The 72,089-nt window shown below is 43.6% G+C and overlaps 1 protein-coding gene across 1 annotated transcript; it reads right to left on the bottom strand.

The window, feature by feature from the left end:
• Positions 1-42,108: 42,108 nt before the first annotated feature.
• Positions 42,109-71,214, bottom strand: PGM1 (phosphoglucomutase 1). Its single transcript, XM_075832758.1, has 11 exons — positions 70,888-71,214; positions 56,039-56,201; positions 55,315-55,461; positions 53,442-53,567; positions 52,828-53,018; positions 52,012-52,166; positions 50,506-50,621; positions 46,300-46,435; positions 45,055-45,238; positions 44,690-44,824; positions 42,109-42,355 (listed from the first exon to the last, which is right to left on the bottom strand). The coding sequence occupies exons 1-11, from the start codon at positions 71,131-71,133 to the stop codon at positions 42,266-42,268; spliced, it is 1,689 nt and encodes a 562-aa protein (XP_075688873.1). The 5' UTR covers positions 71,134-71,214; the 3' UTR covers positions 42,109-42,265.
• Between the last annotated feature and the right edge of the window lie 875 nt (positions 71,215-72,089).

The raw sequence follows: 72,089 nt of genomic DNA, 5'->3' as shown, positions 1-72,089 counted from the left end.
TCTTGTATATAGGAGCAGTATTATAGTAGTTATATTCTTGTATATAGTGGCAGTATTATAGTAGTTATATTCTTGTATATAGGGGCAGTATTATAGTAGTTATATTCTTGTATATAGGAGCAGTATTATAGTAGTTATATTCTTGTATATAGGGGGCAGTGTTATAGTAGTTATATTCTTGTACCTAGAGGGCAGTATTATAGTAGTTATATTCTTGTATATAGGAGGAGTATTATAGTAGTTATATTCTTGTATATAGGGGGCAGTATTATAGTAGTTATATTCTTGTTTATAGAGGGCAGTATTATAGTAGTTATATTCTTGTATATAGGAGCAGTATTATAGTAGTTATATTCTTGTATATAGGGGGCAGTATTATAGTAGTTATATTCCTGTATATAGGAGAAGTATTATAGTAGTTGTATTCTTGTGTATAGGAGCAGTATTATAGTAGTTATATTCTTGTGTATAGGAGCAGTATTATAGTAGTTATATTCTTGTATATAGGGGCAGTATTAGGGCATGACCACACATGGCGGAATTCCTCCGCAACTGTCCGCATCAATGCCGCACAGAATCTGCGTTGCAGATTCTGCAGCGGATCTGCACAAAATGTGCAGAAAATTGATGCGGACTGGCCGCTGCGGACTGCAGGAAAAGTGCTTCTCTTCTCCCTATTCAGTGCAGGATAGAGAGAAGGGACAGCACTTTCCCTAGTGAAAGTCAAAGAATTTCATACTTACCGCCCGTTGTCTTGGTGACGCGTCCCTCTTTCGGCATCCGGCCCGACCTCCCTGGATGACGCTCCAGTCCATGTGACCGCTGCAGCCTGTGCTTGGCCTGTGATTGGCTGCAGCCGTCACTTACACTGAAACGTCATCCTGGGAGGCCGGACTGGAGACAGACGCAGGGAGTTCTCGGTAAGTATGAACTTATAAGTTTTTTTACAGATACATGTATATTGGGATCGGTAGTCACTGTCCCGGGTGCAGAAACAGTTACTGCCGATCGCTTAACTCTTTCAGCACCCTGGACAGTGACTATTTACAGACGTCTCCTAGCAACGCTCCCGTCATTACGGGAGCCCCATTGACTTCCTCAGTCTGGCTGTAGACCTAGAAATACATAGGTCCAGCCAGAATGAAGAAATGTCAAGTTAAAAAAGCAAGACGTATCCGCAGCACACATGACATGTGCATGACAGCTGCGGACTTCATTGCGGAACTTTGAATCTCCATTGAAGTCAATGGAGAAATTCCGCCATGAGTCCGCCACTGCTCCGCAACAGACAGAGCATGCTGCGGACACCAAATTCCGCTCCGCAGCCTATGCTCCGCAGCGGAATTGTACGCATCGTGTAAACGAACACTGCTAATTTAAAGTGAAAGTCAATGGAGAAACGGCTCCGCTGCGGATTAACGCTGCGGAGTGTCCGCAGCGGAATTTAAGTGGAATTCCGCCATGTGTGAACCCGCCCTTATAGTAGTTATATTCTTGTATATAGGAGGCAGTATTATAGTAGTTATATTCTTGTATATAGGAGCAGTATTATAGTAGTTATATTCTTGTATATAGAGGGCAGTATTATAGTAGTTATATTCTTGTATATAGGGGGCAGTATTATAGTAGTTATATTCTTTCATATAGGAGCAGTATTATAGTAGATATATTCTTGTATATAGGAGCAGTATTATAGTAGTTATATTCTTGTATATAGGGGGCAGTATTATAGTAGTAATATTCTTGTATATAGGAGCAGTATTATAGTAGTTATATTCTTGTATATAGGGAGCAGTATTATAGTAGTTATATTCTTGTATATAGGGGCAGTATTATAGTAGTTATATTCTTGTATATGGGCAAAGTATTATATTAGTTATAGTCTTGTATATAGGAGCAGTATTATAGTAGTTACATACTTGTATATAGGGGCAGTATTATAGTAGTTATATTCTTGTATATAGGGGCAGTATTATAGTAGTTATATTCTTGTATATAGGAGCAGTATTATAGTAGTTATATTCTTGTATATAGGAGCAGTATTATAGTAGTTATATTCTTGTATATAGGGGCAGTATTATAGTAGTTATATTCTTGTATATAGGAGCAGTATTATAGTAGTTATATTCTTGTATATAGGGGCAGTATTATAGTAGTTATATTCTTATATATTGGAGCAGTATTATAGTAGTTATATTCTTGTATATAGTAGCAGTATTATAGTAGTTATATTCTTGTATATAGGGGCAGTATTATAGTAGTTATATTCTTGTATATAGGAGCAGTATTATAGTAGTTATATTCTTGTACATAGAAACAGTATTATAGTAGTTATATTCTTGTATATATGGGCAGTATTATAGTAGTTATATTCTTGTATATAGGGGGTAGTATTATAGCAGCTATATTCTTGTATATAGGGGCAGTATTATAGTAGTTATATTATATATAGGGGGCAGTATTATAGTAGTTATATTCTTGTATATAGGGGGCAGTATTATAGTAGTTATATTCTTGTATATAGGAGCAGTATTATAGCAGTTCTATTCTTGTATATAGGAGCAGTATTATAGTAGTTATATTCTTGTATATGGGCGCAGTATTATATTAGTTATAGTCTTGTATATAGGAGCAGTATTATAGTAGTTACATTCTTGTATATAGGGGCAGTATTATAGTAGTTATATTCTTGTATATAGGGGTAGTATTATAGCAGCTATATTCTTGTATATAGGGGCAGTATTATAGTAGTTATATTCTTGTATATAGGAGCAGTATTAGGGCATGACGACACGTGGCGGATTTCCTCCGCAACTGTCCGCATCAATGCCGCACAGAATCTGCGTTGCAGAATCTGCTGCGGATCTGCACAAAATGTACAGTAAATTGATGCGGACTAGCTGCTGCGGACTGCGGTAAAAGTACTTCCCTTCTCCCTATCAGTGCAGGATAGAGAGAAGGGACAGCACTTTCCCTTGTGAAAGTCAAAGAAATTCATACTTACCGGCCGTTGTCTTGGTGACGCGTCCCTCCTTCGGCATCCAGCCCGATCTCCCTGGATGACGCGGCAGTCCATGTGACCGCTGCAGCCTGTTATTAGCCTGTGATTGGCTGCAGCCGTCACTTAGACTGAAACGTCATCCTGGGAGGCCGGACTGGAGACAGAAGCAGGGAGTTCTCGGTAAGTATGAACTTCATTTTTTTTTACAGATACATGTATATTGGGATCGGTAGTCACTGTCCCGGGTGCAGAAACAGTTACTGCCGGTTGCTTAACTCTTTCAGCACCCTGGACAGTGACTATTTACTGACGTCTCCTAGCAACGCTCCCGTCATTACGGGAGCCCCATTGACTTCCTCAGTCTGGCTGTAGACCTAGAAATACATAGGTCCAGCCAGAATGAAGAAATGTCAAGTTAAAAAAGCAAGACGGATCCGCAGCACACATAACATGTGCATGACAGCTGCGGACTTCATTGCGGAAATTAGAATCTCCATTGAAGTCAATGGAGAAATTCCGCCATGAGTCCGCCACTGCTCCGCAACAGACAGAGCATGCTGCGGACACCAAATTCCGCTCCGCAGCCTATGCTCCGCAGCGGAATTTTACGCCTCGTCTAAACGAACACTGCTAAATTAAAGTGTAAGTCAATGGACAAACGGCTCCGCTGCGGATTAACGATGCGGAGTGTCCGCAGCGGAATTTAAGTGAAATTCCGCCACGTGTGAACCCAGCCTTATAGTAGTTATATTCTTGTATATAGGAGCAGCATTATAGTAGTTATATTCTTGTATATATAGGGGCAGTATTACAGTAGTTATATTCTTGTATATAGGGGGTAGTATTATAGTAGTTATATTCTTGTATATAGGGGGCAGTATTATAGAAGTTATATTCCTGTATATAGGGGCAGTATTATAGTAGTTATATTCTTGTATGTAGGAGGCAGTATTATAGTAGTTCTATTCTTGTATATATGGGCAGTATTATAGTAGTTATATTCTTGTATATAGGAGCAGTACTATAGTAGTTATATTCTTGTATTTAGGGGGCAGTATTATAGTAGTTATATTCTTGTATATAGGGGGCAGTATTTTAGTAGTTATATTCTTGTATGTAGGGGGCAGTATTCTAGTAGTTATATTCTTGTATATAGGAGGCAGTATTATAGTAGTTATATTCTTGTATATAGGGGCAGTATTATAGTAGTTATATTCTTGTATATAGGAGCAGTATTATAGTAGTTATATTCTTGTATATAGGAGCAGTATTATAGTAGTTATATTCTTGTATATAGGGGGCAGTATTATAGTAGTTATATTCTTGTATATAGGGGGCAGTATTATAGTAGTTATATTCTTGTATATAGGGGCAGTATTATAGTAGTTATATTCTTGTACATAGGAGCAGTATTATAGTAGTTATATTCTAGTATATAGGGGGCAGTATTATAGTAGTTATATTCTTGTATATAGGAGGTAATATTATAGTAGTTATATTCTTGTATATAGGAGCAGTATTATAGTAGTTATATTCTTGTATATAGGAGCAGTATTATAGTAGTTATATTCTTGTATATAGGGGGCAGTATTATAGTAGTTATATTCTTGTATATAGGGGGCAGTATTATAGTAGTTATATTCTTGTATATAGGGGGCAGTATTATAGTAGTTATATTCTTGTATATAGGGGCAGTATTATAGTAGTTATATTCTTGTATATAGTAGCAGTATTATAGTAGTTATATTCTTGTATATAGGAGCAGTATTATAGTAGTTATATTCTTGTATATAGGGGCAGTATAAGGGCGGGTTCACACATGGCGGAATTCCACTTAAATTCCGCTGCGGACACTCCGCAGCGTTAATCCGCAGCGGAGCCGTTTCTCCATTGACTTTCACTTTAATTTAGCAGTGTTCGTTTACACGATGCGTACAATTCCGCTGCGGAGCATAGGCTGCGGAGCGGAATTTGGTGTCCGCAGCATGCTCTGTCTGTTGCGGAGCAGTGGCGGACTCATGGCGGAATTTCTCCATTGACTTCAATGGAGATTCTAAGTTCCGCAATGAAGTCCGCAGCTGTCATGCACATGTCATGTGTGCTGCGGATGCGTCTTGCTTTTTTAACTTGACATTTCTTCATTCTGGCTGGACCTAGGTATTTCTAGGTCTACAGCCAGACTGAGGAAGTCAATGGGGCTCCCGTAATGACGGGAGCGTTGCTAGGAGACGTCTGTAAATAGTCACTGTCCAGGGTGCTGAAAGAGTTAAGCGATCGGCAGTAACTGTTTCTGCACCCGGGACAGTGACTACCGATCCCAATATACATGTATCTGTAAAAAAACATATAAGTTCATACTTACCGAGAACTCCCTTCGTCTGTCTCCAGTCCGGCCTCCCAGGATGACGTTTCAGTGTAAGTGACGGCTGCAGCCAATCACAGGCCAAGCACAGGCTGCAGCGGTCACATGGACTGGCGCGTCATCCAGGGAGGTCGGGCTGGATGCCGAAAGAGGGACGCGTCACCAAGACAACGGCCGGTAAGTATGAAAATCGTTTACTTTCACTAGGGAAAGTGCTGTCCCTTCTCTCTATCCTGCACTGATAGGGAGAAGGGAAGCACTTTTCCCGCAGTCTGCAGCAGCTAGTCCGCATCAATGTACTGCACATTTTGTGCAGATCCGCTGCAGAATCTGCAACGCAGATTCTGTGCGGCATCGATGCGGACAGTTGCGGAGGAATTCCGCCATGTGTGGTCATGCCCTTATAGTAGTTATATTCTTGTATATAGGGGCAGTATTATAGTAGTTATATTCTTGTATATAGGGGCAGTATTATAGTAGTTATATTCTTGTATATAGGAGCAGTATTATAGTAGTTATAGTCTTGTATATAGGGGGCAGTATTATAGTAGTTATATTCTTGTATATAGGGAGCAGTATTATAGTAGTTATATTCTTGTATATAGGGGCAGTATTATAGTAGTTATATTCTTGTATATAGGGGGCAGTATTATAGTAGTTATATTCTTGTATATAGGGGGCAGTATTATAGTAGTTATATTCTTGTATATAGGGGCAGTATTATAGTAGTTATATTCTTGTATATAGGGGCAGTATTATATTAGTTATATTCTTGTATATAGGGGCAGTATTATAGTAGTTATATTCTTGTATATAGTGGCAGTATTATAGTAGTTATATTCCTGTATATAGGGGGCAGTATTATAGTAGTTATATTCTTGTATATAGGGGGCAGTATTATAGTAGTTATATTCTTGTATATAGGGGGCAGTATTATAGTAGTTATATTCTTGTATATAGGGGCAGTATTATAGTAGTTATATTCTTGTATATAGGAGCAGTATTATAGTAGTTATATTCTTGTATATAGGGGGCAGTATTATAGTAGTTATATTCTTGTATATAGGAGCAGTATTATAGTAGTTATATTCTTGTATATAGGGGGCAGTATTATAGTAGTTATATTCTTGTATATAGGGGGCAGTATTATAGTAGTTATATTCTTGTATATAGGGGCAGTATTATAGTAGTTATATTCTTGTATATAGGAGCAGTATTATAGTAGTTATATTCTTGTATATAGGGGGCAGTATTATAGTAGTTATATTCTTGTATATAGGGGCAGTATTATATTAGTTATATTTTTGTCAGTTTGTTTTTGTGGAATTGACAAAAATTGTTTTACTGAGCAAGAAATGTGATTGAACAGTTATCTTTTCCATTGCTCCCTCCAGTTGTCAGGGTGTAGCTCCTTTGTCATCAGGGGCCGACCTGTGTTTGTTATGGCGGCCATATTGGTTGTCACTTAGCTTTCTCAGCTATTGGTATAATAAAGAAGTACTTGAATATAAATTTTAATAATTTATGATTTACATTTCCAGATCATGTTTGGATTATAGAGGGAAATGCTTATTTTAGGCCCTTAGTAGCAGCACCGGATAAATTGATGAATACAAAGTACGTGATCGCTCCCATAACACAGCAGGGCCCCTTTCACTAACATACGCCATGCATGACCACTATCAGGTTACACATGGGAACCACGTATCCTGTGAACAGTGTTATCTGCGGGCACCATTATCCTGTGACAAGGTCTGGAGGTTTTCATCATACGGATAAAACGCACTGCACTGGGGTCTGTCACCTCGGGGCAAAAAGTAACGCGCTCAGGCTGTTCCCTGAGAGTGCGCAGTAGATGATGGGGCTTCATGATGTGTTCTTCATCGCAGCACTGGCTCCTCTGCTTTCATCCATTCTTTGTCCCTGGTGTTCTGTGGAAAGCTCCGTTCACACATGATGCAATGACCGCAATCAGACAAGTGTCGCAACAATTCATTATGAAACCAGGGATGGACTGAAACAATGGGAAGAACTTTTATCATAACTTAAATTTGTCACTTTAAATAAATACATATAAAAAAAATTATAATAAATGTAAACACATTGTAAAGGAAATCAGACAGAACCTAAAGCTCGCTAATAACAGAGAACAATAGATTGCATTAACCTGGAGTAATAGAAACACAGAAAAGGAGAAGAGCTTATAGCCAGGAATATATATAAAAAGTATACATTTTATTAACATATATAGACAAACAGTTTTTAAAAAACAATGTATATATATAATATAATACAAGGACAAGACCCTAGTAAAAAGGTTAGGGAGCGATTATCAGCATTACTGATGTACAGACTGGGTTAGCTCTACTATCACAGATCACATCCTGTCGCATGTTCAAAAAGTAAGATTCCTATATGGAAAGTAAGTGAAAAGTTGTACCAAGTCTGTGTTGAGTCTAGAACAATGAACAGGGTTCAAACCAACTTAGTCAGGTGTTAATACAGAGATAAGTAGACAAAAGCTCACCCATAATATATTGTAGTTAAAGTCCGATAAATGCTCCAGCACAAAAGCCCCAACGCGCGTTTCGCTGTCAAATTGCTTCCTCAGGGGGAGATGTCTATCTATCTATCTATCTATCTATCTATCTATCTATCTATCTATCTATCTATCTATCTATCTATCTATCTAATATCTATCTATCTATCTGTCTATCTCATATCTATCTATCTATCTATCTAATATCTATCTATCTATCTATCTATCTATCTATCTATCTATCTATCTATCTGTCTATCTCATATCTATCTATCTATCTATCTATCTATCTATCTATCTATCTATCTATCTATCTATCTCTCTCATATCTATCTATCTATCTATCTATCTATCTATCTATCTATCTATCTATCTATCTATCTATCTATCTATCTATCTATCTCATATCTATCTATCTCTCTCATATCTATCTATCTATCTCATATCTATCTATCTATCTCATATCTATCTATCTCTATCTATCTATCTATCTATCTATCTATCTATCTATCTATCTATCTATCTATCTATCTGTCTGTCTGTCTGTCTATCTATCTATCTCATATCTATCTATCTATCTATCTATCTATCTATCTATCTATCTATCTATCTATCTATCTATCTATCTATCTATCTATCTCATATCTATCTATCTATCTATCTATCTATCTATCTATCTATCTATCTATCTCATATCTATCTATCTATCTCATATCTATCTATCTATCTATCTATCTATCTATCTATCTATCTATCTATCTATCTATCTATCTATCTATCTATCTATCTATCTATCTATCTATCTCATATCTATCTATCTATCTATCTATCTCATATCTATCTATCTATCTATCTATCTATCTATCTATCTATCTATCTATCTATCTATCAATTCAATTCAATTCAATTCAAAGAAGCTTTATTGGCAGGACCAAATACATATTAGCATTGCCAAAGCAAGTAAGAAGTAAGGGAATGAGGGATAGGGACTGAGGGCTTGGGGATAGGGACACATCTAGGGTCGGGGTTATACAAGTCCATGGCATATCATGTCTCTCTCAGTTTATGGCATGCAGTGACATATTGTGCCGCTGTGCCCACTGTGGTTTCCTCTTCACCCAGCAGGATGTAGAGTTTCTCTTGCTCTTCCATGGAGCTGAAGTCCGGTAAGAGATCAGAGAGTCTCCTGAAGTGAGTGTCCCTCACTGCTGAGTATTTGGAGCAGTGTAGCAGGAAGTGGGTCTCATCCTCCACGGCCTCCTGGTCGCACTGTTGGCACAGTCGGCTCTCCCTGGGCTTGTAGTTCTGTCTGTGGCGCCCGGATTCGATGAGCAGGTTGTGGGCGCTCAGTCTGTAGCGGCTCAGGATCTGTCTGTCTCTGGGGTTTGGCAGTTTCTCCAGATATGGCGCCAGTTTATATTCCCGCTGTAGACTCCGGTATATTGTCAGTTTCTGGGATGTCTTTATGTCGTTCCTCCAGTCACTGATATATTCCTCTTGGCCTTTGTTTATTGTCTTCTTGATTTCGGCTTTTGTGAGGCCGCGCTGGGTGACATTTTCTTCAGGCCGGGTCAGGGTGAGATGTTCTGGGGGGCCTGGTTTACCTGGGACCCCTTGGTGTAACAGGGCTTTATGGTGATAGGAACTTTGCCTGCTGCTGTGTAGATGGGCCCAGAATGATAGCGCCCTCTTCTGGATTGTGAGGTGTAGTGGGAATCTGCCCAGTTCTGCCCGACAGGCACTATTTGAGGTGCTCCGATGGACTTGGAGAAGGTGTTTGCAGAATTCTAGGTGGAAGATTTCTGTTGGGCTGGAATCCCACCTTGACCAGTCTGGGTATGTGTCCGGACCCCAGACTTCACTGGCATACAGGAGGATTGGGGAGATGATGGAGTCAAAGATTTTCAGCCAGACCGTCACTGGTGGTTTGAGATGATAGAGTTTTCGTCTGATGGCATAGAAGGTTTTGCACGCCTTGTCTTTCAGAATCTCTATGGCTTGTTTAAAGCTTCCTGATTGGTTGATTTCTAGGCCCAGGTAAGTGTACCTGTCGGTCGCTGTGATTGTGGCGTTATTTAGTGTGAAGGTCGGGTGCCTGGGGGATTTTGAGTTTCTCTTCTGGAACACCATGATGTTGGTTTTCTTGGCATTGATGGGTAGTGCCCACGTGGAGCTGAATTTTTCTAGGATTTGCAGGTTGTCTTGGAGACCTTTCTCGGTTGGTGATAGTAACAGAAGGTCATCTGCATACAGCAGGAATTTCACCTGGGTGTCATGGAGGGCGAGACCTGGTGCTGAGGAGGATTCCAGAGCTGTGGCCAGTTCATTGATGTAGATGTTGAAGAGCGTTGGACTGAGGCTGCAGCCTTGTCTGACTCCTCGGCTCTGCTGGAAATCAGCCGTTCTTCTCCCGTTCACCTTCACACTGCATCTGTTCTCTGTGTAGGAGCTTCTGATGACGTCATAGGTTTTACCTCCTATTCCGCTCTCCAGCAGTTTCAGGAATATGCCCGGGTGCCACACTGAGTCAAAGGCCTTCTTAAAGTCCACAAAACAGGCGTAAATCTTCCCATGCTTTGTATTGTGGACGTGGCTCTTGATGAGGCTGCGCAGGGTGTAGATGTGGTCAGTGGTGCGGTGGTTTGGCATGAACCCAGCTTGGCTTTGGTGGAGGACATTGTGCTGGGAGAGGAAGCTGAGGATTCTCTTATTCAGGATGCTGTTGAACAGTTTCCCCAGGTTGCTGCTGACACATATCCCTCGGTAGTTGGCCGGGTCGTACCTGTCCCCACTCTTGTGGATTGGTGTTATAAGGCCTTGGTTCCAGATTTGCGGGAAGTAGCCGGCACTCAGCACTATATTAAATAGTTTGACTATTGCGGCCTGTATTTCTGGCGGGCTGTGTTTTATCATTTCTGGTGAGATTCTGTCTAGGCCGCTGGATTTTTTACACCTTATGTCTGAGGTTCTCTCTGTTACTTCTTGCAGTGTTATTGGTGTATCCAGGGGGTTTTGAGAATCTTTAAGTGTTTCCTCCATCGTCTTCAATTTTGATATTATTTGTTTTTGTTCTTGGCTTTGTTCTTCTTTCGGGATATCTTTGTAGAGGTCCCTGAAATATTGGAGCCAGATGTTGCCATTTTGAATATGAAGGTTGTTTTTCTTGCAATTTTTGCCCATGTGTTTCCATAATTCCCAGAACGAGTTGTCATGGAGGGCATCTTGGAGTTGGGTAAGTTTGGTGGAGATGTGCCTTTGTTTTTTCTTTCGGAGGATGGTCTTGTATTGCCTCTGTATGTTGCTGTAGGCCTCCTTCAGACCGCTGTAGTTTGGGTCTCGGTGCTTCTTATTTGAGGCATTTCTTAGGGTCTTCCGTACTTCTTTGCACTCACGGTCAAACCAACCGTTAGGATGTATTTCTTGTGGCCTCTTGTAGTCACATCTTTTCAGGTCAGACTTCTCTGCCATGGTATAGAATATATTATTGAGGTCATTTACAGCCTGATTGACCCCTCCTGGGCTTGTCTCATACACCTTGTTGTAGAGTTTGTGAAGCATCTCCTGCACTTCTGGTCTGTTCATTGTCTCTTTATATTTTATAGTTGACGTTTTGGACCATTTATAAGATGGGGGCAGGTTGAAGAGGCCGGTTTGATGTGGTTTTTGTGCAGATGGTTTGGTTGTGGATTTGATGTATAGAAGTAATTGGTTGTGATCTGACAGGTGCGTTTGTGGAGTGACTATGAGTGCGCCAATGTTTGCGGGGTCCATGTCCGTGATGGCATAGTCTACTACACTGCTGCCTACATGGGAGTTTAGTGTATACCTTCCTAAAGAGTCTCCCTTGGTGCGGCCATTCAGTATGTGGAGTCCTAAGCTTCGACATAGATTCAGTAGTTTTTTCCCGCTTTTGTTGACGGTGCTGTCATAGCTGTTTCTCTCTTTCTGTAGGGAGTTATGACAGTCGGCCTCTGCTCCAAAGATGAAGATATTTCCATCATTGGTCAGGTAGTCTTTATCTCTCCCCGTTCCTGCATTGAGGTCTCCGTAGATGAGAACGCTGCCCAGGGTCTGGAAATGGGCGGCTTCCCTTTGTATAATCTCAAAGCTGTCTGGGTTGGAGTACGGGGACTCTGGCGGTGCGATGTACGTTGCGCAGAGATACATGTCAGACTGAGAGGTGAGGATGGAGCTGCCTATTCTTATCCAGATGTGGCTGTCTCCTCGCTTCACGGCTTTGATCTGCTCATGGAGCTCCTCCTTGTACCAGACTAATATTCCTCCTGAACACCGACCCTGCTTGATGTGTTTATTTTTCAGGGCGGGGACAGAGATTTCCCTGTATCCAGTGGGCACCAGGGACTCATTCTCTGTCCTAGTCCATGTTTCCAGGAGGATTTGTATATCGATATTTTTCAGTCTTTGGATGAAGTCTGGATCGTTAATTTTGCATCCAAAGGCTGAGGCGTTGAGGCCTTGAATATTCCAGCTGCTGATTATAAAGGACGTCATTGTGTGTCCATATACCTTGTAATGAGCGGCGCTGTGTAGGACGGGCTGGAGATGTGACTGTTGGATGTGTTGTAGATGTTCTCGTGTTGTACAGTCACATTAGTTTTTTACATAGAGTGCTGAGCAGGGTCTTTATCATCTCCATGTCTCTGCTCTGCGTGTCTCTGTGTGAGGCAGGGGGTTTCCTCCATGTCTCTGCTCTGCGTGTCTCTGTGTGAGGCAGGGTGTTTCCTCCATGTCTCTGTTCTGCGTGTCTCTGTGTGAGGCAGGGGGTTTCCTCCATGTCTCTGCTCTGCGTGTCTCTGTGTGAGGCAGGGGGTTTCCTCCATGTCTCTGCTCTGTGTGTCTCTGTGTGAGGCAGGGGGTTTCCTCCATGTCTCTGCTCTGTGTGTCTCTGTGTGAGGCAGGGGGTTTCCTCCATGTCTCTGCTCTGCGTGTCTCTGTGTGAGGCAGGGGGTTTTCTCCATGGCTTTTGCCTCTGTTGGTCTGACCTTGGGTAAAGGGGTTTTTCTCCTGGGTGTAGTGAGGTGTGTGGAGTTTGAGGTCTTTTCATTGTTAGTGATGTCTCCATGTTTTGGCTTTGGCTGGTGTGGGGTCCAGGTCTGGGGGGTCTGTTCAGCACAATGTCTTTCAGTTCTTTGGCCAGAAGGCTGACCCCTCGTTTGTTGAGGTGTTTGTCATCATACAGGTGGTGCTGCTCTATGGAGGGGTGTTGTGCCAGGCTGATGTTTGACATTGAGCTGATGTTCGCTGCCAGCTCTGTGTTGATGGCCTGGGTGATCTCGTTGGGTACATCTTTTCTTGGGAGCACGGATGATATAATTATTTTACTGTCAGGGAACTTTTGTTGTGCCGTCTTTGCTAGTTGGGTCAGTTGTTCTGCAATCTGCTGTTGCTGGTCTTGGAGGTTGTTTGTACCCGTGTGTATAATGAGATGGTTTGGATTGGTAAAATGTGGGTTATTGATGACTGATGTGACTTGTTGGATAGTTGCACAGTGAATTTTACTGACCCTTTTTCCTGGGAAGAGTCGCCGTGAATTAAGGTATTTGCCATTTGAGTCAATTATTAGGACAGTATCAGGACATTGTGACTTGCGGGTGGCTTGTCTGATGCTTGTGTCCTGGGTCCTGCTTGGTGGTGTTATGTGGTGCTGCTGTGGTTCTGTGCTGGAGGTTTGGTTGGCGGTCGGCTTTGTATCCACTTGTGTCGCTCTGTTTTCTCCTAGTTTGTTTTCATTAATTTCGGGAATATTTATTGGGTTTGGGTGATTTGATGTACTAGCGCCCTGGTCATTAGCAGTCCTTATGTCAGCGCTCTCCCTTGCTCCTAGACTTTGTGTTTGTGGTTTTAGATTTTCTATCTCTAATCTGAGCTTTGTATTTTCTTGTTGCAGCTCTCGGAGTGTACATTGTATTTCCTGCAGAGCTGATGCATGTTCACACTTCAGTTTGTTTATCTCTTTAATTACTTGGTCATTTGTGTTTTTGTCACCGAGATTTCTTTGAAGTTCTTCTTTGAATTGTACAAAGTCTCTCTCTATCTATCTATCTCATATCTATCTATCTATCTATCTATCTATCTATCTATCTATCTATCTATCTATCTATCTATCTATCTATCTATCTATCTATCTAATATCTATCTCATATCTATCTATCTATCTGTCTATCTCATATCTATCTATCTATCTATCTATCTCATATCTATCTATCTATCTATCTATCTATCTATCTATCTATCTATCTATCTATCTATCTATCTATCTATCTATCTATCTCATATCTATCTATCTCTCTCATATCTATCTATCTATCTATCTCATATCTATCTATCTATCTCATATCTATCTATCTATCTCTATCTATCTATCTATCTATCTATCTATCTATCTATCTATCTATCTATCTATCTGTCTGTCTGTCTGTCTGTCTGTCTGTCTATCTATCTATCTCATATCTATCTATCTATCTATCTATCTATCTATCTATCTGTCTATCTATCCATCTCATATCTATCTATCTATCTATCTATCTATCTATCTATCTATCTATCTATCTATCTATCTATCTATCTATCTATCTCATATCTATCTATCTATCTATCTATCTATCTATCTATCTATCTATCTATCTATCTATCTATCTATCTATCTATCTATCTATCTATCTATCTCATATCTATCTATCTATCTATCTATCTCATATCTATCTATCTATCTATCTCATATCTATCTATCTATCTATCTATCTCATATCTATCTATCTATCTATCTATCTATCTATCTATCTATCTATCTATCTATCTATCTATCTCATATCTATCTATCTATCTATCTATCTATCTATCTATCTATCTATCTATCTCATATCTATCTATCTATCTATCTATCTATCTATCTATCTATCTATCTATCTATCTATCTATCTATCTATCTATCTATCTATCTATCTCATATCTATCTCATATCTATCTATCTATCTGTCTATCTCATATCTATCTATCTATCTATCTATCTATCTATCTATCTATCTATCTATCTATCTATCTATCTATCTATCTATCTATCTATCTATCTCATATCTATCTATCTATCTATCTATCTATCTATCTATCTCATATCTATCTATCTATCTATCTATCTATCTATCTATCTATCTATCTATCTATCTATCTATCTATCTATCTATCTCATATCTATCTCATATCTATCTATCTATCTGTCTATCTCATATCTATCTATCTATCTATCTATCTATCTATCTATCTATCTATCTATCTATCTATCTATCTATCTATCTCATATCTATCTATCTATCTATCTATCTATCTATCTATCTATCTATCTATCTATCTATCTATCTATCTATCTATCTATCTATCTATCTCATATCTATCTATCTATCTATCTATCTATCTATCTATCTATCTATCTATCTATCTATCTATCTATCTATCTCATATCTATCTATCTATCTATCTATCTATCTATCTATCTATCTATCTATCTCATATCTATCTATCTATCTATCTATCTATCTCATATCTATCTCATATCTATCTATCTATCTATCTATCTATCTATCTATCTATCTATCTCATATCTATCTCATATCTATCTATCTCATATCTATCTATCTATCTATCTATCTATCTATCTATCTATCTATCTATCTATCTATCTATCTATCTATCTATCTATCTATCTCATATCTATCTATCTATCTATCTATCTCATATCTATCTATCTATCTATCTCATATCTATCTATCTATCTATCTATCTCATATCTATCTATCTATCTATCTATCTATCTATCTATCTATCTATCTATCTCATATCTATCTATCTATCTATCTATCTATCTATCTATCTATCTATCTATCTATCTCATATCTATCTATCTATCTATCTATCTATCTATCTATCTATCTATCTATCTATCTATCTATCTATCTATCTATCTATCTATCTATCTATCTATCTCATATCTATCTCATATCTATCTATCTATCTGTCTATCTCATATCTATCTATCTATCTATCTATCTATCTATCTATCTATCTATCTATCTATCTATCTATCTATCTCATATCTATCTATCTATCTATCTATCTATCTATCTCATATCTATCTATCTATCTATCTATCTATCTATCTATCTATCTATCTATCTATCTATCTATCTATCTATCTCATATCTATCTCATATCTATCTATCTATCTGTCTATCTCATATCTATCTATCTATCTATCTATCTATCTATCTATCTATCTATCTATCTATCTATCTATCTATCTCATATCTATCTATCTATCTATCTATCTATCTATCTATCTATCTATCTATCTATCTATCTATCTATCTATCTATCTATCTATCTATCTATCTATCTCATATCTATCTATCTATCTATCTATCTATCTATCTATCTATCTATCTATCTATCTATCTATCTATCTATCTATCTCATATCTATCTATCTATCTATCTATCTATCTATCTATCTATCTCATATCTATCTCATATCTATCTATCTATCTATCTATCTATCTATCTATCTATCTATCTATCTATCTATCTATCTATCTATCTATCTATCTATCTATCTATCTATCTCATATCTATCTATCTATCTATCTATCTATCTATCTATCTATCTATCTATCTATGACTTTTTGTTATATGTTATACAACAATAATAATCAATTGAATTTTCCAACATTATAAAGATTTCCATTGATCAGAACCAGAGGAAGGATCTGACTCAGATCTGATAACGAAGATGAAGTCACCGCTCAGACATATTATTTTATTTCCATCGTATATTTTGACCTTTTTTCTAGTTCTTTTTTTGCTCCAGTTCCTCGCTCGCTGCCCCAGGGATTTCATGTGTGCTGCACAGCAAGGCTCTGGGTTTGATTATTTTAGCTCTGTAGACTGGTTAAGGGGGAAAAGTGCAAACTCGCCGGGTCACAGTCTGTAACGTGAGATCGCTGAAACGTTCTGAAGTTTTATGGGAACCCAAAGGAAACTCTATACAGTTCAAAAGATGGATTTAATGTTGCATCATGTGAAATCAATTGAAGGCCCTTAATCCCGTCCTCCAGCTTTTAATAACTCGCGCTGCCGTCTATCACAGGCAAAAATCTATTTCATTTGCCGGTTTTGAAATACAATTATTTTGACAATGCCCCGGCCCACATCACCGCTGGGCAAGGGCCGCATAATATTTACTGTGCGTTTACGGTTGCCAAGTCTGGCCGTTCAGTAAAGTGCTGGTAATGACGTAGGGAAAAAAAATAGCGAAAATTCTAAGAAAAAATATAATTTATGTCAACGGGAGTTTTTGTTTTCTTTTCATTACGTGGAGGTAAAACATATGTTCTGGCGAGCCTGGAATTACCAACCCCCGACTTCACATTTACTTTCAGGTTTGTAGTTTATAGTCTGTCGTGCCTGTTTTTTATGAAAAAAAAGAAAAAATTCAAAATGGCCGACCATGTGTTGAAAGTCGGGGCTTTGAAAATTACGATATCTCATGGATTTAAAGGTGGTTTCCATTTTTGGACTAAAAAAAACGTAATAATCATTGAATAATAAAAAAGTTTGACGACTTTCGGTCACCATTTTCAGTATCTCTGTTTGCTGTGAGTGAATGGGAATATTATTGTTTAAATACAGAGGCTGAAAACCTGTAGAGATCGTATTCTTCTCACAGCTGAGGTTTTGTTACAATTGTATGAAGTCTAGACAATCATCTGTGAGCTAAACTGTCTAAACGTCAGACAGATACATTTTACTTGCACTGATACATTGTAACAAGGACAGTTTGTGTAAGTTGGATACAATTGTTTGCTGCAGTTGTAGACAGTCTCTAGAACAAGCTTTCTCAGTGTTTCTAAGCCAAGTACCCCCTAACTCAAATAAATTACGTCAGGGTACCCCCAAGCGTGTGACCATACACCGTGCTGCATATTAAATGCACAGCATTAGGGTAGTGCTCGTACCCCCTAGTGACATGGCATGTACCCCCTTGGGTACATGTACCGCAGGTTTAGAAGCTAGTGCCTAGAGCTGTGAGCTTAAAAGCATTGTCTCGTCACAGATAACCCCTTTAATATTGGAACCAGTGGATCGACGTAGATCCGGCTCCCGACACCACCGATGCATTGGCCTGCCAGACATTTCCCCTGCAGCGGCCACTGCAGGAGAAATGTAGTATTACATGGCGGCCGTTGAGATGAATGTAGCGGTCATGTCCACCAGAGTCTGCCAGATCAACAACTAGGAGAGAAATTTAGGCTACGACTTGCGGTATTTGTGTCTCGGTAAACTTGCAGCATTACTGAAGCGCCACTTAAATGTTCTACTAAGGGGAAAACAATTGTGAGACAATCTAAAAAAATTCTTACATGGTCAGAGTTTTTGTGATTGTCGTCAGTCACCCACGGCATAAAGATACTTTAAGGCCTCATTCACACGGCAGGGTTTCCCGGTCAGGTGCCGGCCGTTCATAAATCGGCCGGCACCCGGCTGCATTAGGAATAATAGACCCCTAATGGGGCTATTCACACGACCGATTTTTTGACGGCCGGGAAAACCGCCCGTCAAAAAATAGGACATGCTCTATTTTCGCCCGGGTACCCGGCCGCCCGGCTCCCACAGAAGTCTATGGGGCCGGGTAATACACGGCCATCACCGGGATGTGTCCCGAGTGACGGCCGGGTTTTCCGGCTCTTGCGCTCAATCTCCTCCTCCTCACAGCGCAGAGTGCATGTGAGGAGGAGGAGTTGATGCCATTCTGACGAATGGCATCGCTGTACACGGTGTGGCAGGGCCGGGGTGTACAGCAGGTGGAAGGGAGCGCTGCGCTGGCTCCCTTCCCCTGCTTGTTTTAAAAGCGCCCTAGCCCGGCGACACCTTCGATGGCGCCGCTAGTAGTAGTAGCAGCAGCAGCTGCTGCTGCTGCGGCTGCTACTACTGTAGCGACGCCACTATAGCAGAGCAGGGAGGTATCTCCCCGCTCTGCTATGTGCTAGCCCCACTTTAGCTCCTTGAAGGAGCGGAATCCCCGTGTGTTCGGGGATTCCGCTCCTGGACAGAGCGCTTGATGTCTCTGTCCATATCTGGGCAGTGACATCAGGGGAAACTCCTGAAGCGGAATCCCCGAACACATGGGGATTCCCCTTCAGGAGTTGCCGCTGATGTCACTGTCCGGATCTGCCCGGCCCGGCACGGATGCATAACTTTATGCAAACCGGCCGGGCAGAATGGCTGATTTTACCGGCCGGTACTCGGGCTCGTGTGGGACCCGGTCGTGTGAATCCCGTCTAAGGTGATATTTATATCACAGCAATCCTGCAATTTTACAAAGACTTGCGGGCAACCAAATGCCGCCACGGGGCCCTAACCTAAATTTCTCTTCTGTCCTGTAGTTTTCTACAATGTATCAGTGCAGAAAAGATTGATCAGCCTGGAGTCCAGGATGTTAGTTTATAAAGGATTATCTAGACTGGAGACAAATGTAACAAACCCCCAGCTCTGAGAAGTGTTAAGTCGGATATTCTGCCTCTGGATGTAAATAAGAATAAGTATTTAGATCCTTGAGGCCCCATGCACTCGACCGTAGAATTTGTCCGTAATTACGGTCCAATTCACTTCTATTGACCACGGACACCTTCCCGTTTATTTGCCGTAGAAATCCTCTGCAAAAGACAGGACATGACCTATATTTTCCATTCTATGGACCGTGCTCCCATACTTTGTATGGGACCACGAGCCGAAAGTTCGGGTGGCTGTCCGTGCCCGTAATCGCGGACCGTGATGCAGGTGGCCTTACTCAGGACTTAGGTGCAGCAGCTATGGCAGTGATAACAGTCTCCAGTCCTCTTGGGTTTGATGCCACATGGTTTGCACACCTGGATTTGGGGATTTTCTGCCATTCTTCTCTGCAGATCCTCTCCAGCTCTGTTGGGTCGGATGGTGACGTCGGGGACGGAGATTTTCAGGTCTCTCCAGAGAGGTTTGATTGGGTTCAGGTCTGGCTCTGGCTGGGCCACTCATGGACATTGACGGAGTTGTCCCCCGCCTCTCCTGTGTTGTCTCGGCCATGTGCTTAGGGTCATTGTCTTGTTGGAAGGTGAACCTTCGGCCCAGTCTGAGGTCCGGAGCACTCCGGATCAGGTTTTCATTAGAAATATCTCTGTACTTTGCTCCATTCATCTTTCCCTTAACCCTGACCAGTCTCCCTGTCCCAGCCGCTGAGAAACACCCCCACATCATGATGCCCCCACCGCCGTGCTGCACTGTAGGGATGGTATCGGGCAGGGGATGAGCAGTGACTGGTTTCCTCCAGACATGACCCTCAGGGTATGTTCACGCGGCTTATTTTCGGCAGTTTTTAGGGCCGTAAATGGCCGAAAAATCGGAGGCAGAACGCCTCCAAACATCTGCCCATTGATTTCAATGGGAAAAACGGCGTTCTGTTCCGACGGGCCGTTTTTTTTAAAAACGCCCACGAAACAGAAGTGCATGTCACTTCTTGAGCCGTTTTCGGAGCTGTTTTTCATTGACTCTATAGAAAAAGGCGCGTTTAATTAAAGAAAAGTCTGAAAATGAGGAGCTGTTTTCCCTTGAATATAGCTCCGTATTTTCAGATGTTTTTTAGTAAGTGTGTGAACATACCCTTAGAATTGAGGCCAAAAAGTTCAATCTCGGGTTTCATCAGACCACACAATCTAGTTTCTCACAGTCAGAGTCCTCCAGGCGTCTTTCATGTGACTTTTACTGAGAAGAGGCTTCTTTCTGGCCACGCTGCCATAAAGCCCAGATTGGTGGAGTGCTGCAGTGATGGTCGACTTTCTGCAAGTTTCTCCCATCTGCACACAAGATCTTTGGAGCTCAGCAAGAGTGACCATTGGGTTCTTGTCACCTCTCTTACCCAGGCCCTTCTCCCTCGATTACTTAGTTTGGTTGGGCAGCCAGCTCTAGGAAGAGTCCTTACATTTAAGAATCATGGAGGCCACTGTGCCCTTGGGAACTTTCTGTGCATCAGAATTTTTTTTGCACCCTTCTCCAAATCTGTGCCTCCACACAATCCTGTCTCTGAGCTCTACAGGCAGTTCCTTCCTCCTCATGGCTTGGTTTTTGCTCTGATATTCATTGTCAGCTGAGACCTTATATAGACAGGGGTGTGTCTTTCCAAATCATGTCCAGTCAAATGAATTTACCACAGGTGACTCCACCAGCAGAATAGTGAGTGCAGCTCTGGAGTATAATACAGGATATAACTCAGGATCAGTACAGGATAAGTAATGTAATGTATGTACACAGTGACTCCACCAGCAGAATAGTGGAGTGCCGCTCTGGAGTATAATACAGGATGCAATTCAGGATCAGTACAGGATAAGTAATGTAATGTATGTACACAGTGACTCCACCAGCAGAATAGTGAGTGCAGCTCTGGAGTATAATGCAGGATGTAACTCAGGATCAGTACAGGATAAGTAATGTAATGTATGTACACAGTGACTCCACCAGCAGAATAGTGAGTGCAGCTCTGGAGTATAATACAGGATGTAACTCAGGATCAGTACAGGATAAGTAATGTAATGTATGTACACAGTGACTCCACCAGCAGAATAGTGAGTGCAGCTCTGGAGTATAATACAGGATGTAACTCAGGATCAGTACAGGATAAGTAATGTCATGTATGTACACAGTGACTGCACCAGCAGAATAGTGAGTGCAGCTCTGGAGTATAATACAGGATGTAACTCAGGATCAGTACAGGATAAGTAATGTAATGTATGTACACTGTGACTCCACCAGCAGAATAGTGAGTGCAGCTCTGGAGTATAATACAGGATGTAACTCAGGATCAGTACAGAATAAGTAATGTAATGTACACAGTGACTTCACCAGCAGAATAGTGAGCGCAGCTCTGGAGTATAATACAGGATATAACTCAGGATCAGTACAGGATAAGTAATGTAATGTACACAATGACTCCACCAGCAGAATAGTGAGTGACGCTCTGGAGTATAATACAAGATGTAACTCAGGAACAGTACAGGATAAGTAATGTAATGTATGTACACAGTGACTCCACAAGCGGAATAGTGAGTGCAGCTCTGGAGTATAATACAGGATAATACTTTTTATGTATAATGTTATGGAAAGACCAAGGCTGGTTCTTTTTGATAAAAACGTATTCCAAATGACAATAACACAATGTTGGGGCGCTGTACTTGGAAGGGTGGGGTGCCTTGGATCAGAATACTATAAGGCAAATTAATTTTGTCATGAGATCTGTCTCTTTGTCCATGATAACTATATTACTTATTAAATATAGTAAAATGACCAATAGGATCTGATAGGTTCTGGATTATCAAGTATTCTAGATTATTGGACGTCAGAGACAAAATTTCATCAATCTAACAAATTAGGCTCAGAACCTCTCATAATTTCCTCATTGCCTCTCTCTGCACAGTTTGCTGATCTTGTGAGATTCCACATTATATTGCCGGTCTGTGCTGTAAGAACGTGCCTGATCAGCAGACTTTCTGGATTATCGGATGCTGGATTAAAGGAATTTAGCTGTATTATTATTATTTATATTATTTTATGGTAAATTCTGACAACATTCTTGCATAAAATGTTTTCTGTACAATTTCGGAACATGAAGAACTTCAAAGTTTCCTTGTCCATCTGGTTGAACGTTGACTGCGGTCCCAGAACACAAAACACTCTGTTCTCAACAAAAGACTCGACTAAGACTTTATGCAAAGATAAATAATTGATCAGATCGTTTGTCCGGGGAGGAAAACACAGATGGTTTAACCGTCCACATCAGTCAGGAGGTTCTTATTTTTGGAATGTTCACTTCATGGATTATATAAGTGATCAGCTATCTATATAATTTACATATACAGATGTGAAAGGGCTGAGCTTAATATTGTATATCATGATTATAGGACCACGTGTTCTGCACGGCTTTACATAGGACTGCACAAAAAACCTGTAATATTATCTTAACTCAGACAGGTATCCCAAGCTTCAAAGAGTTTAGCAGCAAACTCAGCACTGCTACATCTGTACTCTATGTCTATAACCGTTATGAAAACATTTGTAATTGTCTAATATAAAATTCTGCAATTGTCTAATATACTTTGTGTATCATTTCCTCACTATTTTCAACATCTCTGCTTGCTCTTAGTGAAGGAGAAATATTGACGTTCTAGCTTGCGGCTACATTTAAGAGCCATTACATGTGACTATTATATTATTCTCTCGGCTGCCTTTGTGGGTGCATGTGCTGCAGTTTTTTTTGCATTCATGAGCTAAAAGTGTCCACATTCCACACCGATACATTTGACCTTCGCTGATACATTGTAACAAACACTCAAGATAGGAGATCAATTTGTGCTCCTGATGTATTTAGCACACAGAGTATTGTCTAAACCGGATACAATTGTAAAAAACAACAAAACTCAACTGTGAGTAGTATGGTGACTGTGTGGGTTGTCAGCATCTGGTTAAAAACAAGAATATTCCCATTCACTGTCAGCAAGCAGAGGTATTGAAACATAAATTTAGTAGAAAGTTACAGAATTTATTAGTGATGGGGTTTAGGACCATGATGCCCATTGAAACTCCTCTCACCCTGAGCAGGTCATCCACCCAGGCTAGGACTATTCTCCCCCTCACTACCTGTTTGTGGGGGAAGGGAACTGACAACCCCTTTGAACGTAATTTCCCGGTTAGGGCAGAAATTGATCATTTTAGAGCCGCCAATCATTACAGAGGGGCCGTCCTACAATTAAAGAAATAGCAGCATGGTGAAGAATGGACACAAGATTTTTTTTTTAAATATTGAAATATTTTTTTCCTGTATTTTTTGATTTTTTTTTAGACTTTCCACTTGCTCCTCGTTAGCGGTTAGGACTCACCTATCCCTGTCCTCATGCAGATTCTCATCATTAACGGTTGTATGGGGCCTTACATGTACAGTCCTGCTGGGAATTGTCAGGAGATCAGATGCGAACGTCGTGTTATGTCTTTTGTGATTCTTCACCAACTGGTGTTAATTGTTGCAACAATGGAACGGGCCGGAGGGAGAACACATTAAGGGTTAATTGTTTTATGGCATAAATAACATAAAGACACTGAAGACAATTATAAGGTGATTGGCCCTAAAGGGGCTTTTAAAATTATTTGTAATCATTCCTGATGCTGTATTTATATATAGCTGCTGGCCGCCTCTAAAGGGGTTGTCAGATCTGAATGACCCCTTTTATCCATCGATCGCTACAGGTCTAAATTTAGAAACCCCGGCAATCCATCGCCAGGGACAGTTGTGGCCAGTCATACGTTTACCCAACAGTGGCCTCTAGAGGAGAAATTTGGTATTACATGGCACCCATTCAAATGAATAGCCAACAATATAGTAATAATAATATAATAATAATAATCTTTATTTATATAGCGCCAACATATTACGCAGCACTTTACAATTTAGAGGGGACATGAAACAAACAATATCAGACATTACATAGTGACAAAGATCATTTACAGTTCAAACATGGAGCGTGAGGACCCTGCTCGCAAGAGCTTACAATCTATGAGGACATAAGGGAGACACAAAGTGTAACAGTGTTTGTTCTGTACAATGGTCCGGACATTTTTATACACATGCGGTGGTAACATAAAGCTGCATGAGCCGGTCACCAGCCAGTATCCGTGTATGATGGACATGAAGAGAAGGAGTGTGAGGGAATCTTATTCTGATGACTAATCTAAATGGAGGGCCATGGAAAGGAGTCAGATTAGGGAATGTTAGGGTATGTGCACACACACTAATTACGTCCGTAATTTACGGACGTATTTCGGCCGCAAGTACCGGACCGAACATAGTGCAGGGAGCCGGGCTCCTAGCATCATAGTTATATACGATGCTAGGAGTCCCTGCCTCTCTGCAGGACAACTGTCCCGTACTGTAATCATGTCCCGGACGTAATTAGTGTGTGTGCACATACCCTTATAGGCCTGTCTAAATAGATGTGTTTTCAGGGCACGTTTAAATCTGTGGATATTGGGAATTAATCGGATTGTCTGGGGTAGCGGGTTCCAGAGGACGGGTGCAGCACGAGAGAAATCCTGGAGACGGTAGTGGGAGGTTCGGATTATGGAGAATTTTAATCTAAGGTCGTTGGCAGAACGTAGAGCCCGAGTAGGGTGGTAGACAGAGATGAGGGAGGAGATGTAAGGAGGTGCAGCACTGTGGAGAGCTTTGTGGGTGAGAGTAATAAGTTTGAATTTTATTCGGAAGGGGATGGGCAACCAGTGCAGTGACTGGCACAGGGTAGAGGCGTTGGTGTAGCGGTTGGTCATAAAGATGAGCCTGGCTGCTGCATTGAGGATAGATTGGAGAGGGGAGAGTTTAGTGAGGGGAAGACCGACTAGTAATGAGTTACAGTAGTCAAGACGAGAGTGAATCAGAGCAACAATGAGAGTTTTGGCGGTTTCCTCCGTAAGAAAAGAGCGGATTCTGGAGATGTTTTTGAGGTGAAAATGACAGGAGCGTGAAAGTGATTGTATGTGAGGAGTAAAGGAAAGATCTGAGTCAAAAATAACCCCGAGACAGCGGGCGTGCTGCTTAGGAGTGATGATAGTGCCACACACAGAGATGGAGACATCAGGTTTAGGGAGGTTAGTAGATGGTGGGAACACAAGGAGCTCAGTTTTATAAAGATTCAGTTTCAGATAGAGAGAGGACATGATGTTAGAGACAGCGGACAGACAATCACTGGTGTTCTGTATTAGAGCAGGGGTGATGTCACGGGAAGAGGTATATAATTGGGTGTCATCAGCGTAGAGATGGTACTGGAAGCCAAATCTGCTGATGGTTTGTCCAATAGGAGCTGTGTAGAGAGAAAAGAGCAGCGGACATAGGACTGATCCCTGAGGAACCCCGATAGCAAGGGGAAGAGGAGAAGAAGTGGAACCTGCAAATTACACACTGAACGAGCGGTCAGAGAGATAGGAGGAAAACCAAGAGAGAGCCGCGTCCTTGAGGCCTATAGAGTGGAGCATGTTAAGTAGAAGTCTGTGGTCTACAGTGTCAAAGGCTGCAGAGAGATCCAAAAGAATCAGGAGAGAGGATTTACCGTCCGATTTAGCCGCCAAGAGATCATTTGAGACTTTAGTAAGGGCAGTTTCTGTGAAGTGTTGAGTGCGGAAACCAGATTGTAAGAGGTCAAGAATGGAGTTAGCAGAGAGATAGCGGATAAGGCGAGAGTAGACCAAGCGTTCCAGGAGTTTGGAGATGAAGGGCAGATTAGAGACTGGTCGGTAGTTGGTAGCGCTCAGTGGCGGATTATCATATGGGCGATTCGGGCGGCCGCCCGGGGCCCGAGGCTCCCAGGGGGCCCATGGCAGCCCGAACCGCACATCATCTTGCAAAGGCACCTATTCAGCGCGCTAGCGCTGCTAACTAACGAAGATGAGGAGGGGAGGAGCAGGGAATTGGCCGGGAAAGGGGTAGGACACGCCTCCCTGACAAGTGCGGGCCGCCGCCATTGAGTAACAGAACAGCGACGGACGGCTGTTCTGTTACTCCGAATCTGCAAGACAAGAGCCGGGCGGGCGGTCACCGGCGCTCAGGTCAGTACAGCAGGCTTATCCTCCTGCCCAACTGGTTCCCGACCGCTGGCTGTATTTTTACGGCCAGCGGTCAGGGACGGGTCCTTAAAACCCGAGCCATAGACTTTCTACGGCTCGGGTTTTAATTTGCTGCCCGCGCGATCGGGCAGCTGAATGTCGGGTCTCCGGCTGTCAGTGACTGCCGGGGACCCTGAGGAGAAGACAGAAGCAGCTTTCGCTGCTTCTGTCTTCTCCGATGTCTTCTTACACAGCGTTCAATGAACGCTGTGTATAGGAATAGAGACAGCAGCAGCAGCGGCGCTGTCTCTATTCCTCCCGGTGATCATGTGACTGGTCACATGATCGCCGGGTGCCGTTAGTGGCAGACTGCTGCTGGGTCTAACAAGACCCAGCACAGCCCTATTAGTGACAATCGTCACTATGAGAGGGCTGATTTCCCCTGTAACTGGGGCTGCTGTGCAGCTCCAGTTACAGGGGAAAAACATGGTGTAAAAGAAAGAAAAAAAATATATAAAGTTCCCCAAAGGTCTTTTTTGACCTTTGAGGAACAGACCACAGTAATAAAAAAATAGGAAAGTAAAGTGCAAAAAAAAATGAAATAATAAATACACATAAAATACCCACCCCAATAAAAACCGTCGTCCCCCCCCGCCAATCATTGTTGTAACGCTAGCGCTGACCCAATTACCCTAATATAGACATGTAATATATAAAAGATTTACGGAAAACAATGACGATTACAAATAAAAGGTCTATTTTAGGGTAAAACTATGTTATTACCAAAAAAAATAGCTGAAACGTAAAAAAGCTTATTTTTTTATTATTATTTTCAAACTTTATGAATAAAAATTCTAAAATAGCAAAAAGGTGCGTATAAAAACGATTAAAAAAAAGAAACCTGCATTATCTACGGAAAAAACGTCGCAAAAATCACGTCGTTTTTATTTATTTTTTATAAAAATGTGTGTTTGCTGCAACTTTGTAATTACGTTTTCTTAAAAAATATTTTCACTTTTTGAGAAACAGCTACTTTGTATCCTGTATCCGTCAGGTCAGCAGGACTGACGGGATCAGTGAAACGGGCCCTGCGCTAAATTATAATCTTAGATGTGATAGATTTGAGGTGGATCCTGCGTGTCACTGATCCTGTCAGTCCTGCTGACCTGACGGATACAGGATACAAAGCAGCTGTATCTCAAAAAGTGAAAATATTTTTTAATAAAACGTAATTACAAAGTTGCACCAAACACACATTTTTATAAAAAAGAAATAAAAACGACGTGATTTTTGCGACGTTTTTTCCGTAGACAATGCAGGTTTCGTTTTTTATCGTTTTTATACACACCTTTTTTGCTATTTTACAATTTTTATTCATAAAGTTTGAAAATAATAGTAAACAAAAAAGCTTTTTTACGTTTCAGCTATTTTTTTTGGTAATAACATAGTTTTACCCTAAAATAGACCTTTTATTTGTAATCGTCATTGTTTACCGTAAATTGTTATATATTACATGTCTATATTAGGGTAATTGGGTAATATATATATATATATATATATATATAAAATTATGATATTAAGTTTTTAAATGTGTACATAACCTTGTGGCACTATATACAAGGGGGAGCGCTGTGAGGCACTATATACAAGGGGGAGCGCTGTGTGGCACTATATACAAGGGGGAGCGCTGTGTGCCACTATATACAAGGGGGAGCGCTGTGTGCCACTATATACAAGGGGGAGCGCTGTGTGGCACTATATACAAGGGGGAGCGCTGTGTGCCACTATATACAAGGGGGAGCGCTGTGTGCCACTATATACAAGGGGGAGCGCTGTGTGGCACTATATACAAGGGGAGCGCTGTGTGGCAATATATACAAGGGGGGGCTGTGTAGTGCTATCCACAGTGGTATGTGTGTGGCGCTCTTTATAGGGGGGGCTTTTTGGTGCTATTTACAAGAGGGGGAGGGTTGTGTGGCGCTCTCTACAGGGGGCTGTATGGCACTATCTATATGGGGCTGTGTGTAACGCTCTCTACGGGGAGGATGTGTGATATATAGAGGGGGCTGTGTATGACGATATCTATGGGGGTGTGTAATATCTACAGGGCTGTGTGTGGCACTATGTACAGGGGGCTGTGTGTATGTGGTGTTTTACAGTGTGTGGTATTATTATATTCAGGCACGCAGTGTTTGGTGCTATTATATTTAGGGGCACAGTATGTGGCACCATGATAACTTTATTTTCGTTTATAGGTGTGGAAATGTTGGAAAAGTGAGGAGACGTCTGAGTGGCAAATTCTGCAGAAATGAGTCATGGCCGGGAGAAGTCGTCATGAGCGCTGGACCGGATGGAGAAGAAAAGAGGAAAAAAACTACTAGAATCTGAGACGTCGTCACCTGTGAGTCACTAGATTTAAAGAGAATCTGTCACCTCTCCTGACATGTTTATTATAGGAAATCCTTGTATTTCACAAAAAGTATTTCTGCAGTCCAGGACTGATAGACAATTCCCCTTGTCAGGAGGTTGTGTCCCTGCACAGTGTGATCCTGTCAGTATGTAGGGACACAGCCCTGTGACAAGGGAAATCGTAACACTGTTAATGCTTGCCCAAAAAAGTAGTGTCAAAAATAGTTACGGCAGGGCGGCGGTGAGGAAGGGGGGCCCAAGTTTGGGTAACAGCCCAGGGCCCATGGTCTACTTAATCCGCCACTGGTAGCGCTGGATGGGTCAAGTGTTGGTTTTTTCAGTAATGGGTTTATAATGGCATGTTTAAAAGCGGAGGGAAAGATACCAGAGGAAAGAGAGAGGTTAAATATTTTAGTCAGGTGACTAGTGACAGCTGGGGAGAGGGACTGGAGGAGGTACATGGGATGGTACATAGGGGAGAGGGACTGGAGGAGGTACATAGGATGGGCCTGGTCCTCCGGAGCGAGGGCCTATCTTTGTTAGTAGCGCTCCACTCTGGCTCATAGGAGGGGAATCCTAAGCAATAATCTGTGTGAAAATATCACTGCCGTTTTAGTTAAAATTACAATGCCTCAAAAATCATTAAAAAAAAAAATACATGTCAAACATGAAGACTTTGCTGTGGTTTTCTCATTTGTACACCTTTGGAGGTGTGCGACCTGTGTGGTTGCTTTGGGCGCATCAGTTGACCATGCTAAATGGGGCACCTCATAGAACTGAGGCTTACAACCACCATTAATTGGCTCTGTAGGTTACTTTATGTGGTCACTGTATGGCGGTATTACAGTATTTGAGCACTATATGGTGGTATTTTTTGAGGCAATGTGTGGCACTGCTGTTTTAAGGGGTTTTCTACGATTGGACAACTGATGACCTATCAGCAGGGGTGGACCGTGGACATATTGCCAGGGCATGCCGGTTCGGCTGCACAGGGGCCCATAGGAGGTGGGGGCCCGCTTAGCTGCCCTAAACGATGTGCGCATAGATCAGCATATAGTTCGGCACAGCCGCGCGGCAGACGGAGGGAGGCCCCCTTCTATCCCTGCGCTTTCGGCAACTCACAGATCATTAGATGACCAAAAGCACCAGATAGAGAGCGCCGCACCTAGCAAGCAGCATCGCTAGCTTCAGACCAGTTATTGATCCGGGATAGCGGCGCTGCTGAAATTAAGCCTAACAGAAGCTGGGCGTTGTGAAGAGAAGTGGATGATACTTCTCGTCAGAACGCCCAGCTAGTAAAAGTAGTAAACACGCCCCGATGTACGCACATAATACACGCCCAGTTGTACTTTTGCAAGCCTCATTTGCATAAATACAAAAATGGCCATAACTTGGCCAAAAATGCTCGTTTTTTAAAAATAAAAATGTTACTGTAATCTACATTGCAGCGCCGATCTGCTGCAATAGCAGATAGTGGTTGCAAAATCTGGTGACAGAGCCTCTTTAACTGTATGGTATTGTTATTTGTAAACTGTATGATAGTAAAACATACATGGGGCCACCAACAGAAGGTACCGCACAGGGCATTATCCACCATAGGACGGCCTGATGCAAAGTCTTTCCCAGCCGCACAGGTTGCATGGGTTAATGTCTGCGCGCTGCGTGCGGGGTGCTGTGTACGGGGCACGGGGGAGGCCTCAGGTGAGCACACGAATCCTGCTGTTTGTGAAGTCTCCTGCTGAAGCCGGGTAAATATTAGACAAAGTGCAGAATGTTTTTATTTGAGGAGTTTTCTCTTACAGCCCTGACATTTATATGACGCCACATTATATGTAATTAGCATGCAAACATCAGAGTGAGAGGATCCCGCTAACGTAATGCGGGGTATTGTATGGAAAGAGTGGAAAGAAACGGCATCTCGGGGGTGGGGGCAAAACGCAGAACAGAAGGCAAGAGCAATAACACAGCTGTAAGTGGGATCATCAACGTCAAGGGTAAAGGGTCAAACTGCGGGACCAAGTTATGGTCATTGGTGTTACTTGCGCTGGTATCACTTAAGCGTAACATGGCGGCAAGACCTGGACCTCTGCCAGGGGCGTAGCTAAAGGCTCATGGGGCCCGATGCAAAGGTTCTTCTTGGGCCCCCCCCAAACCTCTCATGGCCGACGGCCAGCAGCTTTCAGCTGCATCGCTGGGTCTCCTAAGTGATCCAACGATGCAGCACTAGCAGCCGGGGGCGTCGCTAAGGACTTGAAACGTCAGGGGAAATAGCCCCAATACATATGTCTCCCCCCCAAAAAAATGTGTGTGCGTGTATGTATATGTGTATATAGGAGACAGCATATCTATAGCACTATGACCCTATAGCTATGGATAGGATTAGATACAGTGGCTCAGCAGACAGTATCACACATGATGGGATTAGATACAGTGGCTCGGCAGAAGAGTATCACACATGATAGGTTTAGATATAGGGCCGAGCAGACAGTATCACACGTGATTGGATTAGATATAGGGCCCAGAAGCCCGTATCACACATGATGGGATTAGATACAGTGGCTCGACAGAAGAGTATCACACATGATAGGATTAGATATAGGGCCCAGCAGACAGTATCACACATGATAGGATTAGATACAGTGGCTCAGCAGACAGTATCACACATGATTGGATTAGATATAGGGCCCAGCTCGCTGACATTGCAGCTCCAGCGCTGGACCCAGGAAAGGTAAGAATAATAATTATTTTCCTTTTTTATGTGTTACTAATTATTTTTGTGTTTGTGTTTTTGTACTGGTTCGGTTGTTGGACTTCGGATTCGAGGACGACTTTGATAACTGCATTTTTTTTATTCTCAATAAAATGGATAACGAGGGTTGTGTGGGATTTTTATTTCAATAAAATATTTTTTCTATGTCCTTGTATTTTTCTAAACTTTATTATTACCGCCTTAGTAATGGCCACTGGCAGAATGACAACGTCCATTACTTAGGAGGGGCTTAATGTTAGACATGAAGAGGATAACACTAACCCCCATTATTACCCCGGTACCCACCGCCACCAGGGGTAACGGGAAGAGCCGGGTACGATCCAGTACCCGACCATCTGCAGTGATGGGTGGGCACTGGCGTTGCCGCAGACTGGTATTATTAGGCTGAGAAAGGCCAAAAACAATGGCCCTTCCCACCCTGGTAATGCTAGGCTGCTGCTATATTGTATCTGGCTGGTTATAAAAATGGGGGAAACCCCATTTTTCATAACCGGCCAGGTACAATATAGCAGCAGCCTAGCATTAGCAGGGTGGGAAGGACCACTGGCTCTTCCCGGCACCCCTGGCGGTGGTGGGTACCGGGGAAATAACGGAGGTTAGTGCTAGCCTCTGCACCAGTTAACACTAAGCCCCGCCTTATTAATGGACGCTGTCAATCAGCCAGGAGCTATTAAGGCGGTAGTAATAAAGTTTTAAAAACCATACAAAGACATAGAAAAAACAGGTTTATTGAAATTTTAAAAAAAAAACCACAACCCTTATTAACCATTTTATTAATAATAAAATAAAGCCGTCATCGAAGTAGTCCTGGAATCCGACGTAGTCCAGCGACGAACCTGTAATAAAACACAAACATTTGTAAGGGCCTGTTCACATCACCGCTGCCCTTCCATCGGAGGTTTTGACGGAATCAATAGCGCAGTCGACTGCGCTATTGGTTGCGTCAAGAACAGCGGATCCCTGTCACAACGGAGATCAATGGTGAGGGAAACGGAAGCGGAGGTTTCAGTTTGCCGTTCCGTTAAGGGGTTACCCGACAGAAACCTCAGACGGTAGTGCAGCGATGATGGGAATACAGCCTAACAAATATGGTAGGCTTAGATACAGGGCTCTTGTGCAAGTGTGATACTGTTTGTTGGACCCTGTATCTAAGCCTAAGGTAGGCTTAGATACAGGGTCCAGCAGACAGTAATCTTATACAGTATAAGATTGCTGTCTGCTGGGGTCCCTTTATCTAAGCCTACAACATGGAAGGCTTAAAAGGGGTTGTCCAGTTCCTAAACATTGATGGTCTATTCTCAGGACAGGTAATCAATAGATGATGGGTCGGGGTCCGACTCCCGAGACCCCCGCCAATCAGCTGTTTTGAAGGGGGTGTAGCGCTCGTACGCTTCTTCTTAATTTTCCTTACTTGCTCACACTGTGAGTTGCTGCACCCCCTTCAAATCAGCTGATTGGCGTGGTCCCGGGAGTCGGACCCCGACCCATCAGCTCCAGCAGACAGTGGTATTAAACTTACCCTCCTCTTCGGCCGCAGCGGAGGTCCTGACTCCATCCAGGGTCGAGATGTTGTGCGCAGCGCATAGCGTCGTGACGTCAGGACTGCCGCTGCGCTCCGGAAGGAATGTAAGTACTGTCAGTTACTTTAGTAACGGGGGCCCGTGTAGTTTATTACATAGGCCCCAGTTACTCTAGTAACTCCTCATTGATGAGGTGTTGGGGGCCGCTGGCGCCCCTGGCTTCAGGGCCCGGTCGCAATTTCGACCACTGCGACCCCTATAGTTACGCCACTGCCACTGACTAATATTTTATAGGAAACAATAAGTTGTAGCTTATTTTCTCCTGTCTTTACACGGATCAGCTCATTGTATTAATAGGAATTATCCGCTGAGTGATCTATAATAATGATCTGCAGAGAAGGGAATCATAAGAAAGAACATAAAAGTCTCCGATCCTCTACCTCTAGGCTCATTATAATTATACGATGCGCCAGAGCTTTCATGTCAGCGGCACAATGTGCAAGTATTGGCCTGTGAAGAGCCTGGATAATCTTCATAGCTTCAGAGAGACCTTCAAATGACTGTACGGAATCGTCACCCCAAATATCCCCCGCCATGCTTAAATATCAAGAAGAACAAACATTATAACATGGAACTAAAATATTATATGTGATTAAAGTGACTTCATTATAAGTATTATGGTAGTTATATTCCTGTATATAGGAGCAGTATTATAGTAGTTATATTCTTGTATATAGGGGGCAGTATTATAGTAGTTATATTCTTGTATATAGGGGCAGTATTATAGTAGTTATATTCCTGTATATAGGGGGCAGTATTATAGTAGTTATATTCTTGTATATAGGGGGCAGTATTATAGTAGTTATATTCTTGTATATAGGGGGCAGTATTATAGTAGTTATATTCTTGTATATAGGAGCAGTATTATAGTAGTTATATTCTTGTATATAGGGGGCAGTATTATAGTAGTTATATTCTTGTATATAGGGGGCAGTATTATAGTAGTTATATTCTTGTATATAGGGGGCAGTATTATAGTAGTTATATTCTTGTATATAGGAGCAGTATTATAGTAGTTATATTCTTGTATATAGGAGCAGTATTATAGTGGTTATATTCTTGTATATAGGAGCAGTATTATAGTAGTTATATTCTTGTATATAGGGGCAGTATTATAGTAGTTATATTCTTGTATATAGGGGCAGTATTATAGTAGCTATATTCTTGTATATAGGGGGCAGTATTATAGTAGTTATATTCTTGTATATAGGGGGCAGTATTATAGTAGTTATATTCTTGTATATAGGAGCAGTATTATAGTAGTTATATTCTTGTATATAGGGGGCAGTATTATAGTAGTTATATTCTTGTATATAGGGGGCAGTATTATAGTAGTTATATTCTTGTATATAGGGGGCAGTATTATAGTAGTTATATTCTTGTATATAGGAGCAGTATTATAGTAGTTATATTCTTGTATATAGGAGCAGTATTATAGTGGTTATATTCTTGTATATAGGAGCAGTATTATAGTAGTTATATTCTTGTATATAGGGGGCAGTATTATAGTAGTTATATTCTTGTATATAGGGGGCAGTATTATAGTAGTTATATTCTTGTATATAGGGGGCAGTATTATAGTAGTTATATTCTTGTATATAGGAGCAGTATTATAGTAGTTATATTCTTGTATATAGGAGCAGTATTATAGTGGTTATATTCTTGTATATAGGAGCAGTATTATAGTAGTTATATTCTTGTATATAGGAGCAGTATTATAGTGGTTATATTCTTGTATATAGGAGCAGTATTATAGTAGTTATATTCTTGTATATAGGGGCAGTATTATAGTAGTTATATTCTTGTACATAGGGGGCAGTATTATAGTAGTTATATTCTTGTATATAGGGGCAGTATTATAGTAGATATATTCTTGTATATAGGAGCAGTATTATAGTAGTTATATTCTTGTATATAGGGGGCAGTATTATAGTAGTTATATTCTTGTACATAGGGGGCAGTATTATAGTAGTTATATTCTTGTATATAGGGGGCAGTATTATAGTAGTTATATTATTGTACAAAGTCATAGGACCTCATCTATAAAGGCAGTGTCAGCAGTCATTTTCATGTTTTCCATAACAACCAATCAGATTCCATGATTCCCTCTAGTGTGATTTAGAAACTTAAAACACTCAGTTTCTATGGGTAAGTAGGTTACACACACACTGGGTTCTTAGACTTTAAAACTTCACATTGTCTTGCAGGTCTGGGTCATAAACTATCTCGTCTATTTCTCCTTGGACGGCAACAAATATTACACAAAAAGAACAAAAAAGGGTTTAGTCGTTATCACGCACAAAAAAAATCTCTTGATATTACGACTTCAATGTGTTCTTGGCAGGAATATACATCTGAAATCCCTTATATGACATCAAACGGGTCTATAAAATGGAGCAGGCGGATTAAGATAAAACACTGATAACGAGAAACAATGGCTCACATACACCAATCAGCCCTAACATTAAAAGCACTGGCCTAATATTGTGTAGTTGCCCTCGTGCCGCCCGCACAGCTGTGACCCATCGGGGCATGGACTCCACTAGACCCCTGAAGGTTCCTGTGGTCTCTGGTACGAGACGTTGGCAGCAGATCCTGTAAATTGTGAGGTGCGGCCTCCATTGATCAGACTTGTTTTTCCAGCACATCCCACAGATGATCGATCGGATTGAGATCTGGGGAATTTGGAGGCAACACCTTGAAGTCTTCCTGCGTTATCCTGCAGTGTGGCGGGGGGGCGTTACCCTTCAGTGCGGCGGGGGCGTTATCCTGCAGTGCGGCGGGGGCGTTACCCTGCAGTGCGGCGGGGGCGTTACCCTGCAGTGCGGCGGGAGCGTTATCCAGCAGTGCGGCGGGTGCGTTATCCTGCAGTGCGGTGGGGGCGTTATCCTGCAGTGCGGCGGGGCGTTATCCTGCAGTGCGGCGGGGCATTATCCAGCAGTGCGGCAGGTGCGTTATCCTGCAGTGTGGCGGGGGCGTTATCCTGCAGTGCAGCGGGGGCGTTATCCTGCTCTGTGGCGGGGGCATTATACTGCAGTGTGACAGGGGCATTATCCTGCTGAAAGAGGGCACCGACATTAGGGAATACGCTACCATGAAGGGGGTACTTGTCTGCAGCAATGTTTAGGTCGGTGGTACGTGTCACATCCACATGAATGCCCAGACCCAATTTTCCCAGCAGAACATTGCTTAGAGCATAGTTATCTTGCCCCTGCCGGCTGGTCGTCTTCCCATAATACATCCCGGTGTCATTTCTTCCCCAGGTAAGTGACGCGCACACCGGGCCGTCCATATGATGTAACACGTGATTCCTCAGACCAGGCCGCGTTCTTCCTTTGCTTCTTGATCCAATTCTTTCTCACGTGCCCAATGTAGGGGCCTCCGGCGGTGGACAGGGGTCAGCATGGGCGGTCTGACCAGTCTGCAGCCACGCAGCCCCATATACTGCAAGCTGCGATGTTCTGCGTGTTCTGACAGCTTTATGTCATAGCCAACAGTAACTTTTTTAGTAATTTCAACAGTAGCTCTTTATGGGATCGGCGGAGCCGGGCTAGCCTTCCTTCCCCCACACATCACTGAGCCTTGTGAACCATTAACTCGGATGCCGTTTCACCGGTTGTCCTTTCTTGGAGCACTTTTCATAAGTACGACCCAATACATACCGGGAACACCCACACAAGACCGGCCATTTTGGAGATGTTCTGACCCAGTCATCTAGACATCACAATTTTGCCTTCGTCACAGTCGCTCAGATCCTTAGGCTACATTCACACGAGCGTGACAGATTTACGCACATAAAAAAATAGATTGTGTTCTGTCCGTGAATTTCATGCACCCATTGGCTTCAATGGGCGACTAGGTGCGTTGAAACGCACCAATATAGAACAAGCAGTGAGTTCCACGCAACGGACTCTCGCATGTGTGAATAGCCCCATTGAAAGCAATGGGTCCGTGTGATGCGCGTTGTTTCAATGCACAGCATACGGACGAGAAACACGCTTGTGTGAACGACCGTTGTATACGTCCGTGTGCTGTCCGCTAAAAATAATAATGGACGGCACACGGACCTATGCAGAGCAATGGGGCTATCCAAACGTCAGTGATTTTTCACGCAGCGTGTTTCCGTTGCGTCCAACTCCCTGTATGTCCTATTCTGGTCCGTTTTTGCGGACCACGATGCCCATTGAAGTCTATGCGTGAAAATCATGGACAGTACACGGCCCTCATCCGTGTGCAGTGTTTCACGCAACAGTTGCTAAAGAAATGCTGAGAAAAAAAATTAAACAAAAAAATGCGCACGGACATTAAAAACTGATGGCATACGGAACTGAAATGCATTAAATGTGGTCTATTTTTTTGAGGACGCAAAATGGACACTCTCGTCTGAATCAGGCCAAACTACGCGCCGTGGTGAGGATTTACTTCCCACAACTTCACCTATACAACATCCCACTGCAACGGGCAGAATGGGAGAGAAGTCCGACCCCGGCCGTTTAGCTCCTTAAAAGCCGCGGTCAATAGCGATCGTAGCATCTAAGAAGTTTAAAAGAGGGAGGAGCCTCCTGATTCCCTTTCGGCACCCCGCAACGCACTTATGGGGTGCCGATTGTTGTCGTTTCAACCGGGGGCCTAACAAAAGCTCCCAGGCCTGTCAGGACTATATGCCAAGGCAGTTTTACGCTACATCGACTATACCAAAGTATTAAAGAAGCAATCAGAAGGTCGCACTGTCCCTAGAAAAAAAAAAAAGAAAAAAAAAACTGTATAAAAAAAGTTAAGAAAAAAATAATAAAATAAAACCTCTTTTTCCCTAAAAAGTGGTTTTATGTTGCAAAAGTGTTAAGAAATATAAAAGGTAAACGTATACGATATCGCTGCGATCGCAACGACCCATAGAATAAAAGTAAACGTGTTATTTTAAACCCTCATTTCCCCCACAAAAAATAAGTTAGAATTTACAAGTACAATAATTTCTATGTATCGCAAAATATTTCTATTAAACAAAATAGGTCTCGTCCCGCTAAAAAATGTAAAAACTCATTTTTTTCCATGAAGTTTGCCAAGAAATGTGGACGTAGTTTCCAAGGAGACGTAGTCTAGGTAACGGTCATGAGGGAAAAAAAAGGCGCAAATTTTCACCTTTAATAAATTCGGGGGAAAATCACTCCGACTATCTCCTTTACTTCGGGTAAACGAGGGCCAACGAGTCCGGGAGATGAAATTGTATTATATTCGATCTCATATGGCTCTATGTAGTCAAGACATAAAATGTCAGGGGCCCATAGCAACCAATCACATCACTGCTTTCAGTTTCCAACCTTATTAAAAGGATTCTGATTGGTTGCAATGGGCAACTCCTCCCTCCCAATCACCCTTAGTGCTTATTCAGACGAACTGAATCGCCCATGTGCCGTTTTGTTTTTTTTAACGGCCGTCACACGGCTTTACATATTTCTATGGGGGTGTGAACGGCCCATGAAAAAAAATTGGACCTTTTCCACAGATCCCTCAATAGATTCAAGTCTATGAGGGCGCCGTGAAAATGGGTTCCTGCACGGGTGCAAATTGGCTGTGGACGTTTTTCACCGGCGGTTTGACACGTTCGTCTGAATAAGGCTTTAGGATATGTGCACACGATGCCGATTAGCTGCGGATTTTATTTCTGAAAATTCGCAGTGTAGTACAGGGGCAGAAAAGTGGACGGGATTTCAACAAATCTCATCCACACGCTGTAAAAAACAAAACAAAAATATATGCGGGAATTGACTTGCGGCGCAAATTCTCAATCTACAGAAGGTCAATTTCTCTCGCGAAAAAGATGTGGCATTTCCACACAGAAAATCTGGTTGAAAATTCCGCTGTGTGACTATACCCTTACAAGGCTCCTGATTGGCAGGTCTGTTAATATGGGCACAAGTAAATTTGCCATTCAGAAGTCTGGGAAAGCTGGGTGACAATTCCCGTAAAAGTTGAAATGGTGGCCACATTGGTCGCCCCCCCAGCTATCCCAGAAACAGTGCTCAGATCTCCGCAGACATAAACAGAACATTTACAGGAGACTAAACATCCGCTCCAAAATGTGCTGTGCATTTATCTATTGCTCCCTGTTATCAGCCATTTCCGGATAAGGAGCGGCAGACTGTAGTGTTCATCAATGGAATGAACGACAGAACATCCAATATAACCCCTGCGCCCCACGATCGATACTTTTTTCACATATCGCCAGATACCTATACAGGCATAGGGGTGAGGGATCGGTTATAACGCTCCTGCACGATTATAAACATCCGGCGGGCTTGTGGCCCTTTAAGAAATCCCAATATTTATATGTTTGATTGTTCAGTCCTACGCGCTCCGCAATACATGATATAAATCCAGAATGTTATATATAAGCCATTAAATCGGGAATATTTAACCCTTACATCGCGGTTCTTCACGTCCCTGAGGAAAACCCAAAAAGGAATTTATTCCAGCCGAATCTTAAAGGAATATCAAACTTTTTTGTGTGCTTTTAGAGGCAGAGAAAACCTTGAAGCTATTAATAGGCGAGTCTTTCACGGTTGCTAATTCTTAATCCTGGTGAAAAAAGGCGATATTTGACTCCAGGTCCCTACAGCGCTGATGGAAGCCGAGAGGGCAGATTAGGCCAATGTCTTCACAAGGTGGCCTCTCTCCATCCCTAAATAGGAACCTTGTTTCATATTCTTTCACTGGAGGCCGAAACGTAAGGAGAGGTTGTTTTTTTTTTTCTCCGTACATGACATTGTAAATGACTGGGGTCTGCGGTATTACAGTACGGCACTGTTAGATGCACAGATGATGTCACCAGGAAGGGGGTAAGGTTTAGGAGAAGAGCTTCCATTACTGCTTGGAGCGTGGCCAACGCTTTTCAGTGAAGTGTCTACCGCGGAAAATTGGGTTGTTTTGTACTCGTGGTAACACGATACGGAAAATATGAAAACTTTGAAAGGAGACAATTCATGTATCGGATCTTAATAAATAATTGGTTGGATGCCAGAAGGGTTAAATGATATGTTTGGAGACATCAGACCAATCTAAAAACATCTTTATTGGAAATTTTTGTGAAGACGGCGACACCTAGTGGCTGGTCATCAGTCTGCTGCCTGGGCTAGTCTAAAAAAAAAAAAAAAAAAAAAAAAGAGCAGAGGAGTTTATAGATGAAGGTAAAAACGAGAAAAGCCTGGGCTTGCGAACATGGTCTAGTGACATCAGTCTGCCCCTCAGGGACGTCACATAAAAGGACACTTTATGTAGCCACTGGCAGGGCCGGCACGAACCCGGGCCCACTGTTAAGAGCAGCGAAGTGTCCCAGAGAGTGCTAGTAGCACTATGCCCGGGACTTTGGCTCTGGGGTTGCCCGATATCACTAGCTGTATAAGGACATTGATGTCAGGGGGCTCCCCAGAGCCGGAGTACCGTAGCGGAGCCTTTACTAGCGCTCTGCCCGGGACTTCAGCTCTGCACCGAACATCACTATCCATATATGAACAATGATGGCAGGAGCAAAGCAGTGTCCCAGGCAGAGTGGCAGTAGTGCCCTGCCTGGGACTATGGCTCTGGGGTTGCCCCTGACAACACTGTCCATATAGGAAGCAGTATCCCCAGCTAGATCAATCCCTCCTAGAGGGAACCCCAAAGGCGCTACCTACAGGGAGGGTGAGACTGTGTGGCACTACCTGGGAGGGGGACGACGACTGTGTGGCACTATCTACAGAGGGCACTAAACTTATGGGGGTACAAACTGGGGAGCTAACTTCTATGTGAGGGCATAAACAGGTCCTAACTTCTATATGGGGGCAAAAAGTGACGTTTTCTGCAATTTTTTTACTGCCGCCGTGAGTCCCCACGCAACGTGGCATACTAAGTCTGTCGACCGAAGGCCCACATAAACCTGGAGCCGGCCCTGCCCACTGGGCCTCATTTATCAAAACAATCTAATGGAAAACAACCAACCAATCACAGCGGAAATGAAACTCTAGCTCCGATTGGTCACTATGGACAGTTTTTCCTTTAGATCGTTTTGATCCACGAGACACGGCAGCCCACATTTATCAATGTATTTGCTCCAAAGTAGCGCCTTATCAATGTGACATATTAACTATTGCACTAGATTTTAGCGCCAATACTACCAAGAGTTAAAAATGTAAAAAAGTTATGAAAGTTTAGATTAAAGTTATTAAAAGTGTAGAAAAAGTACCATTATTTTAGCCAGGGTTAGGCTAGGGCTACACAGCGACTTAACTGCGCAACAAGTCGCGTGGCCATAGATCACGGTCACTCTGTTTACAGAGGTAATAAAAGCTTTGCGACCCACAATCCACGAATGGAAGAAATCCAAACCCGCGAGTGTGGGGAGGACCTGAGGGGGGCGGAGCATGACACCAATTCACAGAACACCAAAGAGAATCCCTGTGTCATGCTCCGCCCACCTGGCCCTTCTCTAGGCATAACAGAGTGTATCACTTTTGTCCGGAGTGTCCTTTTAAGATAGACCTTCAGCCAATCGATGGCAAGTGTCTATGTTTACATGAGCCTTTTTTTACTGCAATCTTGGTTATCGCTGCAAAACTGCCGCAAATTTGCTGCGATTACAGTAAAAAAAAAAAAAAAAAAGCGCATGTAAACATAGCCATATTGCTTCAGGTGGGGTCCAGCCGTGGGCTCGGGTGGAGCAGAACGTGGGCTCGGGTGGAGCAGAACATGAGCTCGTGGCCCAATTATAATCATCTGAAATAACAGGACAGGAATCCCCGTTTTCAAATATCTTTACTCTTCCCTTTCTCCATCCCTGGTCCATACGCTTGTGACGGGCGCGCTGCTCGGACCGGACAGGGACACTATGGGCACATTTATAGGCATCTAAACAAAAATAATACACTTCTGAGGATGAGCTGGCGCTCGGGGCCTTATGTTATGACAGTGGGGGCTGCGCGGCCCGTCCGTTCTTGTAATTTGGAGATCTTCAGTGCAATTGTGACGAGGGGAGCCAACATGACCTGCGGGGAGGATCGAAAAAGAGGATTCATTAATAATGGCCAGCGCCCCGGCCACGAGGGCACATACACAATTATATACTGTAGCGATGAGTGATGTACATTTAGGTTTGTTTTATCTTCTTTTCACAGGACGTCATTTGGAAAGGGGTGCCAAAACTTTTGCAAAAGACTGTAGGGGCAGATTTACGAATACTGTAAACCAGTAGAGTAAAAATTCTTAATCTGGCAATCAATACGTGCCGGATTATCAAATGTTTTGGTCTTGGATTATTGGACGACCATAGAAATGATATAAAACGAATTTTTAAGAGATGAAAGCACAAGATAAAAGGTTGACACGAATCTGCCGACATCCCTGCTCCGGGTCTTGTGAGTTTCCATATTACTTCTATGCTGAACTATAAAAATGTCTGGATTATTGGGTGCCGGATTAAAGGAATTCCACTATAAATTGGCCCCTTTCTCGAACACAGACCATAATTGTTGTCGATGTCGGTAATGGCATCAGTGGGCGGTCATCATGTCGAGTTTAAAGTGAAGTGGTAATGAAATTCAAGCTATTGCTCTAGGTTATCAGCCATATAGGTTTCTATTTTACAAATCGAAGATCTGTGTCTGTGAATATATTTAAAAAATGTGTCTAATCATATATGAAATTAATCAACATTTTAAGTGCTTTTGAAAGGTGGGGGGGGGGGGGGGTAAGTAGAGGATCAGACTAAATGTGTCAACTCCTCGGTGCCCCCACAACTGTACACGCAAATATGCCTGCAATGGACTGTACTTAGGATGGGCACAACTCTCCTCCCCTCTTCAACCCACCAACCACCCAAAAAAATTACCAAAGATCCCCCCCCCCCCCCCCTCCAGAGCCACGTGCATTGTTTTTTATGGGGTTTGACGTATTGTTCGATTTTCCAATTTGTAACTACTTGGATATAAAAAAAAGTGAAAGCGCTTCATTTATTTCCCCCCCCCCCATCCCATTTTATTATACTAGACCCGCGATGTGTCAGAGCTGCTTAAAAACTACAGGAAACGCGACCGTAGCCAAAAACCACAGCAGAGAACAGGAAGGAATTCAACCTTGGCAGCGTAAGGGGAGAGACACTATCTCGGGAGCAGAAGAAAGACATTAAGAATTAAGAACTCATTCGAGGTTGGATTCCGGCGCTGCGCGGCGTGGACTGAACTGCGGCGTGCGCTTAACGAGGACATTGTGGGCTTACAAAAGGTTAATTGTGGCAGGAGGTAAAACCTGATTAAAATGTCGTTCATATTGTAAAAGACTAAACGAAGTTACGCAGCTTTTCACGCGGAGAATAATCGGCTGGCACAAGGAGAGGCGCAGGTGCGGGGACTGGAGAAATGAAAAGGATCCGCTAATCAATTTCCTGTTTTGGAACTTAATAACATTAGGAACAATAAATTGGGGATTTGCAGCTACACACAGGTTGGGCGCTGTCCTGATTTAGCTGCTCATAAGGAGACAGAATGGGCAGCAACAGAGCCACTCCAGGGACCAGGAGGGAGCCCGGCACGGACCACTCCAGGGACCAGGAGGGAGCCCGGCACGGACCACTCCAGGGACCAGGAGGGAGCCCGGCACGGACCACTCCAGGGACCAGGAGGGAGCCCGGCACGGACCACTCCAGGGACCAGGAGGGAGCCCGGCACGGACCACTCCAGGGACCAGGAGGGAGCCCGGCACGGACCACTCCAGGGACCAGGAGGGAGCCCGGCACGGACCACTCCAGGGACCAGGAGGGAGCCCGGCACGGACCACTCCAGGGACCAGGAGGGAGCCCGGCACGGACCACTCCAGGGACCAGGAGGGAGCCCGGCACGTACCACTCCAGGGACCAGGAGGGAGCCCGGCACGTACCACTCCGCCACTGCAGGGACCAGGAGGGAGCCCCGCACGTACCACTCCGCCACTGCAGGGACCAGGAGGGAGCCTGGCACGTACCACTCCGCCACTGCAGGGACCAGGAGGGAGCCTGGCACGTACCACTCCGCCACTGCAGGGACCAGGAGGGAGCCCGGCACGGACCACTTGCCAGATTTAAAATACAGTGTTTGGGAGGGCGGCATTTCCTATAGCATTCCCTTTTTCAGTTCACGTTACCACAGCCCAGACGCCAATTTTCTTGCATAATGTTACTGGGAGGCATAAGATTCATTTTTCGGCACCTCTAGAAGCATTCTGTAACCCAAAAGCTACTACCCTTCTCTGATGAGTATAAATAAGACCGAACAGGCTTTCCAATTCATGGATTCTGTGTTAGTACAAGGCTCATTCTCTAGAATAACTTGCAGGTTGTATTGTAGTACCTGAGGGTCCTCGTATATTTTGGGGGCGTCCTTCTCGTAGCTGTCTATATACAATCGTACAGTCGCTCCGGCGCTGCCGGTACCGCTCAGTCTGAAGATAACGCGGGAGCCATCGGTAAAGATGATCCTTAACCCCTAATAACAGATGGATACGATGTTTGACACGATGACAAAGTGTTTGCAGCAATCATTAGGATTAAAAGTTTTAGAATTGGCAGCCAAGAACAATGGTCTCCAACCTGCAGATCTCCAGCTGTTGCAGAGCTACAACACCCAGCATGCGCTGACAATGCTAGGAGATGTAGTTTTGCAACAGCTGGAGAGCCTGAGGTTGGAGACCATTGTTCTACTCAATGTACACGCACCTGGTTCCTGGAAATACTTCCATCCACTGGATCGCTATATTCAAAGTTATCAGCTTTCTCAACACTGTAAACCTTGTCCCCCACAGAGAACTTCTGCCCAATGAATGAGCGGTCAAACATGAGCGCCTCCAGATCTTTCATCATTTTGTTGGCTCCCTCAGAATCAACCTCTTCATAGTCGTACCTATAAAGCAGGAAAGGGGAATAAAATTACTATACAATCATCACTGGCAACCTCAGAAACAAAGAATTCTATATTAGGGACCCGAACCCCTTTAAAATGTAAAAACAAAATAAAAAGTTAGGTCACTTTGCACATACATTTCATTACTTATCTTGTACGATACTCCAGAGCTGCACTCACTATTCTGCTGGTGGAGTCACAGGATCAGTACAGGATAAGTAATGTAATGCATGTACACAGTGACTCCACCAGCAGAATAGTGAGTACAGCTCTGGAATATAATACAGGATGTAATTTAGGATCAGTACAGGATAAGTAATGTCATGTATGTACACAAAGATACATCCTGTATTATACTCCAGAGCTGCACTCACTATTCTGCTGGTGGAGTCACTGTGTACATACATTACATTACTTATCCTGTACTGTTCCTGAATTACATCCTGTATTATACTCCAGAGCTGCACTCACTATTCTGCTGGTGGAGTCACTGTGTACATACATTACATTACTTATCCTGTACTGATCCTGAGTTATATCCTGTATTATACTCCAGAGCTGCACTCACTATTCTGCTGGTGGAGTCACTGTGTAGATACATTACTTATCCTGTACTGATCCTGAGTTACATCCTGTATTATACTCCAGAGCTGCACTCACTATTCTGCTGGTGGAGTTACTGTGTACATACATTACATTACTTATCCTGTACGGATCCTGAGTTACATCCTGTATTATACTCCAGAGCTGCACTCACTATTCTGCTGGTGGAGTTACTGTGTACCTACATTACATATCCTGTACTGATCCGGAGACTCAGGATCAGTACAGGATAAGTAATGTAATGTATGTACACAGTGACTCCACCAGCAGAATAGTGAGTGCAGCTCTGGAGTATAATACAGGATGTAACTCAGGATCAGTACAGGATAAGTAATGTAATGTATGTACACAGTGACTCCACCAGCAGAATAGTGAGTGCAGCTCTGGAGTATAATACAGGATGTAACTCAGTATCAGTACAGGAGAAGTGCGACCTGGATTTGGACCACGACTGTTACCTGGTGAAGAAATTACGTCCATATTTTTGCCAGTGATCTTTCAGGATGTCTTCTACACTCTGTTTTCGTGTAGCAATGATCGATAACCAGGCGAGAACAGCCCACAATCCATCCTTTTCCCTGATGTGATCCGATCCTGTAAGAATACAAGCAACAAAAACCTTGTAGTCAGAGGATATAGAGGGATATACACGGATGTATATAAAACTGCAAAAATATCAGCCACTTGTCACATCCCGGGAGGTCCAGCACCTCAAACCCTCAAAAATGTTTAAAATGAGCAGGTCCTGGTCCAGTATACGCAAGGCCCGCCATACATTAGTGATTTCTTTACGACACATCTGAGCAAGATCTCCAGCAGCACAGATTATTTAAGGAAAAAGTATATTTGACTTGTCCACTAAAGTGAAGAGCTGCATGTGACCGGGACACTCATGATGCGATGAGGTAAATAGAGACAAGTGGGAGGTCAGACAGAGTTACATGGTGGAAGCTGCAAAGTCCACAGCAGCACAGAGTATTGCAGGAGAGCAGTATCCTAATGTAGTTTGGGCAAGTGACTGTCCACTCACTAAGTTAGTGAGGACAGAGCCGCAAGTGACAGGGGCAGATTCACGAAGGAAGGAAATATGAACAAGTGGAGTTACATAGTGAAAGAAGCATAGTCCACAGCAGCACAGAGTATTTCCAGAGCATATAACCTGATTTTGTGGTGGGTAGTGTGACCTGTTCACAGAAGCTATGGTGTTATTAAAGAAACTTAAAATTCTGCCCTCAAGTGGTCAGTGGGGCTTAGGACACGCTAGACATCTGTATTGAATAGAGATTGTTGGGGGAACGGGAAGACGCCGCGCTAAAAATAGACGGTGGAATATCTTCCAATAATAACTTCATTACTCCTCTGTGTACCACAATTACACTGCCCTCTGTCATATACAATTTGGGGCTTGGATAAATATCCATAAAAAACGCTGAATTTAATTTGTACATCTGTAAAATAATAAAGAAAGACGAAAAAAAGAGAAAGTCGCACAAAGCAGTCGCCAAATCAAATGTTTATGTACGAAAGGTCTCGGCAGGAAGGAAAGTGTGTGGTCAGTCTCTTGTTCATACATTACAAAGAACTAGAAGAACGCCGCGGCCTCCTCACGGGTCACCAGGCACAGCGCCGTACACTTCACTGGACCGGGATCAGAGGACTGCAATCCCTGGCACAGCCACTACCTATATGTATGGCGCTGTGCTCGGTAAACTATGAGGGGGGCCGCGGTGCTGATCGCCATAGCCCCACCAATCAGCTGATCAGCGGGGGTGCTGGGGGTCAGACTTCCAGCGATCGGATATTGATGGACCTATTTAAACACAATGCCGTTCCCACCAGCTCTAAGTGCGCTGGAAAAAAAATAAAAATTCCTTGAATTCTGCATCTGGTAATCCAAAAAGACTGATAATCCGGCTCTGCTCTTCAAGCCAGAACTTCAATATGGAATTCCACAGAAGCAGAAGACGGAGCAGAGAAAACAATGAGAAAACTCCTGTGATTAAAAGACCAATGTAGAAGAAGATATTAAATTAATATTTTATTTTTTGCTCCTGGTCTGCCTGACGTTTCTCTACCCACACACACGTCTATTCTAGGACCATCTAATAATCTGGAATATTTGATAATTCAGCATTTATCAGGCTGCACAGATAGTGAGTTATATGAATTTTACTTTATTAGTGGAGTTTTGTAACATCATTCCAAAATGGCCTTTACAGACAGTGTCCAACTCTGAGCACCATCTTTAATTTTACATATAGAATTAATCTATATAAAAAATTGAGTCACTGTGTACATACATTACTTATCTTGTATTATACTCCAGAGCTGCACTCACTATTCTGCTGGTGGAGTCACTGTGTACATACATTACATTACTTATCCTGTACTGATCCGGAGTTACATCTTGTATTATACTCCAGAGCTGCACTCACTATTCTGCTGGTGGAGTCACTGTGTACATACATTACATTACTTATCCTGTACTGATCCTGAGTTATATCCTGTATTATACTCCAGAGCTGCACTCACTATTCTGCTGGTGGAGTCACTGTGTACATACATTACATTACTTATCCTGTACTGATCCTGAGTTATATCCTGTATTATACTCCAGAGCTGCACTCACTATTCTGCTGGTGGAGTCACTGTGTACATACATTACATTATTTATCCTGTACTGATCCGGAGTTACATCCTGTATTATACTCCAGAGCTGCACTCACTATTCTGCTGGTTGAGTCACTGTGTACATACATTACATTATTTATCCTGTACTGATCCGGAGTTACATCCTGTATTATACTCCAGAGCTGCACTCACTATTCTGCTGGTGGAGTCACTGTGTACATACATTACATTACTTATCCTGTACTGATCCTGAGTTAAAGCCTGTAGTATACTCCAGAGCTGCACTCACTATTCTGCTGGTGGAGTCACTGTGTACATACATTACATTACTTATCCTGTACTGATCCTGAGTTATATCCTGTATTATACTCCAGAGCTCCACTCACTATTCTGCTGGTGGAGTCATTGTGTACATACATTACATTACTTATCCTGTACTGATCCTGAGTTATATCCTGTATTATACTCCAGAGCTGCACTCACTATTCTGCGGGTGGAGTCACTGTGTACATACATTACATTACTTATCCTGTACTGATCCTGAGTTACATCCTGTATTATACTCCAGAGCTGCACTCACTATTCTGCTGGTGGAGTCACTGTGTACATACATTACATTACTGATCCTAAGTTACATCCTGTTTTATACTCCAGAGCTGCACTCACTATTCTGCTGGTGGAGTCACTGTGTACATACATTACATTACTTATCCTGTACTGATCCTGAGTTACAGCCTGTAGTATACTCCAGAGCTGCACTCACTATTCTGCTGGTGGAGTCATTGTGTACATACATTACATTACTTATCCTGAGTTACAGCCTTTACAGCACGGACTGCAGCCACAGTTCTGCAGGCTTTAGAGCTGAAAGCTCCCAGCATCCCCTGCTTGTTTGGTGTCTGTACAGAGCTTGCTCTGGTGATTTGCATTATGGGAAGTGTAGTCTTTACACAAGGTACTGTACAGGCATTTGATGTTGAAAAACAAACCATTCCCTGCATAATAGGTGCTCAGTTAAGCTGTTAGTAGTGAGCCTCAACCAGGTTCTTGATGGTTTCCAGTAACAAGCAGCAGAATAGTGAGTCCAGCTCTGGAGTATTATTCAGGAAATAAATCAGGATCAGTACAGGAGAAGTAATGTCATTTATGTACACAGTGACTCCACCAGCAGAATAGTGAGCACAGCTCTGGAGTATAATACAGGATGTATCTCAGGATCAGTACAGGATAAGTAATGTAATGTGTGTACACAGTGACTCCACCAGCAGAATAGTGAGTGCAGCTCTGGAGTATAATACAGGATGTAACTCAGGATCAGTATAGGATAAGTAATGTAATGTATGTACACAGTGACTCCACCAGCAGAATAGTGAGTGCAGCTCTGGAGTATAATACAGGATGTAACTCAGGATCAGTACAGGATAAGTAATGTAATGTATGTACACAGTGACTCCACCAGCAGAATAGAGAGTGCAGCTCTGGAGTATAATACAGGATGTAACTCAGGATCAGTACAGGATAAGTAATGTAATGTATGTACACAGTGACTCCACCAGCAGAATAGTGAGTGCAGCTCTGGAGTATAATACAGGATGTAACTCCGGATCAGTACAGGATAAGTAATGTAATGTATGTACACAGTGACTCCACCAGCAGAATAGTGAGTGCAGCTCTGGAGTATAATACAGGATGTAACTCAGGATCAGTACAGGATAAGTAATGTAATGTATGTACACAGTGACTCCACCAGCAGAATAGTGAGTGCAGCTCTGGAGTATAATACAGGATGTAACTCAGGATCAGTAATGTCATGTATGTATACAGTGACTCCACCAGCAGAATAGTGAGTGCAGCTCTGGAGTATAATACAGGATGTAACTCCGGATCAGTAAAGTTTTTTACAAAGTGACTCAGGTTTTTATGTGGATGAGATTTATACATAATTAGTATAATTGCATTTAATAGGTAAATATACACTATAATTCACCTATATACAGTATCTCATGTGGTAATCTCCCAGGATTGCATCTTACCGGTTCCGAAGCTTTCCTCTCCGCACAGCGAGAGTTTATTTGCATCCATTAAATTTCCAAAGAATTTCCAACCAGTCGGAGTCTCGTATAAAGAGATCTTTGTAGCTTTTGCCACTCTTTAAAAAAAAAAAAAAAGGGAATGAAAACACTGGATTATGGTTTTCACAGCTCCGCTCGGAGTCACTCGCTCTAATTAAGCTCCAGTTTCTTTTTTTTATCTCACTTTGCAAAGTGTTTTTACTTCATATATATTTTTTAATGAAAGAAAAGGTTTCACGTGCCGACACGACATGTAATAAACACGTACAGTTTTTTAAGTTTTATGGACTCACAAATCCAGGCCTCTTCTCTCTCACAACTTTTATTTTCCTAGTCGTCATGGCGACGCAGGGACGGAGACGTAATACAAGGACGGTGTGTTTAGCTGGTCACATATTTTAATCTTGACTTTAATATTTATTGAATGTCACAATCCGACACGTTGTGTTTTTACTGGATTTGGAAAAACTGTATCATTAAAATGGGGACACGAGGAAATAGGGGCTTATGGGTATTTAAGGATATGTACTGTGTTTTAATGAGACGTCTATGATAACCGCCTCGGCTCAAAAACTTTAGAGGGGGTGTCCAGTTTAGAAACCACATTTCCATACCCCCTATTAGGGGATTCTGAGATGATAGAGGGGGGTCCTCTGCTCTGGATCCTCATCTCTTAGTCAGAGTGGAGAGCGGTTACATAGAGCGTCCCTGGAGGACCTGTCCTGCATTACATACACACATAGATATGAATGGACACGGTGTAATGCCTCATTTCCCCTGTGGAGGCGCTGCAGGGAAACTGAACACTTCCTGCCAGCTTTCCACAGATTACAGCTGATCGCTGGGGGTCCCAGCAGTGGGACAATGATCTGCTCATTGTCAAGAGACCCTTCTAACAAGTAGGGATTGTCCAAAGCGGAGAATCCCTATTAGTGGATATATTTAAAGGAGAACTACTAGAATAAAATATAAAAAGCCATTAAAAATTTAGAAAATGGTTCTGAAATGTCTAGACAGATATAATTACCTGAATTTATTAGCACAAAGCCTGAGGCTCTACACCCGACAGAAATCAGAAAGGAAGATGTTGTCCTCAGAATCTCTCAGTAGTGCAGCCTCAGGCTTTGGGCCTGCAACTTCAAGTGCTCATATCTCAGCCTGGAATTTAGATATTACCCAAAGAATTGAAAATGTTTTAATGTACACTAAATGGCCTGTTGAATAATCTTTTTATAGGTCTACTTTAATAAAGAGGGATGAAAGGGGGAGGGGTCCTCCAGGTAGGATGACTGGAGGGGGGGGGGGTGTCTTTTCTGTCTGATGGAATCCATCCTCACACATTGTGGTCGAGTCACGGTTTTGCTTTGGCTTCCAACGAAACGCAGCTGTTTTGCAAAAAACTTGACAACTGAAACACGTGGCATTGAGCTCTATTGTTGCTTCCAAGGTACAATATTCCCATCTTACCTGTCAAGAGCTCCGCTGGTTGGCATGCTCCTTGCCAATCCACGAACACCCGTCTGCTGGAAGTAGGGAATACTAAAAATATTAGCTGCAATCACAGCCACGGAGTCTGATGGGTTAACAAAGAAGCCGTTTTTGCCGAGGATCATGTTCCGGTCCTGATGACAAAGAGAAAGATTACAGACTAGATAAGAAAAATGTTACACCGAAATATAGGAAATGGAACCTCAAATAGTAACTGTGTGTAGTCTTTCGGTTTTACTCTAGACTCCTCCTGCCGTCACTGAGCAGGAAGTAGCTGTCTGACCTTTACCATGGTTAGCCATATAAATTCGAATGAGGCGGATTCTAATATCACCCGGTCACTGGGCAAGACGTAGCTGTCTGACCTCTAGAATCAGCCCCGTTAGAATTTATATGGCTAACAATGGTAGAGGTCAGACAGCTTTTTCTTGCCAGTGATATTAGAATTTATGTGGCTAGCCATGGTAATATCACCCGGACACTGGGCAAGAAGTAGCTGTCTGACCTCTACCATTATTAGCCATATTAATTCTAATGGGACTGATTCTAATGTTACCCGGTCACTGGGCAAGACGTAGCTGTCTGACCTCTACCATTGTTAGCCATATTAATTCTAATGGGGCTGATTCTATTGTCACCCGGTCATGGGGCAAGAAGTAGATGTCAGGCTACATCAATTGTCAGCCAACTCTAATGCGGCTGATTTTTCTGGTCACCCAGTTAATCAAAGGGTCATCCTCAGCTCTCCTCAAAGTCAATTACAAAAGGAGAACCCTCCCATGTCGTCCTGCTTACCCCATCTCCATCAAAGGCCGCACCAAAGTCATGTTCTCCGGTCTTCATGGTCTCTACCAATTCTGATGCATAGGTTAAGTTTGGATCAGGATGGTGACCCCCGAAGTCTTCCAGTGGGATGCAGTTTACTGCAGAGTTTGCAGGGGAACCAAGTTCCTCACAGAGAATTTTCTTCACGTAGGGTCCAACAACTAGTTGAAAAGAAAGAGGTTAATCTTAATGTAGAATCATCCTATATACAGTGATCATAACCTACTGTGCAAAGACGGGATATACTGAACATGTTAGAACTTACTGCACATCAGACACGGTTTAGGACTTAGGGGCATTATACATAATTATTGTGGTGCCCCCACTTCAACCACAGCTCATCAAAATGGATATTTTTTAAAGGGGTTGTCTTATAAGGCAACCGATATCTATAGGTCTGGCCTGAGAAGTCTTCCCCTAGTAAAATCAGCTGTTTGTCGGGGGTGCCAAGAGTCGGACCCACAAGGATTAGCTGATCTCCCGGGCAGCCTGCGACAACCCCTTAAATGCTCTAATGAGAATCAAACCTCTTACGGGTTTATGCCATAAATGCCCATTCTATCGTCCCGCGGTGGGCACATTACCTCCATGCATGGCATCGATTCGGATCTTAAGCCTGGTCTGTCCGGAGAGCAGTTCTTTTAAGGCACTGAAGTCAAAGATGTTCCTCAGCATGTTACCGTACGCCTCTACAGAATCCACAATCTCAACTGCAAAGCAAGAAAACACAGACAAGATAAGGGGTCAGAGGCCAAGGACAATGGAAATGACATGAGAACATCTAGAAGGACAATTCATTTAAGGAGGACCGGTCACGTCTTCTAATGTGTCTTTATTAGTAAATACTTTTATTCCCCATGAAATAATAATTCTGGAACATATTTTCTTTGAATTCAGCGTTGTGCTGTTCCTCTGTTACTCCTCCTGGAAATGTATGAATAAACTAACAACTGGGTGCTACTATTCCCCTTGTCAAAGGGGCGTGTCACTACACAGTCTCACACGGTCAGCACTGATTGGACAATGTCAGTCTATGTAGGGACACACCCCCAACAGTCAATTTAATCATACATTTTAAGGAGGAATAACAGAGGCAACGGCACAATATAAAAAGATGCTCCAGAATTGTTAATTCATGGGAAATTAAAGTATTTACCAGAACAGACATGTCAGAAGAGGTGACAGATCATCTTTAATCTGCTTTGAAGCATCAATTAATATCTTCAGTCCAATTTCCCCTCTGTAGACATCCCCCAACCCAGAAAAATAAACATAGACCGGGTTTTCAGGCAATGAGCTGCCACAGTAGTCATTACACCACCCACATGTGCCAAGCAGTGATAAATATTAAAGGAGCACTCCGGGGAAACTGATACAATGGGAGAAGTCAGCCTCAATTTGCGTAGAAAACTGGCGTACATACTTTGCACCAGATTTATTATGAGTTTTAGACACTTTTTGCACCTGACTAGACGGTTTTGAAGAGAATCTAGAAAAAGGGGTGTGGCTTAGTAAAAAGGGGTGTGGCTTAGTGAAAAGGGGTGGTGGCTTAAAATGTGCCCAATTTGGGCCCAAATTGTAGTGTGAATTATTGGTCTAAAGTAAGCCAATCAAGAGGAGACATAAGGAAGAGAAAAAATTCTGTCTGCAAGATTCAACAAATTCATCATACAGCGTGCCCCAGTGTGATAATTTTGGCGCATCTTCGGTCCGCCTGGTTTAGTTTTAAGCGGTGCTTAAGACCGTAATTATAAAATCGGCTGCAGTGCGTTATGCTTAGTGCGGAGGTTACAGGATCGGTGCACGACACAGGGATTTCAAAAACACCATAGAAAAATATCCTTGTGTCATGCTCCGCCCCTCAGGCCTTACAATATTTCTAACCGGATCGGTTTTGTCAAGAATGTTTCTTTAGTGAAGTGAATGGATTTTTTTATAAACCTTATGTTGTAATATTAAAAAAAAATAATAATAATTAAAGCAAAAAACGTGATTTAATGTCGCCATTTTTCTTGAGATTTTTTTTTCCTAGAAAGACGCCTCTTATCTATTGTCTGGTTTTCCTGTAGTTTCATTCTTTACCGTGATGGGAACATAACCGTACATTGGCGTTACCTGGTCCATACATTTATTTATTTTTACATAATTTTTTTAAAATATTTTCGCACAGAACTTAACGGCGGCAGCAATTCAGCTCCCCAAGATACGGCTCCATAGCATGTGAACACACCCGTAGGACTCCTGCGTATGACCCTATACGGTGGCACATGGAGTCCCAGCTCATGAATATGAAGCCATAGGCACTTGGTTTTCGTATGAATCTGTAAAAAACGACCTCTGTCTGCAACCTAAGGGAAACCGGGGTACAGCATGGTCCTATAGAAGTCTACGGGGGCCGTATTATGTATCTGTAACATGGCCGCGTGTAAACAGGACACAGACCGGGCACCGTCTTACCTGTAAATGGCTTAAACTTATTCTCCAAATCAAACTGCTGCTTCCCAATGGTTGATAAGTCGACTTGGAGGTCGGGACAGATGGCGTATTCCTCGATGGTCTTACTGAGCTGGAAGATTTGATCAGTGATGGCTTCGGGTGCCGGGCCTGGAGGAAACATGAGATCACTTAGCACGGATTGACCCCTCGTTATGCAGCACCTGCCAAAACCTTATCTGACCTGTCACCCTCGTCTAATCTGGAGCCCCCACCGACAACGAATGACGAATATAAAAACTGTAAACTTCCTTTACTCCGGCATCCAACAATCCAGTAATTCTCTCTATTACAGAATGTCCCTATAATAAGGGATTTGTCCACACCGGAGGCAGGCTCGGAGGTCATAGTCATTACAGGAGGTTTCAAAAAGTTTTGTACAACGCACTATGAAAAGTTCTGCAATTTTCTAATATACTTTGTTTAAATTTATAACCGTTTTAAAGAACTCTGCTTACTGCCAGTGAATGGTAAGATTGATGTTCACATCCAGAGGCTGAAAACACATACCTCACAGCTGAGGGTTTGTTACAATTGTATTCAGTCCAGACATTCCTCTGTGAGATAAATATATATGCAGCACAAATCTCTCTCCTGACCTGATAGTTTGTTACAATGTATCAGCCCGGAGTTCACAGTCTCCATCTAAGATCAGGTTTGGCAGTTACTTGAAAAGGATTTTTCTCACCTCCATTGGAAGTGTTGAACTTAATGCCAAAGTCTCCATTGGGGCCGCCGGGGTTGTGACTGGCCGTCAATATTATTCCACCAATAGCTTTGATCTTGCGGATGATGCAGGAAACGGCTGGAGTGGACAGGATGCCGTTCTGCCCAATGACAAGCCGGCCAATCTGAAACACAAGACGAGATAGGTTAACGTTATATTCGGTGGACAAATATTCAGCAGGAAGCGGAAAAATAACTCATTATTTAAATTTTTTTTAACCTTAAGTTTAGAAAACCCTTTTCCATACATCCTATTAGTGAATTGTGAGTTAGAGGGGGGTCCTCTGGTCAGGATCCTCATCTCTTGGTCAGAGTGGAGAGCGGTTACATAGAGCGTCTCTGGAGGACCTGTCCTGTCCTGTATTACACAGACAACACATTGATATGAATGGACACTGTAATGCTTAATTTCTCGTGTGGTGGCGCTGCTGGGAAATTCCACACTTACTGCCAGGTTTCCCCACAGATCACAGCTGATCGCTGGTGGTCCCAGCAGGAGGAAACGTTATAATAATCTTATTTATACAAAACCCTTCTAACAAGCTGAGATTGTCCAAAGCAGAGAACCCCTGTAAGATTTAACCCCTTCCCAACATCCGAAGTATATATATATATGGCGCACGTCGTGTGTGTGTGTGTGGGGGGGGGGGGGGTATGGAGCCCGCTCCATAAAACGAGCATGTCAGCTGTGTCTTACAGCTGACACTTCCAGGTAACGAGCGGGATACCGCTCATTTGACCCGTTAAATGCTGCAGTCAATAGCGACCACGGCATTGAAATAACTAAAAACAGGGTGGCAACCCCCTGTAACGTTACAACCCCCCCCCCCCCCCCCCGTGGCACAATCGGGGGTGGCGTTGGTTGGTATGGCAGCCTAATAAAGGACCCCAGGTCTGCCATCATTGTACTCCTATGAAGGGCTTCATAGGAGATGGTCAGAATCATGATATACTGCAGTAGATCGTGCAAGCGATCCAGTGACCGCTGGCTCCAGTCCCCTAGGGCGACAAGTAAAAAACAGTAAGATCACGTCTTTCGATAAATAAAAAAAATTATTTTTTTTTTAAAAATTAAAAAATTGAGTTAAAAAAAAACAAAAACCTTTTCCCATTTTCCCTCAAGCACAATGTTAAAAAAAGAAAACAATTTACATAACCGGTATCGACGCGTCCGTAAATGTCTGAACTATTACAATATATCATTATTTAGTCCGCCATAAATTTAAAAAAAAAAAAAACAGAAATCACTATATTTTGGTCACTTCAAATGGAAAAAAAAAAAGTTAAGTCTTTTGGAATGTGGGGAGGAAAAAGCGAAAGTGAAAATCCGAAAAATGGCTGCGGCGGGAAGAGGTTAAATAAATAATGGGATGGTAAAAAGACTAAAAACAAAAAATTAAAATTTCCAAAATATATATATATAAAAACATAATAAAATATACAACATATTTAAAAAAACAAAAACACAGTCGATGATGGTAAATAAATCCACGGCTTTCATTTTTCTGTGCGGCTACAAAGACAATGAATGAAATAATATCTCGGACACGCCACTTGTCAAATGTAAAATCTCACTCACTCATGGAATTTTAAACGCTTCCGCTACAATATGTGACTTACTGGGGGGGGATGGGTCTCAACACAACAAAAAAATTGTAAAAAAAAAAATTACGTAAAAAATAAAATATATATATATATATATATATATATGTTTACAACACACAAATTAATATAAATGTTACCTTAAATACTTTACATTCAGTGTTATTTTAGATTTTTAAATTTATATAATATTAAAAGAAAAAATATTTAAAACTACACAAAACTTTTTATGTAAATAAGACAGGAAAGATCACCAGCATACCCACCCCATTCGCAGCAGCCATTTGAACTATCGTTTCAACAGCAGATTTATTAAAATATCTGCCATCTCCGCCGACGACCATAGTAGACCCTTGGCGATCCCGGAGGTCGATGGAAAAAAAAATGCTTTGTATGAAATTCTGAAGGTAATTTATCTTGGTCTGGAAATAATGAGTCTTCTTTCTTAGTCCGCTGGTTCCTGGTCTCTGGTCATGGTACGGCAACGTTGGCAATGTTAATAATGGAATAGGGCCGTCATCCATTGCCTTAATTCATAGAGGCCGCGCAATAAAAAAAATATGGTACGAAAAAGTCAAGAAAAATAGCAAAGAAATGCAAGAAACTGATTTAAAGAGCAGCAATGTCAAATCCAACAGTAAGACATTCAACGAGGAGAGACCAAAAATAGCTCCGTGTATGCGAGGTCGATGTGGTTTCTAAGTGTAACTGAAGAAAGCTTCGTACACATGTCCCCAACCGTCAATGTCACAGGAGGGAAGATTTAAACATATACATAGATTTTACTCTACACCTTAGCAGGATAATCCATGGGTGGTCTGGTGTTGAGGGGTCCAGGGTAAAATGGGAAACGACAAAGTCATCCATGAAGACAGAGAAGGAGAGCAGAAAATGTGGGGTATTCCGGGATTCGCCCAGTAGCCTTGGTTTGGTGCCAACCAACACGAGGCAGAGATTGTTTGAGAGTGACAAATGCATAAGAGCCGGGTCTTCACCTGCAAAGATCTTGATGCCGGCTCGTGTTTGGGATTGAACTTCGTTGGTTAAGTCGTGACTGAATATTACCACCAAATGTCTCTCCCTTGGTCTACCCTGCTCTCTAGTGTCTCTCTACTACATACTCCGTACCCCAGGTCCTACCCTACTCTCTACTACATACCCGGTACCCCAGGTCCTACCCTGCTCTCTAGGGTCACTACTACATACCAGGTGTCCCGGGTCCTAACCTGCTCTCTACTGCGTACCTGATACCCCAGGTCCTACCAAGCTCTCTAGTGTCACTCCACTACATACCAGGTGTCCCAGGTTCCACCCTGCTCTCTACTACATAGTAGGTATCCCAGGTCCTACCCTGCTCTCTACTACGTACCAGGTACCACAGGTCCTACCCTGCTCTCTACTACGTACCAGGTACCACAGGTCCTACCCTGCTCTCTAGTATCTCTCTACTACATACCTGGTGTCCCGGGTCCCACCCTGCTCTCTACTACATACCAGATATCCCAGATCCTACCCTGCTCTCTACTACATACCTGGTGTCCCGGGTCCCACCCTGCTCTCTACTACATACCTGGTGTCCCGGGTCCCACCCTGCTCTCTACTACATACCTGGTGTCCCGGGTCCCACCCTGCTCTCTACTACATACCAGGTACCCCAGATCCTACTCTGCTCTCTACTACATACCAGGTACCCCAGATCCTACCCTGCTCTCTACTACATACCTGGTGTCCCGGTTCCCACCCTGCTCTCTACTACATACCAGGTACCCCAGATCCTACCCTGCTCTCTACTACATACCAGGTACCCCAGATCCTACCCTGCTCTCTACTACATACTCCGTACCCCAGGTCCTACCCTGCTCTCTACTACATACCCGGTAACCCAGGTCCTACCAAGCTCTCTAGTGTCACTCTACTACATAGCAGGTATCCTGGGTCCCACCCTGCTCTCTACTACATACCAGGTACCCCAGATCCTACCCTGCTCTCTACTACATACTCCGTACCCCAGGTCCTACCCTGCTCTCTACTACATACCCAGTACCCCAGGTCCTACCAAGCTCTCTAGTGTCACTCTACTACATACCAGGTGTCCCAGGTTCCACCCTGCTCTCTCCTACATACCAGATATCCCGGGTCCAACCCTGCTCTCTACTACATACCCCAGGGTTCAACCCTACTCTCTCCACTAGCTCCATTTCTAATTATGCCCAGTCTAAAAAACAGACACACCATCCTATTCGACATGCACTAGAAGCTGGCACCGTACTAACTTTAGCTTCGCATACACACAGTGTAAAGTGGTATAGTGCACAACGCAACGCTAAAACCTGGTGATACTCAGCCCTGCTCTCTTGCAGCTTGCTCTTACATTATATTTATACACGTGCTAATTGAGGTAAATGCCTAAAATAATTTTCTCAACAGGAATTTGTCAGAGGTAACTTCTGCGGTTATAAAAGCACCAATGCAACCGGACCCGACCGTGACACCTGTTTCCCTTCCCTCCCCGCTGACCTTTGCGCACAAGATGGGGATAGGTGGACACAGACTGGTATTTAGTTCCCAAGTCCCGTAACTTAATCCTTTCTAATTTGATTAAGGTCACAGGAACAAGAATCTGCCCCTAAGTGACAAACACTGGACTGGGAGAGCCGGGAACTCAGGAAAACGCAATCAAATCCTGAGTCTTTCACGACATTTACTTGCTGGGTGAACTATACTATATTACAATCACTTTTAGTGCAATTTTTTGATTAAAAAAAAAAAAAAAAAAAAAAAAAGTCATGATCAATTCTCAATTTTTAAAAAAAATCTAATGTGAGCCAAAGCCCAGGAAATATCACACAATTATAATACCATATCAATGAATCCAGCCCCATATTCATGATCTTCTGTCATCAAGTGTCTCTGGGACCCCCCCCCCCCCCCCGGATTCTGGATTAACATGAATTACAATCAATTTCTTAAACAGTGCAACTGAACTGACAGATATATTTTCAGTAAAAAGTGTCCCCCTAGTGGTGGAAATGAGGAATTACAACCTGCATATCGCATAACACACACACACACACACACACATCTCATAACACACACACACACACACACACACACACAGAGCGCATAACACACCCACACAGGTTTTGCAGGTGGTTTTCTTTTTAAACCACACCCCACCCTTCTTAAAATTGGAGCGATACCCTCTTTTCTTTTGCCATTTGAGCCAACAGTACAGCGAACTGGATCCTATAATGTGCTGCCCCAAAAGTTTGTGCAGGATTTGTAAAAAAACATTCTGGCTTTCTTCCCAAAAAACAAAAAAAAAAACCCCCACGAAACAGAGCAATTTAAATTGAATAATGACATCTCCTTTAAAGCATCATGGAAAAAATATAGTTTTTTAGATCTTTGTGTAGCTGGAGAAGTTTAAATTACTTTATGTTATCGGTCGATTTCTATATTGCTTCTTTTAGCTCCAAAACCTGCTTTCTCTGACAAGTCTGCTTGAGGAGCTGCAGGTTCAGAGCTCAGTGGGTGTTCCCTGTGAATCTGCTTTCTGCCCCCCCCCCTTCCAGCCTGTGTCCCTTACTCCTCCTCTTACACCAAGCTGGCGCTCAGATTGCATGGGACCTGTATACACAAAATAGTAGGAACATTAACGTCCATTTGTAAAGTTCTCTCATTTGTTATTTAAGAAGCCTTGGGGAATTTGGTTCCCCTTCAGTTTCCTTGCTTTGGTATTACATTACTCCTATGGCTATATATTTAGGAATTGCTGTTCACATACAACGGAGCAAATCAACGAAAAACACTAGACATAACGGTTCCATTGCACCACGGCAACCACTGGCAGCCAACGGAACCCATGGACTTTAATGGGTTCCGTTGGGGTGTCTGTGGTTTTACCGGAAACAATAGCGTCCAGATCTGCAACGGAGGCCCCTAACCCAGATGTGAACGAGGACATTAGGGTTATAGGGTAGATGTTATGAGACTTCGTGGCTCGCAGCGAGATGTAAATGATTGTACAGTCCCTGCCAAACAAAGAAAGACAAATTGACATTTGTTTGTAAAAGCTCTGTAACCTTTGCTCGGGACAAGCAGGTTTTGTGTTGCAGAAGCCGCCGGCACCTCTGCTGCCACGTCCGGCTCTACAGAAGCCGCCGGCACCTCTGCTGCCACGTCCGGCTCTACAGAAGCCGCCGGCACCTCTGCTGCCACGTCCGGCTCTACAGAAGCCGCCGGCACCTCTGCTGCCACGTCCGGCTTTACAGAAGCATCGTCCTCACATTCAGGACCCAGCGGACAAATCAGGGGATTCAGCTTTTATATTGAATTTCTCAATTTACAGAGAAACCAGAGCGGCGGCAACAAAGTTGTAAGGGGGAGGGCGACCCCACCAGGCCCTGGTAAATTCAATGGTAAATATAAAAATACGAATCAGCTTTACCCGAGGTTCTCTCTTCTGTGCAGGAGAATTAGACGTGAAGAGAAAATATGTTATTTTTAGAAAGTTAATGGAATTGATTAAGTCCCGGCCACATTCAATAACATCTCGGGCAACGTCACCCAGGAGAGCGAAAATAATGCACATCATCACCACGAGACCTATAACTGCAAGCTCGGAAGGGTTATATTTTATTCACTGAAAGCAAGCAGAAATCTTAAATTATGGCAACACAAAGGTCATGGCCCTGAATACAAAATCGGCAGACTGTTTTTTTTATTTTTTAGATAGTAAGGTGCCCCTCTCTATACTTCCTACCTTAAAATTCCCCATTCTGGACCGTCCTCTATTATCCTCTAAGAGTGTCTCTTCCTCAGACCGTCTACTGGTGTCCTTACATTACCATAGGGCCGGTTTTGTACGTCCGATCACCCAGCCCCCCTGGTTCTACTGAACCGAACGAAGATCACAATAAAACCCTACAATGATCAAAGTTTGGTTTAGTAAAACCTCTAAATGCGGAGGCCGTAATACTGACCCTAAAATGTGGCTATAATTACCACAGTGTGAAACCGGCCTTACTCTTATTTTATTTCCCCCCTAGGATGTCAAAACGATAAGGCATTAAAGGGGGTCTCCGCTTTACACAATCCATTTTTGTTAGAAGGATCCCTTGACAATAAGCGGATCACATAAGCCCCCCCCCCCTAATGGGACCCCCAGCGATCAGCTGTGATCTGTGGGGAAACCTGGCAGTAAGTGTTCAGTTTGCCTGCAGCACAACCACAGGAGAAATGAAGTATTACACAGCATCCATTCATATCATTATGTTGTCTGTCTCTCTGCAGGACCTGTCCTGTATTACACAGAGACGCTCTATGTAACCGCTCTCCACTCTCACTAAGAGATGAGGATCCTGACCAGGAGGACCCCCGAATATTAACTCACAATTCACTAATAGGGGGTATGGGAATGGGTTTTCTAAACTGGACAATCCCTTTAAGTAGCTGACATAACTAGATCTCCACGGCCCGGGATAGAAGTTTTTCTAGAACCATTTATTTACAAAAAGAACAAAAGAACACGGGGTGATTCACCAGCTGAAAACGAAGGTGCGGCAGCGACATTAACCGTTCCCACAGATTTGTATAAAAGCCAAACTTGTTTTATAACAGATCTGTAACCGGACGCCAGATCATTGTGACCAGGGGCGATTTTACACGGGCCGTTAAACGATCGACAATACAGCAATGGGCACTTGTTTGCATGGAGCAGTGATGGAAAGTATCGGGACAAACTATCATTATTGCGCTCGTTCGTCGCCATACAGTCCGCATATTGTCAGCAGCGCGTCCCCTGTGTACAAGGACAGACGCGCTGCCAACAGACAACCATTTCTACGGCGGCATAAAAGTTGTGATGAGTCGAAAAACAAGAATGGTTTCGCTGGTCAGCTGATCGCCGCCATGTTTACCGATGACCAGGTACCAGCGTTTCTTATTAGAAGCTTGTCGCCGGATCATCGCCACATGGACTAAGGCCTTAAGGTCCCATGCACACGACCGTAAAAATCGTCCATAATTGCGGACTGCAATTACAGACCAATTCCCTTTTATTGTCCACGGACACCTTCCCGTTTATTTATGGGAGAACCGGCTGAAAATGTGGGCGGCTGCCCGCAGCCGTGCCCGCAATCGTAACCTGTGATTATGGGCACGGCCGTGTGCATGAGGCCTAAATAGTCCTTTTAAATGTGAAGATAAGGCCCCATGTACACAGCTGTGCCCATAATCACAGCACGCAATTGCGGACACGGCCGCCCGCATTTTCGGGCCGTGCTCCCATACAAAGTATGGGAGCACGGCCCGTAGGATACGCAAAATAGGACATGCTCCATAATTCCCGGCACGGTCCTACGGCACAGACACCCATCCATAGCGCTATGGAAAGGTGTCCGCAGCCAATAGAACTGAATGTGTACGGGGCCTAAATTGGTGCAAAAAAAAGCACCGAACGACGACACAGCGAGTCACGACATGAATTTACATGTAAGAATAATGTTATATTTTTTCGCAACTTCGACCGATATTTGTGATCGCTTGTCTTTCCTCCCGTCTCGTCCGCTAAATGACCAGCGACGCCGCTTTACACAAGGAGATAGAACGCGGATAACGGAGATACAGGAGACGTACACATTGTTCTGCCCGGTTTTGGCAGGATTAACGTCAATCGTGTGCGGGGACGTCCGGAATTCTCCCGTTGGCAGATATTGGAAAAAAAAAAAAAAGAGATCAGGCAAAGTGGACTACAACATGCCCCATCATTTGTTCCCGTGGGAGATAAGACGGACAGAAGTATCCGGCAACCACTTATTCCCCTCACCCCATTGAAATAAACATTTGTTTATGTTGGTGTCGGGGGATCAACGTCATCATGGATGTGGCTGCTTTAACAAGACCTGAGCACACTGCAGTCCCACCCATATTCAGCTGCTTAGCAGTGTAAACAATGGGAAGGGGAGAAAAAGAACAATTTCATTAATTGTTAAAGAAACGGTGGGTGGCAAGAACATTTAGACATAATGGACAGATTTGATGGAGGCAACTGAATGCGGATGCCTCAACCTTGAAAATTCATCCATCCTTACGCTACCGTCCTTAAAGTAGAACTGCACCTTTATTGGAAAGCAAGCCTGAAAGTTATAACCAGAATGGATGACACACGCAGGAGATATATATATATATATATCATTCTGACTGCAATCATGGCGTGTGTATGTACCCTGAAAGCGCACGCTCGGCTGTTTCCTTATCTCAGTGAAGACGTATCGGGACCATCTCTCCGACCAGAACAGTATTAGGTACCCCCCACTCTTGGGATGTGGCAGTCCCAGCAGTCAAACCACACCAATCTAACTTCTAGGGCACGTCATCAAGGTAGAAGAATACCACTTAAAAAAAAAAATTCTCATAAAGCAATGATCTATATTAGGCCAAAGCGTTAAAAGGTGTCGGATTATCGCAAGTGCACATGCACGCTAAACCACATTGGGATATCCGACGCCCGCAGCCATGGATCCGTGAGCGCTGGTCCCCATCTCCTTCCTAGGAGACGCCAGTGCTCACCTCCGCTCCAATCTGCTGTGACCCGTAGGGTGCGCGCGCACGCTCGTGCCCGGCCTTAAAGGGACGAAATAGTCATCATAAACAGCCATGATTTCCTGGTCTATAAGACGGCCCCAGGCCTTCTGATCCTTGCCTGAGCGTTGTAAGGGTATGTTCACACGTAGTCAACAAAAACATCTGAAAATCCAGAGCTGTTTTCAAGGGAAAACAGACCCTGCTTTTCAGACGTTTTTTAACCAAATCGAATTTTTCGCGCCGTTTTCGCGGCGTTTTTTACGTCCGTTTTTGGAGCTGTTTTCATTGGAGTCTATGAGAAAACAGCTCCAAAAACGTCCAAAGAAGTGTCCTGCACTTCTTTTGACGAGGCTGTATTTTTACGCGTCGTCGTTTGACAGCTGTCAAACGACGACGCGTAAATAACAGGTCGTCTGCACAGTACGTCGGCAAACCCATTCAAATGAATGGGCAGATGTTTGCCGACGTATTTGAGACGTATTTCCAGACGTAAAACGAGGCATAATACGCCTCGTATACGTCTGAAATTTGGCCGTGTGAACATACCATTAGTCTATCCCAGTCTGTCTTGCAAATGGTCCCTTAGTGTTTCCCGTTCCAGTTGGAACCCGTGCCGTTACCTTTTCCTGTATCCCGTGTTGTGTTCTTGTTACTGTGCCTATTAGTGTCGGAGTCCGCCACGTCCTGTGTCTTCTGCCACATCCAGAGGAATTCGCCACGTCTGGTGTTACCTGCTGCACCCACCTCCATCAGTGCCAGAGCTGCAGCCACTGTTTGGACTATCCAGGTACCCTTGTGCGGGACTTTGAATTCTGGGGTTCCTGTTTGGCCAGCTGCCTCCCTGCTACGGCGGTGCGGCCTAGTGAGTCCACTAACCCACCTCGTGAAACATCACATGCGATAGGTCAATGGAATTACCTGACACCGCATGCGCACACAATATCGGCGTTGGATTTTTGGCCATAAACACATAAAAACCGTTTGAATACCTTCCCCCTACTTACTGCTATTGCCGGTAGCACATCGCCTGCTATATATGGCCGCGGAGCCACGGTGTAACACATCCACATCCCCTCGTGAAGCTCCGCTCAGCTCCTTATAGTTACGTTCCGCTCTACTACGGAGTATTCAGTAGAAGCTGCATTTACACGTTCTATTCCAGTGAACGGTCGGAGACGTGAGACACATTCATGAAATCTTCCTTTTAAAAAATTCAGAGCACAATCCGAGGCCTCGTTCCAGAGCAGAGATCAGCACAGAGCATACAGATATCTTGGGGCCCTGGGTAAGGGAGTGGGGGCCCATCATAAGCCGGTTTTAGAAGTGCTGGTTCTAGTGGGGAATAACCACGTAACACAGTGCAGTACGGACGCCACATGGCGGCACCCGTAGTGCCCGCGTCTCATTAAGGCCAGGTAAATATGTAGCGTAAACACTGCAGATTTTATGCAACGGATTTTATTGCGGAAAAAGCGGCAGCAGAGTGGATGAAATAAAACCTGCAGAAAATCCGTTCAGAAATTGACCTGCGGTGCGGCTCCTTAATATGCAGAATTTCAATTTATGCTGCGGAATCGCTGCTCTTCGGTTGCGGGTTTAATCCCATTGAATTTAATGGAGGAGAGGTAAACAAATAGCAGACGTGGCGATTTTTGCGGCGGAAAAGCTGGGATTCCGCCACAAGAATCACAACTCAGAAAAAAAAAAAAAATCTTATACTTACCCAGAACTCTCTGCTTCTGCGTCCAGGCCGGCCTCCAGGGATGACGTTACATCCCATGTGACTGCTGCAGCCAATCACAGGCTGCAGCGGTCACATGAGATGAAATATCATCCTAGGAGGCCGGGGCTGCAGAACATCAGAGGGATGCGTCGCCATGACCACCGGTAAGTAGGATTTTTTTTTTTTACTTCCTTTTTTGACGTTTTTTTAGGCCGGAATTCCCCGCGGCGTCCAGGGCGGATACGCTGCAAGCTTTTATGCGCACGTGAACATACCCCAATATGGAGCCACGGAGGACTCCACGTCCCGCTGTACAGCTCTGGATTTTGCTGAGGAATCGTCGCAGACTTTCTGCCGCTACGCATGGACGTACCCAAAGTCTCTAGATGTTAGCAGAAACCTGGGCTTTGGTGGCATGAACCGAGCTTTAATGTTTATGGGGGAACCGGGAGGCACTAACAAGCGTTCAGCCAATAGTTATGTAACGTGTATCACCAGCTTTATCTCTGGGAAAACAATAGCGATCAGACAACGTAAATATCTCCCCAATAGTCAGTATCCCAACCCTCAAGACTGTGCAAGTGAGGAGATCTGATGGTGGCCACATAGAAGATCACTTCTCTATATCATCAGCTATACAGCTCATACACCCGGTTCTGATCCCTGATCTCGCGGATCGGCTCTGATCTCGCGGATCGGCTCTGATCTCGCGGATCGGCTCTGATCTCGCGGATCGGCTCTGATCTCGCGGATCGGCTCTGATCTCGCGGATCGGCTCTGATCTCGCGGATCGGCTCTGATCTCGCGGATCGGCTCTGATCTCGCGGATCGGCTCTGATCTCGCGGATCGGCTCTGATCTCGCGGATCGGCTCTGATCTCGCGGATCGGCTCTGATCTCGCGGATCGGCTCTGATCTCGCGGATCGGCTCTGATCTCGCGGATCGGCTCTGATCTCGCGGATCGGCTCTGATCTCGCGTGCGAGTGTAATGTGCGGCTCCTGGGTGGAGAAGTAATGTGGCCGTGTAGAGGAACCATTGTTATGTGTGCAATGTGAGGAAGTTTAGCAAGTGCCGTCACAAGTAACATTACAAGATGATTGTTACATTGTGGTCAGAATCTTAGCACATTGATACCGTGTGTCCGCACTCTATAGTCTGTGCCCCGGCCTCACCCACACAAGTGTATTGAAGTACGTGGATACATTTTTCCCTATAAACCTCCACACCATGAAAATAAAAAGCTGCAGATTTTTCCCCCCTAAAAATACAACATCAGTACAGATAACGGTAGAACATGCCGGGGACCAGAACCACGGACAATAAAGACTACGTCCATTTTACTACTCCAATGCACCTTAAAATAAAAAATTGGACAATGGTCTTCATTAAAAACCTCCTATCGTTTTGTGTATACAGCTCATATGCAGACCAATGTATCCCTATGTTCATGGACTACAAATAAACCCTGCGTGTAGTCTGATCCTTCAGTTATATTCATTCCCATTCTTACTGTGTACATATATTTGTTAGGGGAGCAAGAAGAAGGGGACAGATGGAAGGGAATAGGACTACAGGATCAGACTACACACAAGGTTTGTTTGTAGTCTGTAACCATGGAGACACATAGGCCTGCATTGGAGCGGTGTACAATAACTGGCTTCAGCCGTACATGGCAGCATTAATGCGGAGGCCAGTGATTGGCTGTACGATCACATGAATGTACGGCCCGTCATCGCTGTAGAAAAACTAAACAAAGCCCGGCGCAGACCACAGGAGCATCGGTCCTGGAGCCGCGGGGGGATTAATAGGCGAGAAATGTCCAGTTTGTTATTTTGTCACATTGTTGGCCGCTAGTTTCTTTTCTTATATTCTCGGACGGCCTCTTTGAGCGAAGCGCGAACAGGAATACATTTCGCACAAATCACGCCAACTAGATCCTTTACTAGACTGGTGTAAGATATGTAGTAAATGTGGACCGTGGGGTTCAATGTATACAAACCACTGCGGCAACCCCACAGCCGCACCTTAGAGCCAGCCACAGTGCCCCCTTAATTATGTCTCCAATAGGGTCACCCCATTGTTTACCTTCCAGCACCCACCAGTCTGTATTTAGCAGGAGGCTAGTCACATCTAAGCAGCAGCGGCTCAAACGTAACTTCATTCCCCCTGTGTTACGGTATGTTCACGCGCAGTGTTTTCAGGCGTATTTCGGGGCGCAAACGCCTCGAAATACGCCTGAAAAAAAACTATAGCCCTGCAAACATCTGCCCATTCAATTCAATGGGGAAAAAAATTGTGTTTCATTCAGACGGGGAGTTTTTTTACACCGCCTTTTTTTAAAAAAACGTCACGGAATAAAACGCCCTGTAAAAAAGCAGCAGGTCAATTCTTGAGCCGTTTTTGGAGCAGATTTCATTGTCAATAGAAAAACAGCTAAAAAAAAACAAACGCCTTAAAAAACCGCTTTTGGCTGCAAAAACGGCTAAAGATCCGAGGCGGTTTTCTCTGAACACAGCTCCGTAATTTTCAGCCGTTTTTGACTTGGTGTGTGAACATAACCCTACAGGTACAGGGAGTCATGAGTTTACCTGTGGGTGAGGGACAGAGCCAAAATGCAGCGACAAAGGAAATTTCTGCAATTACTTTATCGTGGTTTGTCAGTTTTACAGCTCAGCCCGTCAGTAGTGGGAAAACCTATAACGTGGCTCCAGACCTGAGCTGTTCCCTACTGACAGGACTGATTTCCAGGGGGCGCCGTCATTCCTCCTCCCACCATAGTGAACGGACAGGCTCTGATGACTCGTTCTTCAGGGACAATGCGGCGGGTTTAGGGTCGGCATAGGATTCATGCGTTACTCATTTTATCATATGAAATATCGCAGCAGCCACGTCTGAACTCACCCTAATAATTTTGTATATGTTACTCATTTTATCTTATATCCAGGGTTGACCCATAGAACACGCATTGAGGTTTCTATTTAAAGGGCCGGTGATTATCATCAATAAGTCTTTACCCAAACCCAAGACATGAATCCCAGGCGGCTGTAAGCGCACACCCCAGTCTGGATTCCTGCAAGGTCACTTTAAATGTCAAAGGTCACATGATGCCATGCACAAGGTGACACCAAGACCATGTTGTCCGCCTGGGCTCTCAGCTGTTCCCCCTGCAGCAGATGTATCTCTATGAGCCGCGGGGGATTCATGATCCGTAATCAGGACGGGAGACGCGGGTGCAGCATCTGATCAAGATTAATAATCCCATGTGAGATGTCAGCCCCAAAATCACCCGGCAGGAGGCTGTGGTACTACAAGTCTCAGCAGGACTAGAATCAGCAGCAGAAGAGCGATGTCTGTACAGATCCCACAGAACTCATTACAAACTGCTCTGCAGAGCATTGCACCCCAGGCTTCTTGAGTTGTAGAACACTGGACCTGTATCAACACCAGTTCTTACTGCTCTGCAGACTATTGCATCCGGTTCTTACTGCTCTGCAACCTACTGCACCCCCAGTTTCTACTGTCCAATGCACCCCAACACTTAATGACCTGCAGAACCCCCAGTTCCTGACCTGCAGCCTATTGCACCCCAAGTTTCTATCCTGCAGCCTATTGCACCCCAGCACCTATTGACCTGCACCCCATTGCACCCGCAGTTACTGACCTGCAGCCCATTGCACCCGCAGTTACTGACCTGCAGCCCATTGCACCCGCAGTTACTGACCTGCAGCCCATTGCACCCCAGCACTTTAATACTAACCTGCAGCACATTAGCCCCGTAGTCCCTGCAGAACATTGCACCCCATCATGTCACTGTCCTTCATATTACTTTGCCCTTGAGCTCATCACACCCCCCTGTATCCTGCAGCACATCGCACCTCATATTTTGCAGACTACTCACCCCATTAGCCGCGGCGATCTGGATGATGAGCTGGATCGCCTCCTTCATGTAGAAGCGTCCGTCGCCCCCGACAACCAGCGCCCCGTCCTGCCGCTCCCCGGGCTCGGTGCAGGAGATGATGCTCTGGATGAAGTTCTGGGCATAGTTCGGGCTGTTCTGGAACACGGTGACCCGCTTCCTGAGCCCGCTGGTGCCCGGCTTCTGGTCCGGGTAAGCCTGAGTCTTGACGACTTGAATGTTCACCATAGCGCTGGGAAGAAGGCTGCGCCGGAGCCCGCAATAACTGCACAGGCCGCTCCGTACAGAGGGCGGGACCGGGGGAGGAGTCAGGGCGCCCGGGCCAATGAGAATCACAGCCCGGTGACTGAGCTGTCAGCCTGAAGCAGCCCAGCCCACCTCATCGTCCAATCAGCAGTGACGCCCCGCCCACCGCTTAGTCAGTGCCCGGGATCACGTCGTCACCCTGGAGCTGTCACTCCTCAGTGCAGGGAAAGCATACAGCTGTTGCCGTAGCAGCCAATCAGCTCGCTGCTTTCAATTTCGAACCAGCTGTGGAAAAATGAAAGCTGGAATCTGATTGGTTGCGATGAGCTACAGTTCCACTTGGCTCTACAGCTGTGGTGAAACTACAACTCCCTCTGGCATCTATCAACACACGTTGGGAGTTGTAGTTTCACAAGAGGTGGAGAGTGCAGGTTACAAACCGCTGCCAGTAAATAAATGTGCACTTATATATTGTATATACGTCCCTCTGTCAGCTCCACATTTAGGCTGAGTTCACACATTGCGGATTTGTCGCAGATTTTGTTGCGGTTTTGACGCAGATCTCACCCTTTTGCATTGCAAAGTGTAAAATATGCGCTGAAAATCTGCGTCAAATCCGCGACTTGTGAACTCATCCGCGACTTAGTCACATATTCGCTTGTATTTTCACACTGCGGAAAAAGACACTGTATACCTATGAGAAAAATAATCTGCAAATCAGACCGATTTCTCTAGTTCTTGCCTTGCGGAATATTTTGCCCATAGGCATACATTGCAATGTTTTCTGCAGCGTATTTGTACGCCACGTGTAAGTGCACCCATACCGTTCCTCTGGCCAGAGCCGTAACAATGATCGGTAACCACCCAAACTAGTAGTTAACAACTTTTGGGGATCGCTATGGGCAGATTTTAGATTTAACGCCAAATGGGACATATTT

The sequence above is a fragment of the Rhinoderma darwinii genome, chromosome 7 (assembly GCF_050947455.1).
Source record: "Rhinoderma darwinii isolate aRhiDar2 chromosome 7, aRhiDar2.hap1, whole genome shotgun sequence".
Classification (NCBI taxonomy): Eukaryota; Metazoa; Chordata; class Amphibia; order Anura; family Rhinodermatidae; genus Rhinoderma; species Rhinoderma darwinii.
Note: the sequence above shows the minus strand (reverse complement) of the source record. Positions and strands in the feature narration are given on the sequence as shown.

Bases quoted from the DNA above. Each gene is read 5' to 3' on its own strand.
- PGM1 (XM_075832758.1), bottom strand. From the start codon at position 71,133: ATGGTGAACATTCAAGTCGTCAAGACTCAGGCTTACCCGGACCAGAAG. The intron at 52,167-52,827 runs GTAAGCAGGACG...CTTTGTCATCAG, and splicing joins CGGCCTTTGATGGAGATGGG to GACCGGAACATGATCCTCGG. The intron at 50,622-52,011 runs GTAAGATGGGAA...TTTTTTTTAAAG, and splicing joins ACCAGCGGAGCTCTTGACAG to AGTGGCAAAAGCTACAAAGA.